This window comes from Nicotiana tomentosiformis, chromosome 12, assembly GCF_000390325.3.
Source record: "Nicotiana tomentosiformis chromosome 12, ASM39032v3, whole genome shotgun sequence".
Lineage (NCBI taxonomy): Eukaryota > Viridiplantae > Streptophyta > Magnoliopsida > Solanales > Solanaceae > Nicotiana > Nicotiana tomentosiformis.
The window spans coordinates 70,842,394-70,914,482 of NC_090823.1; the positions used below are offsets into that span (position 1 = coordinate 70,842,394).

General features: G+C 40.3%; 1 protein-coding gene across 1 annotated transcript; it reads left to right on the forward strand.

Annotated features, from left to right (window-relative positions):
- The first annotated feature begins 13,223 nt into the window (after nt 1-13,223).
- Nucleotides 13,224-44,917, forward strand: LOC138902840 (uncharacterized). Its single transcript, XM_070190741.1, has 7 exons — nt 13,224-14,113; nt 14,162-14,396; nt 41,912-42,289; nt 42,422-42,495; nt 42,811-43,227; nt 44,231-44,393; nt 44,843-44,917. The coding sequence occupies exons 1-7, from the start codon at nt 13,224-13,226 to the stop codon at nt 44,915-44,917; spliced, it is 2,232 nt and encodes a 743-aa protein (XP_070046842.1).
- Nucleotides 44,918-72,089: the final 27,172 nt, after the last annotated feature.

Sequence of the window (72,089 nt, forward strand, 5' to 3'; positions counted from 1 at the left end):
TGCTGAAGAATCACCTGCATCCATTAAAGATGCAGCGCACCCGGCAAAAGGGACGTTAGTACTATCGAATAGCACTAGTATGTATAGCTAAAAATCCTCTTTCAAAATAGAATGCCCATATATGAAAAGGCAAAACATAATAATTTTCAAAATACGAACTTCATATATAATTCTTGTTGGGAGATCATTAGCACCGATATACCAACTTCTTTGTTAGCATGGAGTCCGATCACGCCCGATTGGCTAGGCCATCTCCCCACGAACAATGTGGTTTGACATGTGATGCGAAAGAAAGTTGTTACCAAGAGTAGTACTACCATATGCACAATATGGCATCTGATCTCCACCCGATCAGCTAGGCCGCCTTACCACATATGCTGTGCAGGTTAACTTTTCCAATCCATAAAGGTTTTAGTTTAATCCCAATTAAGGGAAATAATATCACAATCCACCCCTACACCAGCACGTGTAGTTTCAGGTGTGGGCCTTATGAGCCACCCTTCCTCGGTATTGCTAATGATGCTCCCAAAAATAGTTTTGATTTGATTTGCAAACAGAAATATCATAAATACAATTGTACTCACCTCAACATCTTTCACATTGTATGAATTCTCATTAGTATTTCCAGTCATTCACAACGAAAATATTTCCTTGGCTCATTAGGCCATTCATAAAATTCTTTATTCCTGGCACGATGGCAGTATTTCATATTCCACACATTCAACTCTTTCAATTTCAAAGATCACCATCAAGTACCAACATATAGGATATTCTAGAAATCATATACTTCAAATCCATTTGAAATGGAAACTTCAAACACAAATGGTTTCTTCCCAAAGAATGAAGCATACCAACCAACAATAGAAACACACATGAAAAATCATAAACAGTCAATACACCATTTACTCTTGCAATACTCTCCCCCAGAAATGACAATGTACAATTTCAACACATGAGTATATAGAACTCGAATCACACTGGATATATTTATAAATCAAAGCATTAGTTAAAGCAGCCACTAATGGGCATGAATTTAGTACACGACTCAAAGCCATAACCTTTTAATACGTAACCCACACTTTAAAACTTACCGAAACATTATGGAATTCAATTCGAAGAGAGAAAGTTTAGCCAACATACCTCAATCACGCTTCTTTAGACTCTACAATTATCCAGAACCCTTAGCAACCTCAATCTATTTTAGCAATATACAAATTGAACCCATAATTAGGAAAATGTTCATGGTTCTAGTTCACTTTTTATTTTTCCCACACTCTTTATCACATGCATGCAAGATGAACCACCCTCATACCCATGAAGTATCACACTAATACCCCATTATAGCTATGTGTTAAATTAGAGCTGGGGTGATGAAGCCTTACCTTTTAGGGTGAAGAATTTTGGTGCTCTAATTGAATATTTCCAAGGCTTTGAGTGATGGTTGAATATCAGTTAATCAAAATTAGGCCCTCCCTCTATAACCCTCTTTCTCTCACACTAGAAATATCATAAATGAGCTTTAAAATAGACTAAAGGGGTGTTTTCACGGAATGGGGGTTGGGTTTTAAATTAAGAAAATGGGTGCCCCGACAAAGGTCTGAGGTCGCATATGTGACCGGATAATGGTTATGCGGTCCGCAAAGTGACCGCAGAAATGGCCCTCAGGGGCCTGAACTTTTGGCCCAGGTATGCGACCAGTATGCGGTCCACATACTCGTTCTGCGGTCGCATAATGAACCGCAGAACTCCCTCCGCAAAAACCCAAGAGGGATTATGCGACCGATATGCGGTCTGCATATCGATTATGCAGTCGCATAATCGACTGCAAAACAGATCTCAAGTTGGCCAAACATACTGCTTCACTCTGCGGCCATTATGCGGTCCGTAGAGTTATTATGCGGCCACATAAATGCGCTTTTCTGCAAAAAAAATTTCTTATACCATCCTCAAACACGTAAGCCTACTCCAGCACCACGAAACCTTGAATTCACTTGCGAAAATTATGGGGCTTTACACTGAAATACTTCAAAAATGTTCAGGGTGTTATAGAGGTAAGTTTCATACCGTAGTTTTTCATTTCGTATTTGAGGTGGAAGATGGTTAATGGGAAGTATGAATCTTGGGTGTGGGAGTATTATTTATGTATGCATGTACTATCAAGGATTGTGGAAAGATTATTGAACTAGTATGGGTGAACTCTTAGTGTTGAGTTGGTTGTGGGGTGAAGGAAATCTTGTAGAAGGACCTTGTAACTAATTTGCACACATAGTGTTTGATAAAATGCTCAAATGAGCTGGACCATGAACTTCTTCCTAATTATGGTTCAATTTTGTTATGTTTCTAAATAGATTGAAGTTGCTGAGATTTCTGGAATATTATAGCAATTTAATAAAGCACAAAGCGATGTATATTGGCTAAACTTCTCTAGTAGTATTGGATTCCCACGATGTTCTTGTAAGTCGCGTGATAATTATTATAAGTTAAATTATTACGAATAAGCCTTGTGTCCAAAAGATATATACTCAATATGTATTCCAAATATTCCTATTATTTTATGTGCTATTTGAAAATGTGCTCGAAGCATGGGTTGCATATCTAATTGTTATAACTTCAAGTCGTGGCCCAAATGAAAGCTATTATGCCAAATTGTTTAAGAAATCTCAATATGCTTAACATTCGTATTTGCTCACATGTGGACTTACAATCTTGAATAGAAATGCTTTGTTGTTGTTGATCCATGATGATGTTTGAAAGTGAAAGAAGCGAGTTGTGAGATGTAGAAATGTGGCCATTGTGCCAATAATGAGAATTACATTTGTGGCCAATAGTGCCAATGAAATAAAAGAATGTGTGAACATTATGAGATGAGTTTCGACTCATTTATATAATAATGTCATTAGTGTCCTATTATCACCCGTGGCTAGTACAAGTAAGTGATGTATGAACATGAACTATGGTCGTTTGCCAAAATGAAAATCATGAGGCATTGTATGTTCCAACAGTTTCAACTATAGTTGTACGATTCAGAAATAATGAATGTAAATGACTTCGATGTTATGTCACCGAGAATCATGAACTTAGCTAGTGACCTTAATATGAAAAGAGGTATATAATGAGGTGGAAAAGAGTAGTTCTATGCTAAATGATGATGAACCTTAAGAAAAGAAATTAGGTCTATGTACCATTGAAACCTACTTAGTGATTTGCCATGCATGTGTTAATGTAATGAGATGTGTTTCTCCATGATGAGCATGAACATGAAGTTTTCTAATGATCTGGGAACTTATGACCTTAAAATTAGCGTTAGTCATGTCGCTTGAGATTATGTATGGTTATGTGCATAAAGATGCGTTATGAACCCTATGGACGGTCTATGAAACACATTGGTATATTGTATAAGGAATCCTATGGACGGTTTATGAAACGCATAGGTGTATTGTGTAAGGAATCTTATGGACGGTCTATGAAATGCATAGGTATCTTGTGTATGGAATCCTATGGACGATCTATGAAACGCATAGGTATATTGTCTATTGAAATCTTATGGACGGTGTATGAAACACATAGGTATATTGTGTATGAAATCCTATGGACAGTCTATGAAATGCATAGGTGAACGGTCTGTGAAACACATAGGTATATTGTGTATGAAATCCTATGGACAGTCTATGAAATGCATAGGTGTAATTCACGTAGCAAATAGATCAACAAGTCCTAATTCCCTTAAGTCAAAGTGAAATACAATACTTACCTCACTCCGAAACCAATTCAACAATCAATCATGGTCTTGTCTTTCGAACATGCCTCCATACCAACCGAATCTAGTCAGTTATTTTTCAAATAATTCAAAATAAGCTTTAATAACTACCCACGAATGAAAAAGGTTCAATTTTTATCATTATTGAAAAAGTCAACAAAAGTCAACCCCGAGTCCACTTGGTCGAAATCCGAGATCCAAACCAAAATACAATTATCCATTAATTCTCGAGCCAGGATATGTGATTTGTTTCAAAATTCGACCTCAATTTGAGGTCTAAATCTCAATTTTACAAAATCCCTATATTCTGCCCAAAACCCCTAATTTCTACCATGGAATTGAAATATTTGATGTTAAAAACTCATGAAAAATAATCGAAATTGATTGACAAGTAATTAGAGATGCTTACCGATGAATTTGGGAAGAAAATCTTTTTACAAAATCGCCTCTAGGGAGCTTAGGGTTGAAAAATGGTGTAAAATGAGCTAAGTCCCAATTTTCTCCTCTTTTACCATGTTGCAGGTGTTGAATTTGCGAACACTTGTTTGTTAATGCGATGACCACAAATGCAACACACTGATCGCAAATGTGATCAGTGCATCAGGCCCAGTAAAGTCTCAAGTGTGACATTTGGTTCGCAAATGTGCTCCAATGCTTTGCAAATGTGAAGCATACAAATGTTAGCAGTGTTCGCAGAAGCAGAGGATTGATAGCAAATGTGGACCACACCCAGTCTGCAAATTTGATGTTTCCTTCGCAGATGCGATACCCAGTCCCCAGTTGCCATTTCGCAAATGCGATCATTTGAACGCAAAAGCGAGGCTCGCAAATGCGAGCCAGACCTCGCAAATGCGGGATCTGCAGGCTTGCACCAGCAATCCTAAAATCATCCAAACTCATCTGGTACTCACTCGAAACTCGCCCGAGCACCTCGGGCTACAAACCAAACATGCACAGAAGTGTAATAACATCCTACAAACTTGCTCGCTACCTCAAATCATCAAAAACAACATCAACTAACAAGAATCGATCATCAAAACTCAAGAATATCAACTTAAACTCAATTTTTCACATAATGCGTTGAAACGCATTCGGTTCACCCCGGACCCCAACCAAATGTGCGTACGAGTCTAAAAACATCATACAAATCTACCAAAATCGTCAAAGCACCAATCCGAGGTCGTTTACCCAAAATGTTAACCGTAGTCAACTCTAGCCTCATTTCGTAAAATCTTTTTGAAAAATGACACAGACCATGCACAAAAATAAATAAACATAAAATAATGCTATGTTAGGTCTCGGAACACTAAAATTAAGGATAATACTCAAAACGACCTATCGGGTTTTCACACTCTCCACCTCTAAAAGAAACGTTCGTCCTCGAACGGACATCGAAAAGTACATGGACTGGTAAAAAGGTTGGGGTATCTACTCTGAATATCGGACTCGGACTCCCATGTAGCATCCTCAATCGGCTGACCTCTCCATTGCACTTTCATAGAAGAAAAACTCTAGGATCTCAACTTACGAACCTTCAGGTCTAGAGTAGCCACCGACTCTTCCTCATGGTACTTCCTAAACATGTAAATATGAAATACCGGATGTACCCCTGCTAGTATAGGAGGCAATACAAGTGTATAAGCAACCTCCCATACTCTCTCTAAGATATCAAATGGCCCAATAAACCTCAAGCTTAACTTTCCCTTCTTGCCAAACTGCATCAGGCCCTTCATGGGTGACACTCGGAGAAGAACCTTCTCATCTGCCATAAAATCCACATCTCAAACCTTCTGATCCGCATAAATTTTCTGCCTGGACTAAGCTGTACGAAGTCGCTCCTGGATCACCTTAACCTTCACCATGGAATCACGGACCAAATCAGTGCCCATTAAACTAGCCTCTCCTGGATCAAACCAACCAATCAGAGAACAACATAGCCTCCCATATAAGGCCTCGTACGACACTATCTGGATGCTCGACTAACAGCTGTTATTGTAAGAGAACTCTGCGAGCGGTAGAACTGATCCCATGAACCTTCAAAATCAATAAAACAGGCACGTAACATGTCCTCCAAGATCTGAATAGTGCGCTTGGGCTGTCCATCTATCTGAGGAAGAAACGCGGTACTCATCTTGACCCGCCTGCTCAATTCACGTTGTACGGCTCTCCAAAAATACGATGTGACCTGTGTGCCTCCGTCAAATAGAATTGGGCATGACGTGCAGGTGGATAATCTCCCGAATTTATATATGAGCCAATCGCTCTGAAGAATAGGAAGCCATCACCAGAATGAAGTGTGCGGACTTAGTCAACCGGCCCACAATAACCTAGACTGCATCATATTTCCTCAAGGTGTGTGGTAAGCCTACCACAAAATCCATAGTGATGCGCTCCTACTAACACTCTGGTATCTCCAACATTTGAGTCAACCCACCGGTTTTTGATGCACGTACTTGACCTGTTGACAATTCAAACACTAAGAGACATAAGTAATAACCACGGGTACTCTTAGCATTCCTATTCAATGCATCAGCCACTACATTTGCCTTTCTCGGATGATCTAATATGGTGTTATCATAGTATTTCAACAACTCTAGCCATCTCTGCTGCCGCAAATTAATGTCCTTCTGCTTGAACAGGTGCGAGAGACTCTGATGGTCGGTATAGACCTCACATGGAACATCGTATAGATAGTGCCTCCAAATCTTCAGCGCGTGAACAATGGCTGTTAACTCTAAATCATGCACAGGGTAATTCTTCCCGTGAACCTTCAACTTTCGAGATGCATAGGCAATCGCCCTACCATCCTACATCAACACTACGCTAAGTCCAATATGCAATGCATCACAATACACGATGTAAGATCCTGAACCTGTAGGTAACACCAACACTAGGGATGTAGCCAATCCAATCTTGAGCTTTTGAAATCTCACCTCGCACTCGTCGGACCATCTGAAAATAGAACCCTTCTGGGTCAACTTGGCCAATGGGGCTGAGATAGATGAAAAACCCTCCATAAATCAGAGATATTAACCCGCCAAACCCTAGAAGCTCTGAATCTCTATAGATGAAGTAGCTCTAGGCCAGTTCTTAACTGCCTGAATTGTCTTCGAATCCACCTTAATTCCCTCGGAAGATACAACATAGCCCAAAAAGGCAACCGAGTCCAACCAAAACTGACACTTTGAAAACTAGGCACATAGCTGATGTGTTACACCCTATATTTTCGTACGTAAAAATGCGTCGTAAGCAAACTAATATAGGACCAAAAATGAGATAATATTTAAAAGTATATAAAGTAAGTTAATCATGTTACCTCTGAGGTTACAAATATTGAAGATCATGAACAACAAGTACAAAGAGGGTTGGACAGTTCAGAAGCTAAAGCAATTAAATAAAATAATGTTTCGTCGAAAGTCGACAAGTTGGGAATGTTATAACATGTACCTTTGGGGTGAGACTAGGGTGATTAACATGATAAGGAGATTATGTTATGATTTATATTAGTCGTATGACATCCGTGTGTTATGTTTTAATGTCAAGCGAGTTGTGGAACAAAAGTCGATGAAAGTCATCACAAGTTACACTCATAAGTTTTACTGAAATTTTGGGTCAAATGTAACTGCGATTTTCTCCCAATATACTTAGAGTTATGGGGTGTTCCACCCATCAAATTAAAGATCTATGAGTCTATTTTCCAATGCATTAAACCGTTTGTCAATACGACATTGGAGTAGAAAGATATGGGCATTTGTGCGATACTGCGCAAGCTGCTAGGTGACAAGTAGGTGTGTCACCTACTTGCTTAAATGAAAGCCCAAAAATGGGCCTTTTCGGGTCATCCAAAGAGGCCTTTTAAGGGCCTATTTTTTTCATATATTAGACTTAAAATAGAGCATAATAACCAGACATAAGCTCTGCAAAGAATCCTCCCAAAAATTTCCCACAAACCCTAATTGATTTTCTCTCCCTTTCAAGTTCCAATTGGAGGTAAAACCTAGAGTTTGAAGAACCAAGATAAGAGCTGAGTTATCCAACAAATAAGGTGAGTTTACTTCTCTCTTTCATCCAATTTTTCTTCTGTAAATTCATGGTAAGTCGTTCTATACTTGTAAGAACTCACGGGACGGTGATCGGAAGCCGTGAGTTCGAGTTATTCACTTGTAGCGGACTGTTTTGTGGACTGTTTTGTGTTGCTGTTGGGCTGCGTGTTTTACTACTATTTTGTGGAGTTTTGGAGGAGGAAGGGGGTTTATAAACACCATATAAATGTAGGGTGGTTGGCTGGTCGTTCGTCATAACATTTTCGGGTCGTTTGACACTACTACGGTGGTCGTTTTGTGTACGAAGAGATTGGGGTGTGTTGGGCTGTTTTGTAGTATTTGATGGTGTATATAGGGCTGGAAAATGATGTATATATGTTGTTATTGTTCTGTTCTTGTATTGTTGGTGTTATCTTGAATTTGGAGGAAGTAAGGATTATAGGGGAGATGCTGCCCGTTTTAATACAAAATAAGTTTGTCGTTCGTTGTGCGATAGTTGTACCTTTCGTAACTTAACGATAGTATTATTATCGTTCTTGTAGATTAAGGTGCAAAGAGGTGAGTTCAACTTGGTGATTGGAAAGATTGTGATAAGGTATGTTAAGGCTAAGCCTTCCTTCATTTTGGCATGATCTCGTAGCTACATGTGTTAGTAATGAGACAAAAAGAGAAGTTCATATTCATGAATTTATTCACACTATTCTAGTCTCATAAGTTACAATATTATTCCTTATCGAGATTCTATATTCAATTTAGTATTGTCTTCTTCCAGTCAAGAGAGCAACAAGCCTATATATACAGTATTACAGTATTTTCATTACCATCGAGCTATAATCGATGGGCAGGCCCCTATTGGGCAACCTCTGATCAGATGGAAAGTTATATACCGAGCCTACTGTGGTCGAGCGCCTATGAGCAAGCCCAGCATGGTCGAGATACATAGCCTAGTATGGCCGAGCGCCTATGAGCGAGCCTACTATGGCACAACAGTTATATATACCGAGCCTTATAAGGCCGTACAATTATTTTACTTACTACATTGAAGGAGTTGAGTCAGTATCAGCAGGTAAGTATATCTCCAGATCATCTTTGACTCCCAGTTACTTCCAGTTATTATATTATCAGTTCAGTTTCGATTTTTAGTTATGTTATTGCCTTACATACTCGGTACATTATTTCGTACTGACGTCCCTTTTCCGGGGACGCTGCATTTCATGCATGCAGGTTCAGATAGACAGACAAGTAGATCTCCTCAGTAGGTGTTTCCTGAGTTCAGCCTGATCGGTAAGCTCCACGCCTTTCGGAGTTGCCAGGTCTAGAGTGTTGTGCACATCTTATGTATATCTGTATATATGTTATGGGTAGGTCGGGGCCCTGTTCCGATCATAGTACATCTATCAGTAGAGGCTTGTAGACATATCCTATTGGTTAGTGCAGTATGTTGGGTTTGTAGGCCTGGTATGTATAATTTGGTGGTTTGTCAGCTGTAGTAGCTATGACGGCCTTTTCAGCCTAGCTTTATATTGATGTTTAGTTAGCGCTAGTTTCCATTCAGTTTATATTTTGCTTCGCAAATTGTCTTGCAAGGTGGCCCCATGGCCAAAGTATGACATTATGTGTTCAGAGTCCCTTAGTTGCAATTTGGTACGCCAGGTTAGGTGAGGCACAGGGTGCTTGTCTCGCTCAAGGTTCGGGGCATGACAAACTTGGTATCAGAGCAGTTCTATCCTAGGTAGTCTACAAGCCGTGTCTTGTAGAGTCTTGTTTATAGATGTGTTGTGCACCACATTATATAAGCAGGGCACTACAGGGCATTTAGGAGTTGGTTACCCTTCTTTGAAATCTAAATCGTGCTATAGAACTGAGTTATAGGAAATTTGAATTAAACTTATGTGTTGGTGTTTGCATGCACAGATGACGGTGACTAGGAAGACTACGGCTAGCCAGAGGAGAGATACAGCAGTAGGTGAGGGGACCAGCAGGGTACCCCCAGTAGATGGGGCCCAGTCTGAGGCTCAAGGTGAGACCCCTACTCAGCCATTACCGGCTCCTCCACCAACTACGGAGATTCCTAGGGAAACCGCACATCCAGTTCCCCCTCCACTTCCATCAGATCGGGACTTAAGGAGTGCGGTGCATTTGTTGACACAGTTGGTAGCTACCCAGCAACAGGCTAGGGCATCAGCTAGTGCAGGAACTTCTGAGGGGTCTGGGAGTTCAAGGGTCCGAGAGTTTATTGCTTTGAGTCCCCCAGAGTTCACGGGGACAGATCAGAGGGAGGACCCACAGGATTTCATAGATCAGCTTCACAGGATCTTTCGTGTTATGCATGCCACGGAGAAAGAGGCAGTTGAGCTAGCAGCTTTTCGACTCCGAGATATAGCCATCCTTTGGTATGAGGGATGGGAGAGGTCCAGGGGACGTGATGCACCTCCAGCTATTTGGGAGAATTTTTCAGATGCCTTCCTTGACCAGTACTTACCACGGGAGATCCGACAGGCTCGAGTCGATCAGTTTCTAGCCCTCAAGCAGGGTAATATGAGTGTTCGAGAGTATAGTCTCCGTTTTGACTCATTGGCCAGATATGCACCATCCATAGTTGCTACTATGCGGGACAGGATTCACAGGTTTATAGCAGGGTTAGCCCCAGAGTTAACCGAGGCATGTGCCACCGCTGCATTGCAGGATAGTATGGATATCTCCCGGATTCAGGCATTCGCCCAGAATATAGAAAGGGGTAGGCGTCGGCAGCAGGGTACAGAGAGGGCTGAGCAAGGGCAACGTAAGAGGATGAGATTTCCCAGGTCTCAGGAGCAATCTCAGGGTAGTTATAGGACCCAGTACTTCGGACGGCCACCTAGGCCTCCGCCACCTCAGTTACAGGGTTACGGGTATGACCGCTATACTCAGTCAGGACCAGGTGAGAGCTCACGGGCGTCGGGTTTGCAGCGACAGCGAGGATCTGCGCAGACATGGTCATTTCCTCCACGGTGTGACATCTGTGGTAGAGGACACTTGGGCTAATACCGAGCAAGTTTTGATGCTTGTTATACATGTGGGCGTCCAGGGCATATGATGCGAGATTGCCCAAATAGATATTCGGGGGAATGGCACAACCAGCGAGTTCAGCAACAGGATCATCTATGTCAGTGCATCCTTCAGGGCGTGAGTCTCAGTCTTCGGCTGGTAGTGGTCGGGGCAGAGGTAGAGGTTCCAGTTCAAGTGGTAATCAGAACCGTATCTATGCTTTAGCGGGTCGACAGGACCAGGAGTCTTCACCAGATATTGTGACAGGTATATTAACCATTTGCTCTCACGATGCTTATGCTTTGATAGACCCAGGATCTACTTTATCGTATATTACCCCATTTGTCGCGAGGAATTTTGGTATAGTGCCTGAAATACTAAGTGATCCTTTTGCGGTATCTACACCGGTCGGAGAATCGATTATTGCTAGACGGGTTTACCGAGGTTGTACGGTGACAATTTGTAGTCGTCAGACCTCAGCTGACCTAGTTGAGCTAGAGATGATGGATTTTGATGCTATCATGGGCATGGACTGGTTGGCAGCTTGCTATGCCACAGTTGATTGCCGAGCAAAGGCAGCCAGATTTCATTTTCCGGGTGAGCCAGTCCTTGAATGGGTAGGTAATACACCAACACCCAGAGGTAGGTTTATTTCCTATCTGAAGGCGAGGAAAATGATCGCAAAAGGGTGCATTTATCATATTGTGCGAGTTAGAGATGCAGATGCTGAGATACCTACACTTCAGTCTATTCCCGTAGTCAAAGAGTATGCAGATGTGTTTCCAGATGAGCTTCCAGGTATTCCTCCAGAGCGAGAGATTGATTTTAGCATCGATTTGCTTCCAGGAACTCAACCAATATCCGTCCCTCCGTATAGAATGGCACCTGGCGAATTGAAGGAGTTGAAGGAGCAGTTAAAAAATTTGCTGGAGAAAGGTTACATCAGGCCCAGTACCTCACCTTGGGGTGCACCAGTACTATTTGTGCGGAAGAAAGACGGCTCGCTGAGGATGTGTATCGATTATAGGCAGCTAAACAAGGTAACTATTAAGAATAAGTATCCACTTCCAAGGATCGATGACTTGTTTGATCAGTTGCAGGGGGCTAGATGCTTTTCAAAGATAGATTTGAGGTCGGGGTACCACCAGGTCAGAGTTCGGGAAAAAGATATTCCGAAGACAGCCTTCAGGACCCGATATGGCCACTTCGAGTTCCTTGTCATGTCCTTCGGGTTGACTAATGCACCCGCTGTATTTATGGACTTGATGAATAGCCTATTCCGGCCATTTTTAGATCTGTTCGTGATAGTATTTATTGATGATATTCTGGTTTATTCCTGTTCAGAGGATGAGCATGCGGACCACCTGCGAGCGGTACTCCAAACCCTCCGTGATCGTAAGTTGTATGCTAAGTTTTCTAAATGTGAGTTCTGGTTGAAGTCTGTAGCATTCTTGGGGCATATTGTATCAGATGAAGGGATAAAGGTGGACACTCAGAAGATTGAGGCCGTGAAATATTGGCCTAGACCTACCACTCCGACAGAGGTTCGTAGCTTTCTAGGCTTAGCAGGATACTATCGGAGGTTCGTAGAGGGTTTTTCTTCCCTTTCGGCACCATTGACGAAGTTGACACAGAAAGAAACAAAGTTTCAATGGACAGAGGCTTGTGAGCGGAGTTTCCAAGAGCTTAAGAACAGGTTGACCTCAGCTCCAGTTCTAACACTTCCAGAGGGTCTAGAGGGTTATGTCGTGTATTGTGATGCATCAGGTGTCGGGTTAGGATGTGTCCTGATGCAACATGGGAAGGTAATTGCGTATGCTTCAAGGCAGTTGAGGAAGCACGAGAGGAATTATCCGACCCACGACCTCGAGTTAGCTGCGGTTGTCCATGCACTTAAGATATGGCGGCATTATTTATATGGTGTTCATGTTGATGTATTTACTGATCATAAAAGCCTACAATATATCTTCAAGCAGAAAGAGTTGAATTTGCGACAGAGGCGATGGCTTGAGTTATTGAAAGATTACGATGTTAACATTCTCTACCATCCAGGGAAAGCTAATGTTGTAGCAGATGCATTAAGTCGTCGATCTATGGGTAGCTTAGCACATGTAGATCCCGAGAAAAGACAATTAGCTAGAGAGATTCATCAATTGTCTTCGTTGGGGGTTCGGTTAGTAGATTCTGAGGATGGTGGAGTTGTACTCCAAAACACTACAAAATCATCCCTCATAGCGGAAGTCAAGGAAAAGCAGTACGAGGACCCAGAGTTGATCGAGCTGAGAGAGCGAGTTCCGCAGTAGAAGAAACCACTGTTAGAGCTAAAGGGAGATGGGGTTCTCAGATATAGGGGTCGTTTGTGTGTTCTAGATGTAGCAGGGCTACGAGACAGGATTATGTCAGAGGCACATTATTCATGGTATTCCATCCATCCTGGGTCGACGAAGATGTATCATGACATTAAGGATGTGTACTGGTGGAATGATATGAAGAAGAACATTGCTGAGTTTGTCGCCCAATGTACTAGTTGCCAGCAAGTGAAGATAGAGCACCAGAAGCCTGGAGGGCTAATGCAGACTATAGAGATCCCGACATGGAAATGGGAGGCGATAAACATGGACTTTATCACGGGTTTACCTCGTTCTAATCGTAAGTTCGATTCCATATGGGTGATAGTCGATAGGCTCACGAAATCAGCTCACTTCCTACTTGTCAGATCTACATATACAGCAGAAGATTATGCCAAGTTATATATTAAGGAGATAGTGCGGCTACACGGAGTACCAGTTTCTATTATATCTGACCGTGGGGCTCAGTTTACAGCACATTTTTGGAGGTCATTTCAGAGAGGTCTAGGGACTCAGGTGAATCTCAGCACAGCTTTTCATCCACAGACTGATGGACAAGCCGAGCGCACAATTCAGACGCTCGAGGATATGTTACGAGTATGTGTGTTGGATTTTAAAAGAAGTTGGGATGAACATCTACCTCTTGTCGAGTTTGCATATAATAACAGTTACCACTCCAGTATTCAGATGGCTCCGTACGAGGCTTTGTATGGGCGTAAGTGCAGATCTCCTATAGGGTGGTTTGATGTTGGGGAATCTGGGTTATATGGGCCAGACCTGGTTCAACAGGCCATAGAGAAAGTAAAGCTTATCCGGGAGCGACTGTTGACAGCTCAGAGTCGTCAGAAGTCATATTCTGACGTGCGGCGACGAGACTTAGAGTTCAGGATTAATGACTGGGTATTCTTAAAGGTATCACCTATGAAGGGCGTGATGAGGTTTGGCAAGAAAGGCAAGCTTAGCCCACGGTATATTGGGCCTTATAGGATCATTCGGAGAGTGGGCCAAGTAGCTTATGAGTTAGAGTTGCCCTCAGAATTGGAGTCTGTCCATCCGGTTTTTCACGTATCTATGCTACGGAAGTGCATTGGCGATCATACCCGAGTGGTGCCCACGGATGATGTACAGATTACAGAGGACTTGTCATACGAGGAAATTCCAGTTGCCATCCTAGACCGACAAATCCGCAATCTACGAAATAAGGAGGTAGCTTCCGTAAAGGTTTTATGGAGGAGCAAGAATGTAGAAGAGATGACGTGGGAATCGGAGGAAGAAATGAAGTCTAAATACCCCCACCTATTTCAAACTGAAGATATGGTTCGAGATGGGACGCTACAACATAGCTCTATGTAGGCTAGCAGGTCATCAGGTAAGCTTTTATTTTTCACTTTCAATATTTATGATTTACGGTCGGTGAGGCAAATTGCTGCTATTTATAAAGATTGGCCATATGTGGCATGCATAGTATGTTTCTGGCTACGTGCAGGTTGGTTTTAACCTAGTGTACGAAGGATACTTTGGCAAAATTTTCCAAAGTCTCTAAGAGTAAACATTCGAGGACGAATGTTCCCAAGGGGGAGTGATGTTACACCCTATATTTTCGTACGTAAAAATGCGTCGTAAGCAAACTAATGTAGGACCAAAAATGAGATAATATTTAAAAGTATATAAAGTAAGTTAATCATGTTACCTCTGAGGTTACAAATATTGAAGATCATGAACAACAAGTACAAAGAGGGTTGGACAGTTCAGAAGCTAAAGCAATTAAATAAAACAATGTTTCGTCGAAAGTCGACAAGTTGGGAATGTTATAACATGTACCTTTGGGGTGAGACTAGGGTGATTAACATGATAAGGAGATTATGTTATGATTTATATTAGTCGTATGACATCCGTGTGTTATGTTTTAATGTCAAGCGAGTTGTGGAACAAAAGTCGATGAAAGTCATCACAAGTTACACTCATAAGTTTTACTGAAATTTTGGGTCAAATGTAACTGCGATTTTCTCCCAATATACTTAGAGTTATGGGGTGTTCTACCCATAAAATTAACGATCTATGAGTCTATTTTCCAACGCATTAAACCGTTTGTCAATACGACATTGGAGTAGAATGATATGGGCATTTGTACGATACTGCGCAAGCTGCTAGGTGACAAGTAGGTGTGTCACCTACTTGCTTAAATGAAAGCCCAAAAATGGGCCATTTCGGGTCGTCCAAAGAGGCCTTTTAAGGGCCTATTTTCTTCATATATTAGACTTAAAATAGAGCATAATAACCAGACATAAGCTCTGCAAAGAATCCTCCCAAAAATTTCCCACAAACCCTAATTGATTTTCTCTCCCTTTCAAGTTCCAATTGGAGGTAAAACCTAGAGTTTGAAGAACCAAGATAAGAGCTGAGTTATCCAACAAATAAGGTGAGTTTACTTCTCTATTTCATCCAATTTTTCTTCTGTAAATTCATGGTAAGTCGTTCTATACTTGTAAGAACTCATGGGACGGTGATCGGAAGCCGTGAGTTCGAGTTATTCACTTGTAGCGGACTGTTTTGTGGACTGTTTTGTGTTGCTGTTAGGCTGCGTGTTTTACTACTATTTTGTGGAGTTTTGGAGGAGGAAGGGGGTTTATAAACACCATATAAATGTAGGGTGGTTGGCTGGTCGTTCGTCATAACATTTTCGGGTCGTTTGACACTACTACGGTGGTCGTTTTGTGTACGAAGAGATTGGGGTGTGTTGGGCTATTTTGTAGTATTTGATGGTGTATATAGGGCTGGAAAATGATGTATATATGTTGTTATTGTTCTGTTCTTGTATTGTTGGTGTTATCTTGAATTTGGAGGAAGTAAGGATTATAGGGGAGATGCTGCCCGTTTTAATACAAAATAAGTTTGTCGTTCGTTGTGCGATAGTTGTACCTTTCGTAACTTAACGATAGTATTATTATCGTTCTTGTAGATTAAGGTGCAAAGAGGTGAGTTCAACTTGGTGATTGGAAAGATTGTGATAAGGTATGTTAAGGCTAAGCCTTCCTTCATTTTGGCATGATCTCGTAGCTACATGTGTTAGTAATGAGACAAAAAGAGAAGTTCATATTCATGAATTTATTCACACTATTCTAGTCTCATAAGTTACAATATTATTCCTTATCGAGATTCTATATTCAATTTAGTATTGTCTTCTTCCAGTCAAGAGAGCAACAAGCCTATATATACAGTATTACAGTATTTTCATTACCATCGAGCTATAATCGATGGGCAGGCCCCTATTGGGCAACCTCTGATCAGATGGAAAGTTATATACCGAGCCTACTGTGGCCGAGCGCCTATGAGCGAGCCCAGCATGGTCGAGATACATAGCCTAGTATGGTCGAGCGCCTATGAGCGAGCCTACTATGGCACAGCAGTTATATATACCGAGCCTTATAAGGTCGTACAATTATTTTACTTACTACATTGAAGGAGTTAAGTCAGTATCAGCAGGTAAGTATATCTCCAGATCATCTTTGACTCCCAGTTACTTCCAGTTATTATATTATCAGTTCAGTTTTGATTTTCAGTTATGTTATTGCCTTACATACTCGGTACATTATTTCGTACTGACGTCCCTTTTCCGGGGACGCTGCATTTCATGCATGCAGGTTCAGATAGACAGACGAGTAGATCTCCTCAGTAGGTGTTTCCCGAGTTCAGCCTGATCGGTAAGCTCCACGCCTTTCGGAGTTGCCAGGTCTAGAGTGTTGTGTACATCTTATGTATATCTGTATATATGTTATGGGTAGGTCGGGGCCCTGTTCCGATCATAGTACATCTATCAGTAGAGGCTTGTAGACATATCCTGTTGGTTAGTGCAGTATGTTGGGTTTGTAGGCCTGGTATGTATAATTTGGTGGTTTGTCAGCTGTAGTAGCTATGACGGCCTTTTCAGCCTAGCTTTATATTGATGTTTAGTTAGCGCTAGTTTCCATTCAGTTTTATATTTTGCTTCGCAAATTGTCTTGCAAGGTGGCCCCATGGCCAAAGTATGACATTATGTGTTCAGAGTCCCTTAGTCGCAATTTGGTACGCCAGGTTAGGTGAGGCACCAGGTGCTTGTATCGCTCCTAGGTTCGGGGCGTGACAAACTTGGTATCAGAGCAGTTCTGTCCTAGGGAGTCTACAAGCCGTGTCTAGTAGGGTCTTGTTTATAGATGTGTTGTGCACCACATTATATAAGCAGGGCACTACAGGGCATTTAGGAGTTGGTTACCCTTCTTTGAAATCTAAATCGTGCTACAGAACTGAGTTATAGGAAATTTGAATTAAACTTATGTGTTGGTGTTTGCATGCACAGATGACGGTGACTAGGAAGACTACGGCTAGCCAGAGGAGAGATACAGCAGTAGGTGAGGGGACCAGCAGGGTACCCCCAGTAGATGGGGCCCAGTCTGAGGCTCAAGGTGAGACCCCTACTCAGCCATTACCGGCTCCTCCACCAACTACGGAGATTCCTAGGGAAACCGCACATCCAGTTCCCCCTCCACTTCCATCAGATCAGGACTTGAGGAGTGCGGTGCATTTGTTGACACAGTTGGTAGCTACCCAGCAACAGGCTAGGGCATCAGCTAGTGCAGGAACTTCTGAGGGGTCTGGGAGTTCAAGGGTCCGAGAGTTTATTGCTTTGAGTCCCCCAGAGTTCACGGGGACAGATCAGAGGGAGGACCCGCAGGATTTCATAGATCAGCTTCACAGGATCTTTCGTGTTATGCATGCCACGGAGAAAGAGGCAGTTGAGATCAGGAGTCCTTCTCCACTTTAATCGAGGAAACCCCAGCATGGCTAACGTCACAGTCTTGACATGTCAATATAAGATAGCATGATAAGGTGGCAACCAGTCCATGCCCAAAATCACATCAAAATTCATCATATAAAGTAATAGAAGGCCAACCCTAGTCTCATAGCTCCCAAAAGTGACTAAACAAGCACGATAGACCCGGTCGACCACGATAGAATCCCCAACAGGCGTAGACATATAAATATGAGCACTCAAAGAATCACGAGATATATCCAAATATGAAGAAAAATAGGACGACACATATGAATAAGTGAAATTCGGATCAAATAAAACGGATGCATCTTAATGGCAAATAGGAACAATATCTGTGATGACCGCATCATATGACTTTGCCTTGAGTTTAGTTGGGAATGCATAACAATGGGGCTGAGCCCCACCAATCTGACTTTCGCCTCTCTGACAGCCTTTCCCTAGCTGGCCTCCACCTCAAATGGCCTGACTACCACCTCTGACTTCTTGACCCCCGCCCCTAGCTAGTTGGGTGAGTGGTGGAGCAACCGATGCCGAAACCATGGCACGAGTAAGCCGATGTGGCATGCTACTTTGTGACCTAGGGCAAAACCTCGTGACGTGCCTAAGATCTCCACAGCTATAACAAGTCCTCGGTTTCTGTGACTGCTGACCCTGGAACTGACTTAGTCGACCTGAATAACTACCCTGATAGCTCTAAATGGGAGATGCACTGACCGGAGCTAACAGTGCATTGTATGCTAGCCACTCAAGATGAGACTCATAAGAACCACAACTACCCAAAGCACTGTGAGATACCTGAAGCGCTAAATGAATTTGCCTGGGAGGATGGCCTCTACCAAATGCACCCCTACCTCCAGATGAGGCACCACTAAAACCACCAAAATGACGAGGCCTCTTCTTAGATGTTGAGTCTCTACCCTGACCACGAATCCTCTCAATACATCTAGCAATCTTTATAACCCGGATAAAAGAAATATCATCCTCATTCTCTCTAGACATCTGTATCTTGGTGTCACGACCCAAACCGATGGGCCGCGACGGGCACCCGGTACCTTACTCAACCGAGTACCATTATAACGCATCTTTCATATCATGTGGGTCTATAAGACCAAAATGACCACTCGTACACTGAACATAGGCCGACAAGGCCATACAATCTTTTACGTACATGACATCTGTCTACAAGCCTCTAAGGATACATAAATATCATAAAGGTCGGGATAGAGCCCCACCATACCAATCAACACATGTCCTTATCACACTGACCAGTAGCAACTCCGGAGCAAATAGAGTGCACCAACATCTTCTGCTAAGATGATAGCCTACTTGGAGGACTCTCAACCTGTCTATCGGGAAATGCGGGCATGAAACGCAGCGTCCCCAGGGAAAAAGGACGTCAGTACTAATAATGTACCGAGTATGTAAGGAATAAAAATCTGTAAACAATAGTCATAAGAGAAACATGGAGTAAAAGACTCAACATGCATATCTGAATAACTCTATGACTCATTTAATATTATAATGTCATGCATATGCGTATAAATGTCATTCCATGCATGAGTATATGTGTTCATAACATAATCAAGCCTCTGAGGGCATCCCATCTTATGTGTTCATAACATAGGCACCTCTAATACTTCTATGAATAGAGTATGAAAGTTGTGCATTTGCTCATTTCATTCGTGTCGTATAGATCGTGCCAAAAGTAAATAAGGAATAGCCTTAACATACTTGGACTGATTCTCTTGACAATTCCTCTAACACACATCTTTTGCGACGAAACACGTAACGGTGAATCAAAGTAAGGGAAAACCCGTGTGATATCTTTGAGAAGGATTGCACCGTATTCCCTTAAAATTGCAAAATCTCACGTTGCTAAAATACTAAGAATTCTCGTTTGAATTCTTGAAAAGACTTATGAGATCTTGTTGAATTATGAAGATGCTATGAAAAATCTTTACATAACTCATGAATATGCATCTTGTTTTTTAAGTTAGAGAGGTCTTATACATTAGTGGGTGTGGGCCCCACTAAGGTGATGACTAATCTATTAAAATGACACCTTACTGAGTGACTTGAAGAGTCATCACATTGGCAATGTTTGCTGCCACGTTTGGGGAGGGGGGGAATTAGGCTAATCAAAATGTCCTAATTATTTAGCTAATCTTCCCCCAAATATTATTAATTATCCAATCAATTCCTTAATTAACTAGGTAATCTCCCAATACTTAATAATCCACATAATTAGGAATTATCTCAAATTACTTAAAGTACTACTCACTTTTAACACACTTTGTACACATTACTATCATGGTCATGTGGTACCTTGTATGGTACTAGTCCATAAATACCGGGTATTTTAGCTCCGGCCATATTTTATCCCAAAATGACAAACTTCGACAAAATTCATTTTCTTTGATTTGATTATCCTCTCACCTTCACAAATTTACTCATCAATTGTTTGAAATAACATACTGCTTATGATGTTGGGCATATTTCGATATGTGTTGATGTTTCTTTACCCATGTTTTAACCACTTTTTGATGCTATTTGATCTTTAAAATGACCAACATGGTTTAATTATTGGTTTTATGACTAATTGGGTTTTGTGTGATGATTTAAGGTGTTTGGAGTGAAACAATATGAAGAAAAGGTGCTCTAGCTAGAGGAAGAGGGGTTGGATTCGTCGCATCCAATCTAGGAAAAAAATCAGATTTCATCCACCCTTAGCAGTGAAGTCGCCCATAGCATCCGCACCTGGGCAAAGCTGAGATGGAGGAACAAAGGGTGGATGCAAAGCATCCACCCTAGCATGCGAAGCTGGGAAGTGGAGGACGAGGTGGATGACGACTTTTGTACGCAATATATAAGCCAAAAACGCCTCTTTTAGGTCATCTAACATATTGGGAAGGGGGAAGAAGCCACGACAAAGCTTGGGAACCACAGAATTCATCTTGAGTTCTTATATTTCCTTCTCTTATTGATTTTTATGCACTCTTGTGAATTCTTTGATGATTGCATGAACATGAGTGGCTAAGAACCCTATTATTCTAGGGTCATGGGTATACAAGAATGTTGACGTTTGAAGTTTAATTTGACAAAGTTGATTTTATCATATTGGGTTGTTTATTTAATTCTTTTTTAATTAATTTGCTGAGTAGCTAACAGTGAATTACTATCTATGAATCTAGAGTTGAACTCGAAAGTGGAAATTCTAGATTGCATATAGAATTAAATAGAGCAAGTTCTTGAACCCGGACATCGGGGAACGGATTCGCAATTAGGATAGAAATATACCTAATTGTCTTGCTCGGTTTAAATACAGGAAGTGTAAATGCATTCTTGTTAATCTTAATTCCATAGACATAAAGGCATTAAGTTAGCTTGAATAGGCGAGTAAGAACTCGACAGATTCTTATGAGTAATATCAACCCTGTCAATCAACAATCCAGACAAATCAATTAGTTATTTTAAGCTAAGAATGCAACATGATTGTTAGATAACCCGTGACCCTAGAGTATTATCTCCTATTGATTGTTATTCGAAATCATTTAAGTGTTGTGGTTGATCTCTAGTATTTCATTACTTGATAGTTTTTAGGTAGTAAATTAGAAAGTTATCTATTTTGTGAGAAATCGCTTGAATCGATAAGTTATTTGAGTTTGAATTAGTCAAAAGTTAATCATAAGTCTTCGTGGTAACGATACTCTACTCACTACTATATTACTTGACAGCCACGTATACTTGCGTGAGTGTGTTTGGTCGCAACAGCTTATAATCTCCAAAATAATCTCATTCCCAAACTTACGTCGATTAACTTACGACGAAAATTTAACATACAAAGATGTAGGATGTAACATCTCATTTTCCAAGCTTCCATCAATTTACTTATGTTGTACCTTCACGTACGAATATATGGGGTGTAACATCATTCCCCTCTTTGGAACATTCGTCCTCGAATGTTGACTGATGCACTTATCATTTTCATAACTTATGTCTTCTGAATAATTTAGCACTCTCCTTGCCATCTAGGTAACTGTTCTGTGAATAATTCCAAAGGCCAGGGCATCCCCCCCCCCGGGCCTCTTTCTCACACCATGACTTGTGATTGGAATCCTTCCAATCTTGTAACTATTGATACATTTTATCATGCAACCGTACGACTCTGACTTTGTAAGTGCGCCTATGCGACTCTTCTCTCCTTTCTCCTCCAGCCTTTAGCCAATCTCTAGGCCTCACTTTGTAAACATATACATAGCTTGATAAGATGTCCCTCGGGCATCTATGGGTATTCCGAAGTTCTTCGCTTGATACTTTGTTGAACTCACGAATATTGCTATACCTTATTTTGTAGATCCGTTTATCCATTCGTATGACTTTACTGCACTTATGTAGGTCATACTATATCATAACTCTTACTTCGATTTATCATTACTAAGGTATGCTAACAAACTCCAGGTTACTCTCATTGCTTATCTTATAGGTATAAATCTGAGTCCTTTAACGCTTCTTCACTACTATTCATCTTAAGACTGATGGCCTAATCTCATCTCATACTTTTTGAATTTTTTCCATCCATTATTGATTCACCTCAATATTGATCTACAGTTTACCACTGGTAACTTGAAACTTCATACGTAATCACTAGGGCTCACGTTGCATCGGGGAACATCTGAAATGATTAGACTGTTCCACCTGGACTTTCATAACCATATCTCCTAGCATCCCAATATTATTCACCGTACGTGGGTATTTTAATCCTGTACAATTCATGAAATCCCTTTATTTTCTTCTTCAAATCATTACTCAATCGAAGGCCCAAACGTCATCCTTTATAGACCCTCATTCTATTACCAGGGCAGCATTCCATCTCTTCTAAATGCTACTAGTCTTAGACTCCTTTGAGTTCATTCAGGCTATACTGAGCTTTCTAAAATTTAGAGAAACCATCAACTCTCTTGTTTTCATGGGCTTAATCTCGAGGGCTTATCCACATTTGTCACCTTCTCACTTGTCTTTTCTTATCCTTACTCCTATCTTCTAAAAACCTTGTCGCTCTACCATACTTTAGCTTGCGACCTACACATATATTTTTATACTACTTGCAACCTTCTTTCAACTTGCTTGCACCATAGATTTCCTTGTGTTATTCTAGAACATCAAGCGAGACATCACATCGTCTCTAATTCTTCTTTACTCTCTTAACTAGACCTCTCAGTACCTAGCAACCATGGGCTGGAAGGTATGCCACTGACGATGCCGCTATCATTCTTGGATACTGAATCCCCGTGCTTCTAGCCTTTTATCCGATGTATGGACTATTCACAACCTACTACATTTGAGTATCTCGTACGTTGTTCACCTTTACCTTACTTATCTTTAAGTCTCGCATCATATCTTTTATCTCTTTCGTGACCTCCCTTCCATATAGGTACAATTCACATCCACAACTTGAACTTTTATTATAATACTTGCACCTCTTTACATGATTCGGTGAGAGCTTCACACTGACTTCTTATGAGGCTGGTACTCTTCTAACTGGCTTTATCGTAGAGCCATTACAAAATATGGCTACTGTACTATCTCTCTTGCACCTCTGATATTAAGAGTGATTCTACAATGTTTTCAATCATGATGTCCATAATTTCCTGGGTCCAATAATCAAACTCCTGATTTACTTAGTTGATGTAACTCTTTAGTTTCCTCTTTCCTCTGATCAAACTTTATGTAGGCTTAAGCTATCTTCCGATCTGCGGCTCATGGTATTAGTTATTACTTTAGCCCTTCATGCACGCTATGGAATATGTATGATTCAATCTTCTAACAATTCAAGACTTTATCTATGCCCTGGGCTCAATTCTTTCTTTTAACTTATACCGGAGTCTTCTACGACTGTATGAATGTCAACATATATGGTGCATGGATATCACTCTGAAGTCTTAAGTGCATAATCCCTTATGTTCCCTCTGAGCTTCCTTTAAACATAAACTATTACTTTTCCTGGTCTTTCTGCCCCTCTATTGCGTGTATACTTAGCTTATCTTAGTTCACATGCATGCCGGAATTTTTGTGTAACTCACATAGTCTCGAATATTACTTTTGATTTTTCTTCCCGTTTCTTAGTCATGGTGGGTGCCACTTTCTCATGGAGTGCATACAATGTTGTAGTGAGACTGGTTTTACATGACCATTTCCTCTTTAGGTCATTGTGCTTAGGTTGAAGCCTTCTTCCTTATTTCCTCAGCTAGTCTTTTGTTGTAGCACTTAGGGAAGACCTTCTGACTCTTGTGAAGCTGTGAGCTTATTACATCGTATACTTGACAGAATTTTTGATGTTCTTCCTTGCCTATAATTATCCGTAGTTACTTATTTCCACGCCCTTGTGCTTGTGGATTGCTCCTGAACTGAAGTTTTGACTGTCTTCCTATGAGACTATCTTTTATTTCCATAACATTCATACGGTACCTTTAACTACCCCGACTCCTATCTGAATATTTCTCAAGTATTACAATGTCATATCTGCGAGACTGAATTCCCCATATTGGGGTTCACTATGTTTATCTTGCACGATCTGTTGATTTGTCGGTATCCTCTTGTCTAGCCATAACTAGGCTCTTCCTGAATCAACTACTCATTGGCTCATTATCATATCAATATTCTGCGTAATCTTTCATGGGTCATTTCTTTTATCTTAACTTACGTCCCGCACTGGCTCCTTATCTATCAATAACATCTCAGGCAGGAACCCTTACCTCCTCTCCTTGACGTCGTGTTTTCATAATGTTCTGAAATCGTAGCATATCCTTAGGATTTGAATAAGTGCAATATCATTTATTTCTCTTTTTATTGCATTCTTCTTTTACTATTCTGTATTTAATAGAACCACTTAATTCTGACTTATTACCACATCACTCCATATTCCCCACTTTAGGGGAGTACCAACATTTAGTGCTATGATGATCTACGTATAGATGTTTTACCTCTTCATCTTTGGTGTCTTTTCACATCATCGATGACCCTTACTTGCCTCGCGGTAATCCTTCTATACCAAGGATACAAAATTCCTTACTCACGAGGGCGACACCTTGTGTAACTGGCACATACAGTTCCTTAAAGGTTATTTTTCTATCGTCCATTCTATTATTGCCGGGACGTAATCTCTGAATCTCCCATGATGCCGGCTGTTATCAAATCACTCAGTCCTTAATTCATGTTTAGTTTATCTTGTTCACCAGCCCATACTGATTTCTATTGTTCTGGGGTCTAACTTTTCCTTTCGGTATTCGCGTTGGAGTCACGAACTTATTTCTTAAAATGAGGATATGACTTTATGGCCTATACTCTTTTGTTGTCTCAAGGCCTGTCACCTCTCCTCTTTTCTTTCAATTGACTATAGACTCTGTAATACTGTCATCTTTTTGATCTACCGTTGGCATCCATGTATCATATATTACTCATAATGCTTCATTAACTCTTTTCTTATTTTCCGCTAACATTTATGTCTATCACTTTATTCTGAAAACTCAAACAAGATATTCTTTTGCTTTTAGCTCCCCTTTGCTCCATCCAGTGGCTCTTCGGGTTGCTTAACGTTCTCGCTCTACTAGGGACGCGAGCCACACTAAGGTAATATTTATCCCTTCGAGGCTTTCCATGCCTATCTTCTGATTGTTTTTTTTCATGCTAATATTCACATCTAATTGTAATATTCTAGAGTGCACCATCTGGGTGCCTCACAAGGAGATTTATTAGCACCTTTGTAATATCGTTCGAAAATGTCAACTAACACAAACAATCCATTTACTATTTTGGGTTACTCTAACCACAGCTGGGTCCTAATATCTTGTTCTTTTCTTAAACTACACATGTCAGCCCCCAATAGGGTATAACTGAGATAGGTGTGGCCAATTCTACATATATCTATTACTATTGAAGGTAAGTCACAATGCTTATATTTTTCTGTCGGAGTTCAAAATACCGATAATCTTCATTAACTGGGTACCTCGTACCCTTCTCATCTTGCTCCTTTTACTTGTTGAAGCTTGTATCTATCTTCTGAATCTCTCATTGCCTTTCACCATAGAGGTGGATAGATATTCTTGCCTTAAGGTTCCTTATCAAGAAGTTTACACGTAAGGTACACACATGTTCTGCTGAAGAGCTCACATTTATCCATCATAGGAATGATGCAAACTCGAGTTCCTCTAACTCAACTCTTCCACAGCTATATCTCTTACCAACCATCTTTCTGGATGTAGGTATCATCGTATTATTAATGAGATAGAGTTTAGGAAATTGAGTTCTTACAACTGAGCTCTACCACACGATCTAGAGTAAAAAGAAAGAGTAACAATCCTAAATGCCATGTAGCCTCCTGCTTATAAGTGTGGCGCACAACACACCCATAAACAAGACTCTACTAGACACGACTTGTGGACTCCCTAGGACAGAACTGCTCTGATACCACTTTTGTCACGACCCAAACCGATGGGCCGCGACGGGCACCCGGTACCTTACTCAACCGAGTACCATCATAACGTATCTTTCGTATCATTTTATCATAGGTAAATGAACCAAAGTAAAGCATGAGAGAATAAACTTATACATAATACATATGGGTCTATAAGACCAAAATGACCACTCGTACACTGAACATAGGCCGACAAGGCCATACAATCTTTTACGTACATGACATCTGTCTATAAGCCTCTAAGGATACAAAAATGTCATAAAGGCCGGGACAGAGCCCCGCCATACCAATCAACACATGTCCTAATCATACTGACCAATAGCAACTCCGAAGCAAAATGGAGCGCACCAACATCTTCCGCTGAGCTGATACCTTACTTGGAGGACTCTCGACCTGTCTATCGGGACCTGCGTGCATGAAATGCAGCATCCCCAGGAAAAAGGGACGTCAATACAAATAATATACCGAGTATATATACGCATATATAACGCCATCTGGCCATGTGTCAATGTACATGTATAAATGAATGCAATGCATGAGAAGTACGTCAATAAAATCTTTCGGAATGTCATAAGACCATTATGTCTTTGTGTAAACTTTCTCAATTTGCGTATTTTCTAAAACCCATGAACAGATAATAGAATACTAAGACACATGGGAATTCAAGAACATAGACACCTTTAATACTTCTATAAATAGAGTATGGAAGTTGTGCATTTGCTCATTTCGTTCGTGTCGTATAGATCATGCCAAAAGTAAATAAGGAATAGCCTTAACATACATGGACTGATTCTCTTGACAATTCCTCTAACACACATCTTTTGCGATGAAGCACGTAATGGTGAATCGAAGTAAGGGAAAATCCGCGTGATATCTTTGAGAAGTATTGCACCGTATTCCCTTAAAATTACAAAATCTCACGTTGCTAAAATACTAAGAATTCTAATTTGAATTCTTGAAGACACTTATGAGATCTCGTTGAATTATGAAGATGCTATGAAACATCTTTACATAACTCATGAATATGCATCTTGTTTTTTTAAGTTAGAGAGGTCTTATACCTTAGTGGGTGTAGGCCCCGCTAAGGTGATGACTAATCCATTAAAATGACACCTTACCGAGTGACTTGAAGAGTCATCACATTGGCAAAGTTTGCTGCCAAGTTTTGGGGGGGGGGGGGTAGGCTAATCAAAATGTCCTAATTATTTAGCTAATCTTCCCCCATATATTATTAATTATCCAATCAATTCCTTAATTAACTAGGTAATCTTCCATTACCCAATAATCCACATAATTAGGAATTATCTCAAATTACTTAAAGTACTACTCACTTTTAACACACTTTGTACACCTTACTATCATGGTCATGCGGTACCTTGTATGGTACTAGTCCATAAATATCAGGTATTTTAGCTCGGGCCATATTTTATCCCAAAATGACAAACTTCGACAAAATTAATTTTCTTCGATTTGCTTATCCTCTAACCTTCACGAATTTACTCATCACTTGTTTGAAATAACATATTGCTTATAATCTCCAAAATAATCTCATTCCCGAACTTACGTCGATTAACTTACAAAGAAAATTTAACATACGAAGATGCAGGATGTAACATCTCATTTTCCGAGCTTCCATCAATTTACTTATGGCATACCTTCACGTACAAAAATATTGGGTGTAACACCTGGTACCATAAGTAAGGCCATTAATGAATCTCCTCACCCTCTCCCTCTCAGTAAGGATCAAAATAATTGCATGGCATGATAGATCTACAAATCTGGTCTCGTAGTGGGTAACAGTCATGCTACCATGTTGGAGGCACTTAAACTGGTTGCAGTAGTCCTCTCTCATAGTCCAAGAATAGTTGTGAGAACTGATCCCAAGTGAGTGGGGGTGAACCTGCTGGTCTGCCTCGAACATACTCCTACCACCACCTCTTAGTAGAGTCATGCATCTGAAATACTACAAAATTGACTCCATTGGACTCCACTATGCCCATGTTGTGCAATACCTCATGGCAACGGTCCAAGAAATCATGTGGTTCCTCTGAAGCTCTACCAAATCAAATAGGAAATAGCTTGGTGAACTTATCCAACCTTTTCTGCCCCTCTGATGACATAGCGAGTCCCTCCATAGGCTGTGTAACAATGACAGGCTGAACTGTTGGAACTACCGGAGTCTAATATTCGTGAGCCATCTACTCTGGTGTGTGAGTAGAGGGAGTTTGGGCTCCTCCCCCGGCCTGGGACACGACTGGTGCCATAGGAATCACTTCGGATGGGCCACTGTCCATAAGGCCCATCAGATGGACTAAAGCGTCTTGAAGTAATAGGGTGGCAATGAACACATATGGGACCTGAGCTGGTCAAACTGGCATGGCCGGAATAGGCATCTCCTCCTCCTGATCGATTTGAGGCTTTGAAATAGGTTCTGCTGGTCGTTGAGCTCTTCCTTTGCCTCTGGCTCTACCTCGGTCCCAACCTCTACCCCTGTTAGTGGAAGCAACATGGGGCTCCAGCTCCTGATCAGTGGTGGATACTGTGCATGTCCTCACCATCTGTGAGAGAACAAGAATAGAATGATTCAAACTTCGGCAATAGAATACAATCGCACGACAGAGTAAGAAAGAATTAAAATTTCCTAAAGCCTTATAGCCTTTAGAAGATAATGTACAAATGTCTCAGTACCGATCCCCTGAACTCTAGTAAGCTTTCTCATGACTCGTGAGACCAAGGCAACCCAGTGCTATTATACCAACTTGTCACCACCCAGAATCCCAACCTTGGCATCGTGATGGCACCTAATACCGCTTGCTAGGCAAGCTAACACAACAAAAATAATATGAAAGGAAAAGCAGTAAATTTCAAATATCTAAACAATAACATCACATAAAATACCTCGGGGTCTGGTGTCACAAGTACATGAGCATCTAGATTTAGCTAAATACAAGGATTTCAGAAGAAATAAAACATTGTTCGAAATAAAATGGAAACAATATAATAAAATAGGAAAGTAACTTCTAAGGCCTGCAAACAGGATGCAACTTTACCTGGAGTCACTGACCAGTATCCGCTAAGTGCCTCTCGGGAGTACCAATATTAAAATCTACACAAGAAGTGCAGAAGTACAGCATGAGTACAATCGACCCAATGTACTCAGAAAGTGTCGAGCCTAACCCTGACGAGGTAGTAACGAGGCTAAGCCGAGAGGCCTATATATATATATATATATATATATAGGGGTGTGTGTGTGTGTATGTGTGTGTGTGTAAAGCAACAGAAATAATAAGTAAGGCATTTAAAAGTAATAACGGGATGGGAGAATAATAAAGGGAACAACAATCGAAACAATAAGTGCATAATCACGAAATAAGTCTTTTTCCAAAATAAGTATTGAAACAGCTAAGCTAAATTCACAACCCAAAAATTAAGTAAAACAATGAAATCCTTAAATTGCACGGCATCACCATTTGCGCTTTTACGATCATTCTCACCATATAATATAAATGCAATAGCACGACATCACTCTTCATGCTTTTACTCTCTTCCTCACATGATATGATAAATTCAATGGCACGACATCACCCTTCGTGCTTTTACTCTGATCCTCACATGACATGATAAATGATAATAAAGCAATCAAGTGCACGACATCACCCTTCATGATTTAATCCTCACATTCTCTCAATCAATGATAACAATATGCAAATAAGGCACAACTACACCGTTCGTGCTTTTCACTCTTCCTCAACAAGCAACAATAACAACCCAAATTATCAAGCAAGGTGGGAAGCCAATTTCAAATTCAACCATGGTGCTATTATAAGAAATTTCAACTTTCAATATCCCAACAACTTCAACATAAGCAATAAACACGAAATCGAACAATTAAAGGAATCACAATCTTATTAAGGCATGGAAAGCATAGTAAATGAAACAATATGGTACAATAAGACAACTTCCACCCGCATGCTTTAATCGAATAACAATGCATATATACACGTCACCTTGCATATACGCCATCCCTAAACGAAATTCACGTAGCAAATAGACCAAAAAGTTCTAATTCCCTCAAGTCAAAGTTAAACACGACACATACCTCACTCCGCAACCAATTCAACAATAAATCACGGCCTTGCCTTTCGAACAAGCCTTCAAACCAACCGAATCTAGCCAATTATTATTTAAACAATTCAAAATTATATATACAAACTACCCACGAATGAAAATGATCAATTTTGATCATTTTGAAATTCCCTAAAGCCTTATAGCCTTTAGAAGATAATGTACAAATTTCTCAGTACCGATCCCCCATACTCTACTAAACTTGTTCATGACTCGTGAGACCAAGGCAACCTAGTGCTATTATACCAACTTGTCATGACCCAGAATCCCAACCTCGGCACCGTGATGGCACCCAATACCGCTTGCTAGGCAAGATAACACAACAAAAATAATATGAAAGGAAAAACAGTAAATTTCAAATATCTAAACAATAACATCACATAAAATACACCGGGATCTGGTGTCACAAGTACATGAGCATCTAGATTTAGCTAAATACAAGGATTTTAGAAGCAATAAAACATTGTCCTAAATAAAATGGAAAAAATATAATAAAATAGGAAAGTGACTTCTAAGGCCTGCGTACAGGATTCAACTTTACCAGGAGTCACTGACTAGTATCCTCTAAGTGCTTCTCGAAAGTACCAATGTTAAAATCTGCACAAGAAGTGCAGAAGTGCAGCATGAGTACAATCGACCCAATGTACTCAGTAAGTTTCGAACCTAACCCTGACGAGGCAGTAACGAGACTAAGCCGAGAGGCCTATATATATATATATATATATATATATATATATATATATATATATATGCAAAGCAATAGAAATAACAAGTAAGGCATTTAAAAGTAATAACAGGATGACAGAATAATAAAGGGAGCAACAATCGAAACAATAAGTGCATAATCACGAAATAAGTCTTTTTTCCAAAATAAGCATTGAAACAGCTAAGCTAAATTCACAACCCGTAAATCAAGTAAAACGATGAAATCCTCAAATTACACGGCATCACCATTCGCGCTTTTATGTTCATTCTCACCATATAATATAAATGCAATGGTACAACATCACTCTTCGTGCTTTTACTCTCTTCCTCACATGATATGATAAATTCAATGGCGCTGCATCACCCTTTGTGCTTTTACTCTCATCCTCACATGTCATGATAAATGATAATAAAGAAATCAAGTGCATGACACCACCTTTCATGATTTAATCCTCACATTCTCTCAATCAATGATAACAATATGCAAATAAGGCACGACAACACCCTTCGTGCTTTTCACTCTTCCTCACCAAGCAACAATAACAACCCAAATTATCAAGCAAGGTGGGAAGCCAATTTCAAATTTAACCATGGTGCTATTATAAGAAATTTCAACTTTCAATATCCCAACAACTTCAACATAAGCAATAAACACGAAATTGAACAATTAAAGGAATCACAATCTCACTAAGGCATGGAAAGCATAGTAAATGAAACAACATGGTACAATAAGACAATTTCCACCCGCATGCTTTAATCCAATATAAATGCATATATACTCGTCACCTTGCATATACTCCATCCCTACACCACATTCACATAGCATATAGACCAAAAAGTCCTAATTCCCTCTAGTCAAAGTTTAAAACAACACATACCTCACTCCGCAACCAATTCAACAACCAATCACTGCCTTTCCATTCGAAAAAGCCTCCAAACCAACCGAATATAGCCAATTATTGTTTAAACAATTCAAAATAAGCTATACAAACTACCCACAAATGAAAAGCTTCAATTTTGATCATTTTTTAAAAGGTCAACAAAAGTCAACCTTGGACCAGCTTGATCAAAATCCGAGATTTGGAATAAAACCCGATTACCCATTCACCCTCGAGCTCGGATATGTGATTTGTTTCGAAATCTGACTTCAATTTAAGCTCTAGATCTCAATTTTTCGAAATCCCTAAATTCTACCCAATACTTCTAATTTCTACCATGGAATTCAAAGATTTGATGTTAGAAACTCACGAAAAGTAATTGGAATTGATTAAAAAGTAATAATAAATGCTTACCAATGAATTTGGGAAGAAAATGTTCTTCAGAAATCGCCACTAGAGAATTTAGGGCTGAAGAAATGGTGTAAAATTAGTTAAGTCCAATTTTCCCCTCTTTTACCCAGCTGCACGTGTCGCATTTGTGAATACTTGTTAAAAAATGCGATGTCTACAAATGCGATACAATGATCGTAATTGCGATCAGTGCATCAGGCCCAGTGAATTCGCAAATGCGACATTTGGTTCGGAATGCCCTCCATCGCAAATGCACTTTAATTCTTCGCAAATACGAAGTTGACAAATGTAACTAGTGTTCGCAAAAGCGAAGGATTATTCGCAAATGCGGACCACACCTAGTCCGCAAATGCAATGTTTCCTTCGCAACTGCGATGCCAGCCCCTAATTCCCATTTTGCAGATGCAATCATTTGACCGCAAAAGCGAGGCTCGCAAATATGAGCCATACCTCGCAAATGCGAGGTCCGCAGGCTTGCACCAACAATCCTTCAATCATCCATCTAGCATCAATCCATCTAGCAATCTTTACAACTCGGGTAAAATTAATATCATCCTCATTCTCTCTGGACATTTGTATCCTGATACCATAAGTAAGGCCATTAATGAATCTTCTCACCCTCTCCCTCTCAGTAGGGATCGAAATAATTGCATGACGTGATAGATCTCCAAATCTGGTCTCGTACTGGGTTACAGTCATACAACCCTATTGGAGGTGCTTAAATTGGTTGCAGTAGTCCTCTCTCAGAGTAAAAAGGATGAACTTCTCCAAGAATAGTTATGAAAACCGATCCCAAGTGAGTGGGGGTGAACATGTTGATCTACTTCGAACATACACCTACCACCACCTCTTAGCAATGCCATGCATCTAAACTACTACAAAATTGGCTCCACTGCACTCCACTATGCCCATGTTATGCAATACCTCATGGCAACAGTCCAAGAAATCATGTGGTTTCTCCAAAGGTGTACCACCAAATTGAATAGGAAACATATTGATGAGCTTATCCAACCCCTTCAGCCTATCTGATGACATAGCGGGTCCCTCCCTAGGTTGTGTAGCAATGATAGGTTGAATTCCTAGAACTGTCGGAGTCTAATATTCGTGAGCCATCTGCTCTGGTGTGTGAGTAGTGGGAGTTTGGGCTCCTCTCCCAGCCTGGGAGATGGCTGGTGCCATAGGAATCACATCAGCTGGGCCACACTCTTCATAAGGCCCATCAGATGGATTAGAGTGTCCTGAAGTACTGGGGTGGCAATGAACCCCTATGGGACCTGAGCAGGTCCAACTGGTATGGCTGGAAAAGGAATCGCCTCCTCTTGATCGATCTGAGGCTTTGCAATAGGTTCTGCTGGTCGAGCTCTAGGCTGAGCTCTGCCTTTGCCTTTGGCTCTACCTCGGCCCCAGCCTCTACCCTTGGTAGTGGCAGCAACCTGGGGCTCCGACTCCTGATCAGCGGTGGATGTTGTGTGTGTCTTCACTATCTGTGAGAGAAGAATAGAATGATTCAAACTTTGGCAATAGAATAAAATCGCGCGACAGAGTAAGAAAGAATTGAAAATTCCTAAAGCCTTATAGCCTTTAGAAGATAATGTACAAATGTATCAGTATCGATCCCCCAAACTCTACTAAGCTTTCTCATGACTCATGAGACCAAGGCAACCTAGTGCTATTATACCAACATGTCATGACCCATAATCCCAACCTCGACACCGTGATGGCACGTAATACCGCTTGCTAGGCAAGCTAACACAACAAAAATAATATGAAAGGAAAAGTAGTAAATTTCAAATATCTAAACAATATCATCACATAAAATACCACAAGATCTGGTGTCACAAGTACATGAGCATCTAGATTTAGCTAAATACAAGGATTTTAGAAGAAATAAAACATTGTTCGAAATAAAATGGAAACAATATAATAAAATCGGAAAGTGAATTATAAGGCCCGCGAATAGGATGCAACTTTACCTGGAGTCACTGACTAGTATCTGCTAAGTGCCTCTCGGGAGTACCAATGTGAAAATCTGCACAAGAAGTGCAGAAGTGTAGCATGAGTACAATCGACCCAATGTACTCAGTAAGTATCGAGCCTAACCATGACGAGGTAGTAACGAGGCTAAGCCAAGAGGCCTATATATATATATATATATATGCAAAGCAACAGAAATAACAAGTAAGCCATTTAAGAGTAATAATGGGATGGGAGAATAATAAAGGGAACAACAATCGAAACAATAAGTGCATAACCACGAAATAAGTCTTTTTCCAAAATAAGCATTGAAACAGCTAAGCTAAATTCACAACCCGAAAATCAAGTAAAACAATAAAATCCTCAATTTGCATGGCATCACCATTCGCACTTTTATGTTCGTTCTCAGCATATAATATAAATGCAATGGCACAACATCACTCTTCGTGCTTTTACTCTCTTCCTCACATGATATGATAAATTCAATAGCACGTCATCACCATTCGTGGTTTTACTCTCATCCTCACATGATATGATAAATGATAATAAAGCAATCAAGTGCATGACATCACCCTTCATGATTTAATCCTCACATTCTCTCAATCAATGATAACAATATGCAAATAAGGCACGACAACACTCTTCGTGCTTTTCACTCTTCCTCACCAAGCAACAATAACAACCCAAATTATCAAGCAAGGCGGGAAGCCAATTTCAAATTTAACCATGGTGCTGTTATATGAAATTTCAACTTTCAATATCCCAACAACTTCAACATAAGCAATAAATACAAAATCGAACAATTAAAGGAATCACAATCTTACTAAGGCATGAAAATCATAGTAAATGAAACAACATGGTACAATAAGACAATTTCCACCCGCATGCTTTAATCTAATAACAATGCATATATACTCGTCACCTTGCATATATGCCATCCCTACACCAAATGCACGTAGCAAATAGACCAAAAAGTCCTAGTTCCCTCAAGTCAAAGTTAAACACAACACATACCTCACTCCGCAACCAATTCAATAATCAATCACGGCCTTGCCTTTCGAACAAGCCTCCAAACCAACCGAATCTAGCCAATTACTGTTTAATCAATTCAAAATAATCTATACAAAGTACCCCACGAATGAAAATGTTCAATTTTGATCATTTTGAAAAGGTCAACAAAAGGCCTCATCAGTTCGCTAGTTTCAGTGGTGCCTCGTCTGGAGGCAAGGGTAATTTTGGTAGGGGTCATCTTCCCAGACCGTTTCATTCAGCACTTCATGCATCTCCCGGTGCTTCAGGGAGTCACGGTCCTATTCTGCATTACTTTGGGTAGCCAGCATTTAGTGCACATTCAGCTCCAATCAGTGCACCACCACTCCAGAGTTATTATAGTGGTTATCCGGCCCATCTGGGTCAGCTTCAACTTCAGCAGCCACGACATCCGGATGGGTGTTATGAGTGTGGTAACATTGGTCACATTAGGAGGTATTGTCCTAGATTGGCGAGTAACAGATCTCAGCAGGATTCGCGTGCCATCATACCGGCACTGGTTGCTTCATTGCCTGCTTAGCCAGCGAGAGGTAGGGGTCAGGCAGCTAGAGGTGGAGGTCAGGCCATTAGAGGTGGAGGTCAGACCGTTAGAGGTAGAGGCTAGTCAGTTAGAGGCCGTCCCAGGGACGCAGTTCTGAGTGGTGGGGCCCAGCCCCGATTTTATGCTTTCCCAGCTAGGCCTGAGGCCGATTCATCTGATGCTGTGATCATAGGTATTATTCCAGTTTTCCATAGAGATGCTTCAGTTCTATTTGATCCAGGATCTACTTATTCTTATGTGTCCTCATATTTGGTTGTGCCTTGTGATTCTATGAGTGCTTATGTGTGTATCTACACCGATGGGAGACTCTATTATAGTAGATCATGTCTATCGTTTGTGTGTGGTTACTATTGGTAATCTTGAAACTAGTGTGGATCTTCTACTTCTTGATATGGTAGATTTTTATGTCATCTTGGGTATGGATTGGCTATCCCTTTATCATGCTATATTGGATTGTCATGCCAAGACAGTGACCCTAGCTATGCTGGGGTTACCTCGGTTAGAGTGAAAAGGAACTCCTGGTCGTTCTGCCAATAGGGTTATTTCTTATATGAAAGCTCGATGTATGGTAGAGAAAGGGTGTCTAGCCTATTTGGCTTATATTCGTGATCCGAGTGCGGATGTTCCTTCTATGGACTCAGTACCAGTTGTTCGTGAATTTCCATAAGTATTTCCTACAGATTTGTCGGGGATGTCACCCGACAGAGATATTGACTTCTGTATAGATTTGGCTCCGGGCACTTAGCCCATTTATATTCCACCATACCGTATGGCCCCGCCGGAGTTGAAAAAATTGAAAGAGCAGTTACAAGACTTGATTGATTAGGGATTCATTAGACCCAATGTCTCGCCCTGGGGTGTACCAGTATTATTTGTAAAAATGAAAGATGGCTCTATGCGGATGTGTATAGATTATCGGCAGTTGAACAAGGCCACTATCAAAAACAAATATTCGCTGCCAAGAATTGATGACTTATTTGATCAGCTTCAGGGTGCCAAGGTATTTTTGAAGATAGATTTGAGGTTTGGTTAACATCAGTTGAAGATTAGGGCATCTGATGTCCCTAAAATAGCTTTTCGAACTCGGTATGGGCATTACGAATTCCTAGTGATGTCATTTGGGTTGACAAATGCCCCAGCAGCATTTATGGATTTGATGAATCGGGTGTTCAAGCCTTATTTAGATTCTTTTGTGGTTGTATACATTGATGATATCTTGATTTACTCCAGCAGTCAAGAGGAACATGAGCAGCATCTTCAAAGTGTGCTTCACACCTTGAAGAATAATCAGTTATATGCCAAGTTTTCAAAATGTGAGTTTTGGTTAGACTCAGTTGCCTTTTTGGGGCATGTTGTATCGGCAGAAGGCATAAAGGTGGATCCTAAGAAGATTGAGACTGTTCAGAATTAGCCTAGACCTACTTCAGTTATAGAGATCCGGAGTTTCCTTGGTTTAGCATGTTATTATCGTCGATTCGTGGAAGGGTTTTCATCTATAGCAAGCCCATTGACCAGATTGACCCAGAAAGGTGTCCCATTCAGATGGTTAGATGAGTGTGAGTTGAGCTTTCAGAAGCTCAAGACCGCTTTGACTACGGCGCCAGTGTTGGTATTACCCACAGGTTCAGGATCTGGTATTACCCACAGGTTCAGGATCGTATACGGTATATTGTGACGCATCTCACATTGGGCTTGTAGTATTAACGCAAGATGGCAAGGTAATTGCATATGCGTCGCGACAATTGAAAGTTCACGAGAAGAATTATCCTGTTCATGACTTAGAATTGGCAGCCATTGTTCATGCGCTAAAGATTTGGAGGCATTACCTCTATGGTGTCTCGTGTGAGGTATTTACTGATCATCGTAGCCTTCAGTTTCTGTTCAAACAAAAGGATCTTAATTTGAGGCAAAGAAGATGGTTGGAGTTGTTGAAAGACTATGATATCACCATTTTATATTACCCCGGAAAGGCCAATGTGGTGGATGATGCTTTGAGTAGAAAGGCTGTGAGTATGGGCAGTCTTGCGTATATTCCAGTTGGTGAGAGGCCATTAGCTGCAGATGTTCAGACTTTGGCTAATCAGTTCGTGAGGTTAGATGTTTAAGAACCCAGTCGGGTTCTAGCTTGCATAGTCGTTCGGTCTTCTTTATATGAGTGCATCGGAGAGAGGTAGTATGATGATCGTCATTTACTTTTCCTTAAGGACACGGTGATGCCAAACAAGATGCTGTGGGGGAAGATGGGGTTCTGCAAATGCAGGGTCGTATTTGTGTGCCTAATATGGATGGGCTTCATGAATTAATTCTTGGACCCTCAGACCCCCAGCCTAGGCCCGAGTACTTTACCAGTGTAACAACCCGGCCGGTCGTTTCCAGAGTTGTAGCCCCCATTCCCCAATTTACTGCTCCATTTATGCCTTATAGATGTTATAAGACTTATCGGGTTATTTGGTTCGGGTCCGAAGTGAATTCAGTGTGAAATGAGACACTTAGTCTCTTAAATGGAAAGCTTAAGTTGGAAAAGTCAGCCGGATGTTAATCTATGTGTAAACGACACCGGATTTGAATTTTGATGATTCCAGTAGCTCTGTATGGTGACTTTGGACTTAGGAGCGTATCCGGAAAAATTATTTGGAGGTCCGTAGTGGGATTAGGCTTGAAATGGCGAAAGTCGATTTTTTGGGAAGTTTGATCGGGGGGTTGACTTTTTGATATCGGGGTTGGACTCCGATTCCGAAAGTTGCACTAGGTTTGTGGGGCCATTCATGACTTGTGTGCAAATTTTAAGGTCAATCGGACGTGATTTGATAGGTTTCAGCGTTGTTTGGAGAATTTGGAAATTTCAAAGTTTCTTATGCTTGAATCCATGTGTAATTCGTGTTTTTGATGTTATTAGAGGTGATTTGAAGATTCGACTAAGTTTGTATGATGTTATAAGACTTGTTGGTATGTTTGGTTGGGGACCCGGGAGCCTTGGGTTGATTTCGGGTGGTTAACGGACTTGAATTTTTGAGTTGATGAAGCAGCTGAAGTGTTGCTGCTACTGGTATGACCGCACCTGCGGAGTGGGCACCGCAGGTGTATGCACGTGGAAGCATGGAATTAGTCGCAGAAGCGACAATTCGCACACGTAGAAGGGAGGCCATGGGCAGAAGCCGCAGATGCGGCCATTCGCGCGCGGAAGCAACCTGCGCAGAAGCGCACAAAGGCGCGTAGATGCGGGGGTCAATTCCACACATGTGGTTGGCACAGAAGAGGGCAAGGGCCGCACCTGCGAGACCGCAGAAACGGCCAAGTCGCTACAGGTGTGGAAGGCCTGGGCAGATTCTTTAAATGTGAGACTTCACGATTTTGACTTCATTTCAACATTTTGGACTCGGGCTTAGGCGATTGTGGAGAGGCTTTTTGAGGGGATTATTGAGGTAAGCTTCTTGTACTCATTTTTTATCATAAATCTTGTTTCCCAATTGTTTTCCCACCTAGATTGTGTGGTGTTGAGGTGAAATTTAGGGGTTTGAGGCTAAGGATTTGGAGAGTTGGTTTTGATGATTTGAATGACCAATTGGTGTCAGATTTTGATGAATTAGGTATGGCTAGACTCATGAGTGACTGAGCTTTCGGATTTTGTGACTTTTATTGAATTTCGAGACGCGGGCCCGGGGGTCAGGTTTGGGCCAATTTCGGGTTTTGGCTATAATATCGTATTTTCTTGTGGAATTAATTCCTTTAGCCTATATTGATTGTATTGTACTGCTTGTGGCTAGATTCGGGACATTTGGAGATGGATTTGAGAGGCAAGCGCATTTTAGAGTAGAATTTAGCTCGAATTGAGGTAAGTAACACTTTCAAACTTGGTTCTGAGGGTTCGAAACCCCAAATTATATGTTATGTGATTGGTATTGAGGTGACGCACATGCCAAGTGACGGGCGTGCGGGCGTACACCGTGAGAATTGTGACCTGGTTGACTCCATTGCACCGTACAGTGGTTCCATCTTGTTGATATCCGTGTTTTCATCATATGATAAAGTAATTGAGCTCTCAATGAGGCTTCATATCATGTTTAGGCTTTATGCCGGTACTGTTGGACCCATAGTGGTTGTTTCTTGTTGTTTTACTGATTTCATTGATATTTCATACTCAGTCATATTCATTCATTTCATATCTCATCGCAGACTCTATAGTTAATTATTGATGCATCATATCATTGTTTTCGGGCTAGTATCACGACATTGTGAGCTCGTGAGTGAGAGACTGGAGATATTGATGACTGAGTGAGGTCGAGTGCTGGATTATGAGTGACATTTATAGGATCGGACTGCATGCGGTAGTGGTTATACTGATTTATGATAGCGCTTGGGCTGAATTAGCCCCTATGGAGTCTTCACACACCCACAATAAGCGCGGTTGATATTATATGGAGATGGATCTTCTCCACAAAGCTGGATTGGCCTACATCGGTATTGGGTGACTTATAGTTAGAGATGTATATGTTCCGGGATGGATCTTCCCTGGGCCGTATGGGCCATATACAGTGCCGAGTGGTTGATTATTTGAGAGTGTGAACCTGGAGATGGATCTTCTCTGCAGGGCTGGATTGGCCTTCCTCGGTACTAGGTGACTAATAGTTAGTGATGTATATGTTTCGGGATGGATCTTCCCTGGGCCATATACAGTACCGAGTGGTTAAGCATTTGAGAGTGTGAGCACATGAGACTTACAGCATAGTGCATCACGTACAGCATGTGCATTGGCATGTAGAGATAGTAGAGTCATATTCTTTACACTATTCGGATCTGATGTACTTTACTGTTTTGAGTTGCCCATTTAATTTGAAAGCATGCCTACATTTCTACACTATTATTTTCTGTATTGAACTGTGCCAGTTGAGTTCATCACTACTTTCAGCCTACAATTTGGGTTTGTTACTTATTGAGTTAGTTGTACTAACGCTACACCATGCACCTCGTGTGCAGATCCAGGTGCTTCTGGTTACCATGGCTGCTGATTGAGGAGATAGGATCTCAAAGACTATCGAGGTAGCTGCATGGCGTTCGCAGGCCTTGACTCTCCTTCATTATATTTATTTGTACTTCCGTTTTTACTCTTTAGACATTGTAGTAGACTATATTCTGGCATAGATGCTCATGTACTCGGTGACACCCCTGTTTTGGGATTGATTGTATTGTTTTGCGGGTTTATTTCGGTTCTAAAAAGGGGTTTTCTTAAATATTAAATTGTTTTTGCCTATATTTTAAAGCTTTTACTGTGTTGAGATAGTTGAGTAGCGGCTTGCCTAGTACCACGATAGGCGGCATCACGACGGTTGATTTTTGGGTCGTGACAAGTTGGTATCAGAGACTAGGTTACATAGGTCTCATGAGTCATGAGCAGGTTTAGTAGAGTCTTGCGGATAGGTACAGAAACGTCTGTACTTATCTTCGAGAGGCTACCGAACACTTAGGAAAAATTTCAATTTCTTGTACTCTGTCGTGCGAATTTGTTGATCCCGAAAACTGAATTCTTGTTGTTCTATTCTCTCACAGACGGTGAGGACACGTACTACTGGGCAAAATGGACAGCCACCAGTACCACCAGCTAGGGCCGTGAGAAGCTGAGGTCGCGGTATAGGCCGCGGTAGGGGCAGAGTTACAGCTAGGGCAGCACCTGCAGACCCACCAGTTTCTCCAGCTCAGGCACCAGTTGTGCCCATTGTGATTTAAGGCCTTCAGGAAACTTTGGCCCAGATATTGACAGTTTGCACTGGCCTTGCCCAGGTGGTTTCGGCTCAGGCCGCACCTGCCACCTCTCAGGCCGGGGGAGGTACTCATACCCCTATTGCTCGTACTCCGTATCAGGAAGTGCAGGGACTTCAGATACCGGGGGCATTACCAGCCCAGCCGGCTGTAGCTGCTCATGCCCCGACAATCCCCGTTATGGCAGACGATGAGCAGAGGAGGCTTGAGAGATTTGGGAGGCTTCGACCGCCATCATTTAGTGGTGCTGAGTCAGAAAATACTCAGGGTTTTCTGGATAAGTGTGAGCGAATGCTACGGACAGCGGGTATTCTGGAAACCAGTGGGGTCTCAATCACTACTTTTCAATTTTTTGGGGCTGCCTTCATATGGTGGGAGGCTTATGAGAGGCACAGGCCGGTCGGTGTAGCACCACTTATATGGCCGGAGTTCTCCGTTCTCTTCTTGGAGAAGTTCGTGCCGTAGTCTCGCAGAGAGGAGCTGCGTAAACAGTTTTAGCAACTATGTCAGAATGGCATGTCTATGATGCAGTACGAGATGAGGTTTTCTGAGTTGGCTCGTCACACAGTTTGTCTAGTTCCCACTGATAGGGAGAGGATTCGGAGGTTCGTTGATGGCCTCACATATTAGTTGTGGTTGCTTAGGACTAGGGAGAGGGTATCTGGTGCTACTTTTGATGAGGTAGTCGACATTGCTTAGTAGATAGAGATGGTCTGCAGTCAGGAGCGGGGTGAGAGTAGGCCAAAAGTCCTCATGGATCAGGTGATTTCAGCGGTGTTCCTTTAGGGGGTCAGTTTTACCGCGGCAGAGGTCGTCCTTACGGCACGCTTAGACGGGTCGTCCAGTTCACCATGGTGCATCATCCATCCATGGTTCATATAGTTATTATCAAGGCCATTCATCTCTCAATGCCCTACCAGCTCAGAGTTTATCCCATCGGCACCGGGTTCTTCTAGCGGGTATTCTGCTGCTCGGGGCTCTCTCCAGTCCCCACCGCCATTCGCAGGGAGGGATTGTTTCGAGTGTGGAGATATGGTTCACATCAAGAGGTATTGTCCTAGCCTTACGGTATGTCCAGCTCAGCAGAGGAGTCAGCCTACGACCTCAGCACCAGCACTTTCACCACCTACCCAGCCAGCTAGGGGTGGAGCTCAGTCAGTTAGGGGTCGCCCTAGAGGGGGAGGACGATCAGGCGGCGGTCAGACTCAATTCTATGCTATTCCTGCCACACCAGATGTTGTTGCTTCAGATACAGTGATCACAGGTATTGTCTCAGTTTTTCACAGAGAGGCCTCTGTACTGTTTGACCCTGGTTCCACTTATTCATATGTATCATTGTACTTCGCTCATCATTTGGATATGCCACGTGAGTCCTTAGTTCCATATGTTCATGTCTCTACGTCGGTGGGCGATACTATTATTTTTGGACCATGTATATCGGTCGTGTATGGTGACCATTGGGAGTCTGAATACTAGATTTGATCTCTTGTTGCTTAGCATGGTTGATTTTGATGTGATCTTGGGTATGGATTGGTTGTCTCCATGTCATGCTGTTCTAGATTGTCATGCTAAGACTGTGACATTGGTGATGTCGGGATTGCCGAGAGTTGAGTGGAGCGGTTCTATAAACTATGTTCCTAGTAGAGTAATTTCATACTTGAAGGCTCAGCTGATGGTTGAGAAGGGTTATCTATCCAATTTGGCTTTTGTGAGGGATGTTAGTGCAGAGGTCCCTACTATTGATTCTGTTCCTATGGTTTGAGATTTCCTAGATGTATTTCCTGTAGACCTGTCGGGCGGCATGCCCGATAGGGATATTGGTTTTGGTATTGATTTGGTGTCGGGCAATCAGCCCATTTCTATTCCATCATATCGTATGGCACCAGCGGAGTTGAAGGAGTTGAAGGAACAGCTTCAGGAACTCCTTGATAAGGGGCTTATTCGGCCTAGCATGTCACCTTGGGGTGCACTGGTTCTATTTGTGAAGAAGAAGGATGGTACTATGAGGATGTGCATTGATTACACGCAGTTGAACAAGGTCACAGTCAAGAACTAGTATCCTTTGCCACGTATTGATGATCTATTTGACCAGCTTCAGGGAAAGAGGGTGTTCTCCGAGATTGATTTGAGGTCAGGGTATCACTAGCTGAAGATTCGGAATTCGGATATTCTTAAGACAGCTTTTAGGACCCGATATGGCCATTATGAGTTCCTTGTGATGTCTTTTGTGCTGATCAACGCCCCAGCAGCATTCATACATTTGATGAATAGTGTGTTTCAGCCTTATCTTGACTCGTTCGTTATTGTATTCATTGATGACATCCTGGTGTACTCTCATAGCCAAGAGGAGCATGCTCAACATCTGAGGAATGTGTTACAACGATTGAGGGAGGAGAAGCTTTATGCAAAGTTCTCCAAGTGTGAGTTTTGGCTCAATTCAGTTGCGTTCTTGGGGCACGTGGTGTCCAGGGAGAGTATTCAGGTGGATCCGAAGAAGATAGAGGTAATGCAGAGTTGGCCCAGACAGTCCTCAGTCATGAAGATTCGGAACTTTCTTGGGCTGGCGGGCTATAACCATCATTTTGTGGAGGGTTTCTTATCTAATGCATCGCCCTTGACCAAATTGACCCAAAAGTGTGCTCCATTCAGGTGGTCGGATAAGTGCGAGGAGAACTTTCAAAAGCTCAAGACTGCTTTAACCACGGCTCCATTTCTAGTTTTTTCGTCAGCTTCAGGCTCTTATACATTGTATTGTGATGCTTCTCGGATCAACATTGGGTGTGTGTTGATGCAGGAGGGTAGAGTAATTTCCTATGCTTCGTGCCAGTTGAAGCCTCATGAGAAGAACTACCATGTTCATGATTTGGAGTTGGTTGCCATTGTTCATGCGTTAAAGATTTGGAGGCACTATCTCTATTATGTGTCTTGTGAGGTATTTACTGATCATCGTAGCCTCCAGCACTTGTTCAAACAAAAGGATCTAAATTTGAGATAGCGGAGATTGTTGGAGCTGCTAAAAGACTATGATTTCACCATTTTGTATCATCCGAGGAAGGCTAATGTGGTGGTTGAAGCCTTGAGTAAAAAAGCAGTAAGTATGGGTAGTCTTGCATTCATTCTCATTAGGGAGAGACCTCTTGCAGTTGATTTTTAGGCTTTGGCCAACTAGTTCGTAAGATTGGATATTTCGGAGCCCAGCCGGGTTCTAGCTTGTGTGGTTTCTCGGTCTTCCGTATATGATCGCATCAGAGAGCGCTAGTATGATGATCCCCATTTGCTTGTCCTTAAGGACACGGTTCAGCATGGTGATGCCAGAGATGTGACTATTGGAGATGATAGTGTATCGAGGATGCATGGTCGGATTTGTGTGCCCAATGTGGATGGGCTACGTGAGTTGATTCTTGAAGAGACCCACAGTTTGCTGTATTCCATTCATCCGGGTGCCGCGAAGATGTATCAGGACTTGAGGCAGCACTATTAGTGGAGGAGAATGAAGAAGGATGTAGTAGGGTTTGTAGCTCGGTGCCTTAACTGTCAGCAGGTGAAGTATGAGCATCAGAGACCTAGTGGATTGCTTCAGAGGTTAGAGATTCCAGAGTGGCAATAGGAGCGGATCACCATAGATTTTGTAGTTGGACTCCCACGGACTTCGAGGAAGTTCGATGCTATTTGGGTGATTGTGGATCGGCTGACTAAGTCCGCGCACTTCATTCCAGTTGGTACTACCTAGTCTTCGGAGCGGTTGGCTAAGATTTACATCCAAGAGATTTTTCACCTTAATGGTGTACCAGTTTCCATCATTTCAGATAGAGGCACGCAATTTACAAGTTTTGGAAAGCCGTACAGTGAGAGTTAGGCACCCAGGTTGAGTTGAGCACAGCATTTCACCTTCAGACGAATGGACAGTCCGAGCGCACTATTCAGATATTGGAGGACATGCTATGCGCTTGTGTCATTGCTTTTGGGGGTTCTTGGGATCAGTTTCTGCCACTCGCGGAGTTTGCTTACAATAATAGTTATCAGTCGAGCATCCAGATGGCCCCGTATGAGGCTTTGTATGGGAGGCAGTGTAGATCTCCGGTGGGTTCATTTGAGCCCGTTGAGGCTAAACCTTTAGGTACAGACTTGGTTCAGGATGCATTGAACAAGGTTAAACTGATTCAAAAGCGGCTTCGCACGGCGCAGTCAAAACAGAAGAGTTATGCCAACAGGAAAGTCCGTGATGTGTCTTACATGGTTGGGGAGAAGGTTATGCTAAAGGTTTCACCCATGAAGGGTGTTATGAGGTTCGGGAAGAAGGGAAAGTTGAGCCCTCGGTTCATTGGGCCTTTTGAGGTACTTTAGAGGATTGGTAAGGTGGCTTACAAGCTTGCCTTGCCACCTAACTTGTCGAGTGTGCATCCAGTATTTCATGTTTCTATGCTCCGGAAGTATATCGGTGATCCGTCTTATGTTTTGGATTTTAGTACGGTTCAGCTGCATGGTGATTTGACTTATGATGTGGAGTTGGTGGCCATTTTGGATCGGCAAGTTTGGAAGTTGATGTCAAAGGATATAACTTGAGTGAAGGTGCAGTGGAGAGGTCACCCCATGGAGGAGGCTACTTGGGAGACCGAGCGGGAGATGCGGAGTAGTTATCCACGCCTATCTGAGACTGCAGGTATGTTTCTAGACCCGTTCGAGGATGAATATTTGTTTAAGAGGGGGAGGATGTAACGGCCCGGCCGGTCGTTTCGAGAGTTCTAGCCCTCATTCCCCCATTTACTGCTCTATTTATGCTTTAAAGCTGTTATATGACTTATCGGGTTAGTTGGTTCGGGTCCGGAGTAAATTCAGTGTGAAATGAGACACTTAGTCTCTTAAATGGAAAACTTAAGTTGGAAAAGTTGACTTGATGTTGATCTATGTCTAAACAACCGTGGATTCTAATTTCGATGATTCCAGAAGGCGAAGTGGGATGAGGCTTGAAATGGCGAAAGTTGAATTTTTGAAAAGTTTGACCGGGGGGTTGACCTTTTGATATCAGGGTCGGATTCCAATTCCTGAAGTTGCAGTAGGTTCGTGGGGTCATTTATGACATGTGTGCACAATTTGAGGTCAATCGGACGTGTTTTGATAGGTTTTGGCCTCGTTTGGAGAATTTGGAAATTTTGAAGTTTCTTAGGCTATAATCCGTGTGTAATTCGTGTTTTTGATGTTGTTGGATGTGATTTGAAGATTCGACTAAGTTTATATGATGTTATAAGACTTGTTGGTATGTTTGGTTGAGGTCCCGGAGGCCTCGGGTTGATTTCGGGTGGTTAACGGACTTGAATTTTTGAGTTGATGAAGCAGCTGAAGTGTTGCTGCTACAGGTATGACTGCACCTACAGAGTGAGCACCGCAGGTGAACGCACACAGAAGCATGGAATTAGTCGCAGCAGCGACCATTCACGCACGTAAAAGGGAGGCCTTTGGGCAGAAGCCGCAGATCCGGCCATTCGCGCGCAGAAGCGACCCGCGCAGAAGCGCACAAAGGCACACAGATACGGGCAAAGGCACAGATGTGGGGGTCAGTTCCGCACATGTGGTTGGCGCAGAAGCAGGCAAGGGCCGCACCTGCGAGACCGCAGAATCGGCCAAGTCGCCGCAGGTGCAGAAGGCCAAGGCAGATTCTTTAAATGTGAGACTTCATGATTTTGACTTCATTTCAACATTTTGGACTCGGACTTAGGCAATTGTAGAGAGGATTTTCGAGGGGATTATTGAGGTAATCTTCTTATACTCATTTTTTATCATAAATCTTGTTTCCCCATTGGTTTCCCACCTAGATTGTGTGGTGTTGAGGTGAAATTTGGGGGTTTGAGGCTAGGGATTTAGAGAGTTGGTTTTGATGATTTGAATGACCAATTGGTGTCGGATTTTGATGAATTTGGTATGGTGAGACTCGTGGGTGAATGAGCTTTCGGGTTTAGTGACTTTTGTCGAATACCGAGATGCGGGCCCGGGGGTCGTGTTTGGGCCGATTTTGGGTTTTGGCTATAATATCGTATTTTCTTGTGGAATTAATTCCTTTAGCCTATATTGATTGTATTGTACTGCTTGTGGCTAGATTCGGGATGTTTGGAGACGGATTTCAGAGGCAAGGGCATTTTGGAGTAGAATTTAGCCCGAATTGAGGTAAGTAACACTTTCAAACTTGGTTCTGAGGGTTCGAAACCGTGAATTATGTGTTATGTGATTGCTATTGAGGTGACGCACATGCCAAGTGATGGACGTGCAGGCGTACACCGTGAGAATTGTGACCTGGTTGACTCCATGGCACCGTACAGTGATTCTATCTTGTTGATATCCGTGTTTTCATCATGTGATAAAGTATTTGAGTTGTCACTCATGCTAGATATCATGTTTAGGCTTTATGCCGGTACTGTTGGACCCATAGTGGTCGTTTCTTGTTGTTTTACTGATTTTATTGATATTTCATACTCAGTCATATTCATTCATTTCATATCTCATCATTGTCTTTATTGTTAATTATTGATGTATCATATCATTGTTTTCGGGCTAGTATCACGACATTATGAGCCCGTGATTGAGAGACTAGAGAGATTGATGACTGAGTGAGGCCGAGTGCCTTATTATGAGTAACATTTATGGGATCGGGCTTCACGTCGCAGTTGTTATACTAATTTTGGATAGCGCTTGGGCTGAAGGAGCCCCTCCGGAGTCTGCACATACCCCCAGTGAGCGCGGTTGATATTATATGGAGATGGATCTTCTCCACAGGGCTGGATTGGCCTTCCTCAGTACTGTGTTCCTTATAGTCAGTGATGTATATATTCCGGGATGGATCTTCCCTGGGCCATATGGTCCATATACAGTAACGAGTGGTTGATTATTTGAGAGTGTGAACCTGGAGATGGATCTTCTCCACAGGGCTGGATTGGCCTTCCTCGGTACTGGCTGACTTATAGTCAGTGATGTATATGTTCCGGAATGGATCTTCCCTGTGCCGTATGGGCCATATACAGTACCGAGTGATTGAGAATTTTAGAGTGTGAGCACATGAGACTGACAGCATAGTGCATCACATACAGCATGTGCATTGGCGTGTAGAGATAATAGAGTCATATTCTTTACACTGTTCGGATCTGCTGTACTTTACTATTTTGAGTTTCCCATTTAATTTGAAAGCATGCCTACATTTCTGCACTGTTATTTTCTGTATTGAACTGTGTCGGTTGAGTTCATCACTACTTTCAGCCCACAGTTTGGATTTGTTACTTACTGAGTTGGTTGTACTAATGCTACACCCTGTACCCCATCTACAAATCTAGGTGTTTCTGGTTACGGCGGCTGCTGATTGAGGAGATAGGATCGCGGAGACTATTGAGGTAGTTGCATGGCGTTCGCAGGCCTTGACACTCCTTCATTATCGTTATTTGTACTTTTATTTTTACTCTTTAGACATTGTAGTAGACTGTATTCTGACATAGATGCTCATGTACTCGGTGACACCCCAATTTTGGGATAGACTATATTGTGTTGTGGGTTTATTTCGGTTCTAAAAAGGATTTTTCTTAAACATTAAACTATTTTCGCCTATATTTTAAACCTTTTACTGTGTTGAGATAGTTGAGTAGAGGATTGCCTAGTACCACGATAGGCGCTATCATGACGGTTGGTTTTTGGGTCGTGACAACCAGGGAAGACATGAAGACCTACCTAGATTCACAGAAAAAGCAGGCAGAGTCTCATGAGAAGATGGCAGCTACTGTTGACAGACTCGAGAAAGCCTATGGAAACTTGGCCAAGGCACATGTAGATCTTCAGTCAGACTTCCAAAAGGAGAAAGCGAGAAACAAGAAGAAGGGCAAGTTTATGATCAAGATGTGGAGAGGCATCAAGGTCATCTTCAAATGGGGGCAGCCGAACATGAAGATACTAGTTGAGGATGACGATAATAGCGAAGAGTATTCCTTCATGTCAAATGTTGCTAGTGATGATGTTGATGATACCGGTGATGATGATGCCAAGAGTTCTTCATGGCAGTAATTAGCCTTTCTCCGGCAGTCTACTAGTCTGATGCAGACCTCAGGGAGACCCTCAAACTACTTTTATTTTATCTTGATATTGTGCAGTGAGGACACTGCAGTGTTTTTAGTTGGGGGTGGCTTTAGGGAGTACACTTTATTTGTACATTGATGCTTAATTTGTGCCATTGTCGGGCTTATGGTTTTGTATGGATATTATGTGCCCTTGCTGGGCTTGTTTTACTATTGCTTATCATGTGCTCTTGCCGAGCGTAGTTTGTGATTGGTGATATATTTGCGGATTAGTCGCTTTTGTTATTCTATTTTATTTTTTTTTCTTTATTTATTTTCTTTAGTAGTTTTATTTGATGTTATTTTTCTTCCTTTAGTATAAGTTTCTTTTGTTATTTTATTTTCTTTAGTAGTTTTTAGTTATTTTATTTTTATTCCGTTAGTGTTAATTTTATTTTCTTTAGTAGTTTTTAGTTTATATTATTTTTATCTATTTAGTAGTATTTCCTTGGGTTGTCTTTATGCTACGGTTCTTTCCCGAGGAATATTTTTGTGTTGAACCGGATGACTTTTCCCTATGATGGATGGCGTGACGACTTTCTGAAGGGAATTAGTCTTCTTTTGTTATGTGGAGACTTTTGGATTGTTTGATACTAATAAAATTAGTCTCTTGTAAATAAAGTGTGAATTAAGAATACCCCTCCAAATTTGATTTTAAATTGAAAAAGTAAGTTGCATGGCGAAGAATAATTTTTGTGATAACTTTTTGGCTCATTTGGTGACTCTTTGCTCACTAGTTGACATGATATTACTTTAAATGCTCTTATTAAGAAGTGAAATTGATCCGTCTTTATTGGTTCATGTGCCATATGTGTTAGTTTATGTTAAAAATAATTCTTGTGTTTACTTCTATCATCTAGAACTTGCCCAGTTGGTCTTTCAATAATAATGTTAATTATGTTTAGTTTGAGAGATGACCTTAGGCATTCTTTGTGATCCTTGAAAAAGCATCTTTAGCCTTTCGAGCCTCCATTGTATAAATATTATCACTAGTTTACCCCATTTGAGTCTTTAACCTTTTTTTTGGCTACCTCATTACAAACCTTTACCCTTTTTGTGAAATAATCTCCTCTTTTGAACCCGTCCCTCCTTGAATGTTAAGAATGAGGCTAAAAGCCTAAGTTGGGGGTGTTGGTGTTAATTTAGAAATTGGTAAGGTTGTATATTGTATGTAGAAATATATACCTCAAAGTTGCTTATATGAAAATACTCAAGCTCCAAAAGAAAATAAGTGTATAAAAAAAATTATATATATATATATATATATATATATATATATATATATGGAGTTTTGAGAAAATTAGAGAGGTGCTTTAAGGTGGTTCTATGTTGATAGCTAGATGTCAATAAGAGCTATGTGGTTTAAAAACAAGCAAAGTGCAAAAAGAAAGATAAATGTGAGTAGTGTTCAAGGAGGGTGTAGTCACTTGTATCCCAAATACTTATCTGATCCTTACCTAAACCTACATTACAAGCTTAAAAAGTCCTTATAGGATCTCCAACAAAATGTTCTTGAATAGGCGGCGAATTAAAATAAGGGCAAGCTTATGGCATGATACTTTGTAACACTTGAAATTCTTTGTTGAGAGTGAGTGTCTTTGTGCATTTGTCCCTTGTGTTGTTATTGTAAATATGGTGATTTTGGGACTTTCTTCCTTGTGAGGGCACATGAATTAGGATGGACTGGTGACAGTGATGTATCCCGAAATGAGTAAATTGAGCATATGTAGTAGACTAGTGCTTTTGAGTCATTTCTTGAGGCTTTTTATTATCACTTGATCATTTTGAAATTCCTTTGCATTTCTTAAAGTTGTTTCTAAATAATGGAGTTATTTGGTTAAGATTCACATGCTTGAGCCTAATTATTAGTACCAACCAAATCCATAAGTATGGTGCTTAATTGGAAAAAGTGATTTGCAAATGATAGCATTACTACTTGTGCTTTAAATGGTAGAACCTCACTGAATTGTTGGTTTTGATTTGCTTGAGGACAAGCAAAATCTTTAAGTTGGGGGTGTTGATGAGTGGTGATTTTACCATTTATTTTAGTCTATTTTCTTTAGATTTTTCATCTTTTAATTATAATATGAGGTTGTTTATGGTGTGTATTGCTATATTTTCAGGTAAATGATACCATGAAGAGAGTTGAATTCAATTGAAGTGGAATTGAGCAAAAAAAGAGTTGAAACAATGCAAAATCCTTAAGATATCTCGCATCTGCGGAAGGCAGATCGCTTATGCGATCTCGCATCTGTGAGAAAGGACCAGCATCTGCGGAAGAAGACCTGGCTGGCAGAAATCGCTTCTGCGATTGACTCACAACATCTGATAGCCTACTTGGAGGACTCTCGACCTGTCTATCAGGACCTGCGGGCATGAAACGCAGCTTCCCCAGGCAAAAGGGACCTCAGTACGAATAATGTACCGAGTATGTAAGGCACATAAATAAGTGCATAATAGACATGGAAGAAATATAGAGTAAATGACTTAACCTATAAGTTTGGATAACTCTATAAATCATGAAGTAATTATAGTGTCATGCATATGCATATGAATGTCATGTCGTGCATAGGTACATGTTTCATAACATCATCAGGCCTCTGAGGACATCCCATCATATCATTTTGGCCACTGTGGGCAAAATCATCAACGCATACCAGCTGATCAGGTGGTGGTGTGTATATAATGCCGTAATATATATATATATATATATATATATATATATATATATATATATATATATATATACACATATACATACATATAAACGTGTATATAACGTCATCTGGTCATGGGTCAATGTAATTGAATGCAATGCATGAGAAGTACGTCAATAAAATCTTCCGGAGTGTCATAAGACCATTATGCCTTTGATTAATATCATGAAATGAACTTTATCAACTTACATATTTTCTGAGACACATGAATAGATGATAAAATAATAGGACATATGGAAAATCAAGAACATAGGCATCTCTAGCATTTTTACGAATAGAGTCATTTGTGGAAATTGTACATTTTCTCGTTTCCTTTTAATCGTATAGATCATACCAAAAGAAATAAGGGATAGCCTTAACATACCTGGAGTAGGAAAAAATACGTATGATATTCTTGAAAAAGGTTGCACCGTACTCCTTTAGAATCACAAAATATCACTTGCTAAAGTGCTAAGAAATCTCGTTGGAATTCTTCTGTTTCAAGAAATCTTGTTGAGAACTTATTCGATTGGGGTCACGTCTGTTTTTGAATATTTCTAGTATGGAGAAGATTATAAGATTATTGATTATGTTAAGGCCAAGTTAAGACCACAATGCCAAACTTTAGTTGTCTTAGTAGTCTTTATGTAAGTGTCATTTGTATGACACCTTGGATGGCCACCTTTCATTGTATATCATGATTCATTTAATTTGAATGGGGGGCTGCCACCTCATGCCCTTTAATCCTTATCCAACATAATTCCTTAATTAATTGGGTAATATTTCATTATCCAATAATTAACCAATCACTCACATAATTAAGAATTATCTCAAATTACTTAAAATACTACTCACTTTTAACATACCGTGTACATCTTACTATCATGGTCATGTAGTACCTTGTATGGCACTAGTCCATAAATACTGGGTATTATAGCTCGATCCGTATTTTATCCCAAATTGCCAACCTATGACGAAACTCATTTTCTTTGATTTGCTTACCCTCTCACCTTCACGAATTTACTTATCCCTTCTTTGAAATAGCATAATGCTTATAACCTCAAAATAATCTCATTACCGAGCTTACGTTGATTAACTTATGACAAAACTTCAACGTATGAAAATGTGGGACGTAACATCTCATTTCCGATCTTATATCAATTTACTTATGGCGTACTTCCACATATAAAAATATGGGGTGTAACATCATTTCCCCCTTTGGAACATTCCTCCTCGAATGTTGATAGATGCACTTATCATTATCATAACCCATAGCTCTTGCGAATAGTTTAGTACTCCTCTTGCCATCTAGGCGACTGTTCTGTGAATGAATCCCAAAGGTCAGGGCATTCCCCCTCTTTAAGCCTTTTTCTCACACTACGACTTGTAGTCGGAATCCTTCTAATCTTGTAACTATTGCTACCTTCTATCATGCAGCCTTTACGACTCTAACTTTGTATGTGCGCCTATGCGACTCTTCTCTTCTCTTTCCTCTAGCTTTTAGCCAATCCATAGGCTTCACTTTGTGAACATATACAAAATTATGCCAAGCTGTCCCTCTAGGCGTCATTAGCTTCAAGCCATACTATACCATAATTCTTACTAGGATTTATCGTTGCGGAGGTCTGTTACCAAATTCCAGCTTACTCCTGTTGCTTATCCATATGTATAAATCTAATTCCTTTAATGCTTCCTCATTACTGTTCATCTTAAGAATGATGACCTAATCTAGGGGTGGGCATTCGGTACTTCGGTTTAGTATTTAAGAATTTCGGTTCGGTATTTCGATATTCGTTTATCAATTGTGTATACCAAATACCGTATCAAAGTATTACAGTACTGTTCGGTATTAGTTATTTTGGTTCGGTACGGTTTCGGTTTAAACCGGTTTCTGCTTCATGGACCACAACAAATGTTTGCTTAGTTGCAGAAGAGTAGTCAACTTTTAATTAGATTTTCATGGGAAAAAGAAGGAACTAATCTTTTGATTTAGTAAAACATAAAACATATTGATAACAGGGGAAAGAAAAACATATTGGTCGGTATGAGCAATTGAAACCTTTAAGGTTATGAAAATGAACACAGAACAAGCATAAAAGAAGTTAAACTTAAGGACACCATTTTGACTCTTTCTTTTGGTTAAGGGTATATCTGTTACTCTACAATAAAGGAGAGGATGCACATAAAAGGAAAGTGGGAGATTTATAGAAAGCCCAAATTCCAAACCCAAGTCAAATCTAGGGTTAGAACAACTAACTTTTCGTCATTGCTTAAAAAATGGTATACTGGGAAGAAAAAGTACCTGGGAAAACTCAAAAGACTTACTAATAGAAAAGGAGCAGTGAACAAAATAAAACAATTAAGAAGTGGAAGATGGTCTTTTCTTGGAAGATGGACTTTTCTTCGTAAACTATTTTGGTATTTCGGTTATACCGAAATACCTAATATCAAAAATTATATACCGTATACCGTACCGAATTACCGAAATAAACCGAAATACCAAAAAACCCGAAACCGAAATACCAAATTAATTCGGTTCGGTTCAGTTCGGAATTCGGTTTTTTGGATTTTATGCCCACCCCTAACCTAATCTCAACTTATACATTGTGACTTTTGTCCATCCATTATGATTTTCCTCAACATTGATCTACAATATACCATTGATAATTTCAAACTTCTTACATAAAACCTTGCCACTAGGGCTTACGTTGCATCGAGGAATATTTGAAGTGATTTTCGTAATCGTATTTCATAGTATCTCAATGTGATTCGCCTTATGGGGGTATTCTGATCTTGTGTTGTTCGCGAAATCATTTCTCCTTCTCCCTTTTTATCTTTCTTCAAATCATTATTCAGTCGAAGGCCCAACCGTTATCTTTTATCTATCATAATTATACCTTCATTTCACTACCAGGGCAACATTCCATCTCTTCTAAATGCTACTAGTCTTAGACTCCTTTGAGTTCATTCAGGCTATACTGAGCCTTCTATAACTTAGAGAACCCATCGGCTCTCATGTTTTCATGGGCTTAATCCCGAGAACTGACCCATTCTCGTCACCTTATTACTCGCCCTTTCTCATCCTTACTCCTGTCATAAAACCTTGTCGCTTTACTATACTTTAGCTTGCGACCTCTACGTATCTATTTATGCTATTCACAACCTTCCTTCAACTTGCTTGCACCATTGATTCCCTTATGTTATTCTGGAACAATAAGCGAGTCATCACATCGTCTCTAACTCTACTTTACTCTCTTAATTAGATCTCTCGGTACTTAGAAACCATATGCTAGAAGGTACGCCACTGACGATGTTGTTATCGTTCTTGGATATTGAATCCCAGTGCTTCTAGCCTTTTATCCGAAGTATGGACTATTCACGATCTTTTGCCTTTGAGTATCTTGTACGTTATTCACCTTTACCTTACTTACCTTAAAATCTCGCATCGTATCTTCTATCTATTTCATGACCTCCCTTCCATATAGGTATAATTCACGTCCATAACTTGAAGCTCTATTATAATACTTGCACCTCTGGTACATACACAATCCGGTGGGAGTTTCGTACTGACTTCTTATGAGGCTGGTACTTTTCTAACCAACTTTATCATAGGGCCATTATAGAATATGGTTGTTGTACTATCCCTCTGGTACCTTTGATATTAAGAGTGATCCTGTAATGTTCTCAATCACGATTTCGATAATTTTCTGGGTCCTATAATCAGATTCATGATTTACTTCGTTGATATAACTCTTTAGTTTCCTCCTTCTTCTGATCAGCCTTTATGTAGGCTTAAGCTACCTCCCTATCTGTGGTTCATGGTATTAGTTATTACGTTTAGCCTTTCATGGGCGCTGAGGAATATCCATGATACAATCCTTTAATAATTCAATCCTTCGTCTATGACCTGGGCTCAATTCTTTCTTTTAACTTATACCGGAATCTTCTACGGTTGTATATGTTGCATGTATAAAACTGCAAACTCTCAAGTGCATTCATAATTTAACTAACTCTGGATCATGAATCGAATAATTCTTTTTGTTCCATCTCAGCTTTCTTCAAACGTGAGCAATTACTTTTTCTGGTCTTTCTGCCTCCTTTTTTTGCGTGCATACTTAGCTTATCTCGGTGCCCATGCATATTGGAATTCCATACAACTCATATGATCTTGAATATCACTTCTGATTTTACTTGCCATTCATTAGCCACAGTAGGTGCCATTTTCTTATGGAGTGCATACAATGTTGTTGTGAGACTATTGTTATAAGACCATTTCCTCCTTAGGTCACCCAGCTTAGGTTAAAGCTTCCTTCCTTACTTTCTCAGCTAGTCTTTCATTGTAGTATTTAGGGAGGATTCACTGACTCTTGTAAAGTTGTGAGCTTATTACATTGTATACTTGACGGACCTTTTGATGTCCTTCCTTGCCTATAATTATCCGTAGTTACTTACTTCCACCCCCTTGTGCTTGTAGGGTTGCTTCTGAACTTGATATTTTGACTGACTTCCCAGTGGCACTCTCTTTTATCTCCGTAACACTCATATGGTACCTTTAACTATCCCAACTCCTATCTGAATATTTCTCATGGATCACGATATCATATCTGCGAGACTGGATTCACCATATTGGGCTTTACTATGTTTATCTTGCACGATCTACTACCTCATCTATAACCCCCTGTTTAGCCATAACTAGGCTCTTCCTGAATCAATTACTGACTACTCGTTGGCCTATTCTCATATCAATATTCTGCATAATCTTTCTTGGGTTATTTCCTTTGTCTTAACTTACGTCTCGCACTAACTCCTCGTCTATCAATAACATCTTGGGCAGTGACCCTTATTTCATTTCCTTGATGTCGTGTTTGCATAATGTTCTGGAATCGTAGCATATTTGTAGGCTTTGAATAAGTGCAATCTCGTCCCTTTTTCATTTTATCGCATTCTTCCTCTACCATTCCATAATTACTAGAACCACTTAATTCTGACTTAATGCCATCTCACTCTACATTCCCCTCTTTGGGGAAGTACTAATATTTAGCGCTATGACGATCTACCTATAGATGTTTTACCTCTTCATCTTTGGCATCGTTTCACAACATCAATGACCCTTACTCGCCTTGCGGTAATCCTTCTGTACCAAGGATAACAAATTCCCTTACTCGCAATGGTGACACTTAGTACAACTGGCACATACAATCCCTTAAGCTTAACTTTGCTCATATTGCTTGCTTTAGGGAAGCGTCTTCCTGAATGACCATTTTCTGAATTTCTCATGAATCGTCTTCTGTTTTCCATTCTATTATCGCCGGAACGCAAATCTAAAATTCTCATGATGCTCACTATTATCAAGTCACTCATTCCCTAATTCATGTTTAGTTTATCTTGTTCACCAGCCCATACTGATTTCTATTATTCTGGGGTCTAACTTTTCCTTCTGGTAGTTACGTTGGAGACACAAACTTATTTTTCGAAGTGAGGATATGACTTTATGGCCTATACGCTTTTGTTGTCTCAAGGCCTGTCACCTCTCGTTTTTCCCTTCACTTGACTATAGACTCTGTAATACTATCATTTTTTTATCTACCGTTGTCATCCATGTACCACATTTTACTCATACTGCTCCATTAACTCTTTTCTTATTTTCCTGCTAATATTTCTGTCTATCACTTTATTCTAAAACTCGAACAAAACATTCTTTTGATTTTTGCCCCTCTTGCTCCATCCATTGGCTCCTTGAATTGCCTAACATTCTCTTTCTACTAGGGATGGGAGCCACACTAAGATAATATTTATCTATTCTAGGCTTCCAGTGCTTATCTTTGTAGTACTCATATCTAGTTGTACTATTTTAGGGTGCACCATCGAGGTGTCTCACAAGGAGATCCATTACCACGTTTGCACTATTCTTCGAAAATGTCAAATAACTCTACCAATCCATCCACTGTTTTGGGTTAGTCTATCCCCAGCCAGATCCTGATAACTATTCCTTCTCTTAAACTATGTATGTTAGCTCCCACAGGGCATAACTGTGATCGGTGTGGCCGATTGTACATACATCTGTCACTGTTGAAGGTAACTCAAAATGCTTATATCTCCCTTCCTAAATAATGATAATCTTTATTAACTGGGTACCCCGTACCCTTCTTCATGTTGCTTCTTTTACTCCTTGAAACTTGTATTTATCTTCTTAATCTATCATTGTCTTTCACCTTAAGGTGGATAAATATTCTTTCCTTAAGGCTCCTTATCAAGAGGCTTACACGTCTTAGTGCAGACATGATTTGCTGAATACCTCATGTTTATCCATCATAAGTATGATGCAAAAATCGAGTCCCTCTGACTCAACTCTTCCAGTGCTATATCTCTTACCAACCGTCTTTCTGAATATAGGCATCATTGTATTACGAATAGGATAGAGTTTAGGAAATTGAGTTCTTACAACTGAGCTCTACCACACAATCTAGAGTAAGAAGAAAGAGTGACAGTCCTAAATGCCCTGTAGCCTCCTGCTTATAAGTGTGGTGCATGACACACCCATAAACAAGACTCTACTAGACACGGCTTATAGACTCCCTAGGACAGAACTGCTCTGATACCACTTTTGTCACGACCCAAACCGATGGGCCAGACGGGCACCCGGTACCTTACTCAACCGAGTACCAACGTAACGTATCTTTCTTATTACATCATCATATACATGTGACCTACAGGCCTAATAGGCCAACATGATCATTTATAAACTCAAAACAAAGGCCGATAAGGCCGTACAATCTTTCACGTACACGATATATGTCTACAAGCCTCTAAGAGTACATAAATGTCATAAAGGTCGGGACAGGGCCCCGCCATACTAATCAGTACATGTCCTAATCATCCTGACCACATAAGCAACTCCGGAGCAAATGGAGCGCACCAACACCTTCCGCTGAGCTGATAGCCTACTTGGAGGACTCTCGACCTGTCTATCAGGGCCTGCGGGCATGAAACGCAGCGTCCCCAGGCAAAAGGGACGTCAGTATGAATAATGTACCGAGTATGTAAGGCACATAAATAAGTGCATAATAGACATGGAAGAAATATAGAGTAAATGACTCAACCTGTAAGTTTGGATAACTCTGTAAATCATGAAATAATTATAGTGCCATGCATATGTGTATGAATGTTATGCCGTGCATAGGTACATGTTTCATAACATCATCAGGCCTCTGAGGGCATCCCATCATATCATCTCGGCCACTGTGGGCAAAATCATCAACGTATACTAGCTGATCAGGTGGTGGTGCATATATAACACTGTAACCTTTTTCTCATATCATATATATATATATATATATATATATATATATATATATATATATATATATATATATATATATACACGCGTATATAACTTCATCTGGTCATGGGTTAATGTAAAAGAATGCAATGCATGAGAAGTACGTCAATAAAATCTTTCGGAGTATCATAAGACCATTATGCCTTTGATTAATATCATGAAATAAACTTTATCAACTTACATATTTTCTGAGACCAATGAACAGATGATAAAATAATAGGATACATGGAGAATCATGAACATAGGCATCTCTAGCATTTTTACGAATAGAGTCATTTATGGAAGTTGTACATTTTCTCGTTTCGTTTGTATCATATAGATCATGCCAAAAGAAATAAGGGATAGCCTTAACATACCTGGAGTAGGAAAAAATATGTATGATATTCTTGAAAAAGGTTGTACCGTACTCCTTTAAAATTGTAAAATCTCACATTGCTAAAGTGCTAATAAATCACGTTGGAATTCTTTTGTTTCAAGAAATCTTGTTGAGATCTTGTTGGATTGTGGTCACGTCTGTTTTTTGAATATTTGTAGTATGGAGAATATTATAAGATTGTTGATTATGTTAAGGCCAAGTGAAGACCACAATGCTAAACTTTTAATGTGTTAGTAGTCTTTACGTAAGTGTCATTTGTATGACACCTTGGATGGCCACCTTTCATTTTATATCATGAGTCATTTAATTTGAATGGGGGGCTACCACCCCATGCCCTTTAATCCTTATCTAACATAATTCCCTAATTAATTGGGTAATATCCCATTATCCAATAATTAACCAATCACCCACATAATTAAGAATTATCTCAAATTACTTAAAATACTACTCACTTTTAATATACCTTGTACATCTTACTACCATAGTCATGTAGTACCTTGTATGGCACTAGTCCATAAATATCGGGTATTATATCTCGGTCCGTATTTTATCCCAAATTGCCAAGCTTTGACGAAACTCATTTCTTTGATTTGCTTACCCTCTCACCTTCACGAATTTACTTATCCCTTGTTTGAAATAGCATAATGCTTATAACCTCAAAATAATCTCATTCCCGAGCTTACGTTGATTAACTTACGATACAACTTCAACGTACGAAAATGCGGGACGTAACATCTCATTTCTGATCTTATATCAATTTACTTATGGTGTACTTCTACGTACGAAAACATGGGGTGTAACAGAGGATCCTTCCGCAGGTGCGTTCAACGGGCTTTTGCTATGGACAGTCTTGGCATTTAATATTTTCTCAACTCCAAACCCACAAATACACGACCTAGCTTATTAAAAACAGATCTTTGGCTTATTTTTCAGTCTCTTGACTAGAAAGGACAAGTTTTGGAGCTAGGATTCTTGCACACACACTTGGGTCTTGAAGATTTGAAACTTTTGATTGAGAATTTCTTACTCATTTTATGCTCATTTCTTCATTTCCTTGCTTTGTATTGAATATCTAAGTGTGTAGTATTTTTTTGAACACTTGAATCTTGTTTATGGAAATATTCATATTTAAAGTGTGGATTAAATATCTTGTTGTGCTTATGTATTGAACGATTTTTATTTATTATGAAGTGAGTTATTGTTTCTTTAATTTTTCTTGTTCTTTAATGTTTCCAAAGGGATTAGCTAACCCTAGGACTCGCCCATTTACTCCGAATTAATTTTGGGAAAGATAATTTGGGGTTGGGAAAGATTAATTAACAAGATGAGGCTTTAACCCTCACTTTATAGATTCTACCTAGGGATAAGATTGAACTACTTATAGCCATAATCGGGTGTGCTTAATCTCTTAATTGTTTTAGGGATAAATCAATTAGGAAGTCTTGTTAGTCTTTAGAAGAAGCTAATATAGAATTATTACCCTAGGCTAATTAACATAAACTTGCTCATATTTGTAAAATCATGAAATACATTGGATCGTTACTTGAGTGTAATTCCCCTAGCATCCATGCTTGTAGCCATTGATCATTTTACTTGCTTTCTTGGTTAGTTTACATTTTTGCATTTAGACATAAATATTTTCTCACAACATTTCTAAGTGTTTGGCTTAGCATAATAAGTGATAATTCTCTTACACACAAAATCGCCTACATATTGTTCTCTATGGGATTCGATCCCGACTCATAGTTGGATAAATTATATTGCATGTGACCGTGTCCATTTACTTTTTAGTAGTGGATTTGGACGTCATCGCTATGCACTTAGGATATAGCAGCATTATTTATATGGTGTTCATGTGGATGTATTTACATATCATAAAAGCCTGTAATATATCTTCAGGGAATGGCTAGAGTTATTGAAAGATTACGACGTTAACATTCTCTACCATCCAAGGAAAGCTAATGTTGTAGCTGATTCCTTAAGTCGCCGATCTATGGGTAGCTTAGCACATGTAGAGGCTGAGAAAAGAGAATTAGCTAGAGAGATTCATCAATTGGCTTGTTTGGAGGTTCGGTTAGTAGATTCTGATGATGGTGGGTTGTGCTCCAAAACACTGCAAAATCATCTCTCATAACTGAAGTAAAGGAAAGGCAGTAGGAGGACCCAGAGTTGGTCGAGTTGAGAGAGCGAGTTCCGCAGTAGAAGAAGCCGTTGTTAGAGCTCAAGGAAGATGGGGTTCTCACATACAGTTGTCGTCTGTGTGTCCCAGCTATAGCAGAGCTACGAGACAGGATTATGTTTGAGGCACATTATTTGTGGTACTCCATTCATCCTGGGTCGATAAAGATGTATCATGACATTAAGGATGTGTACTGGTGGAACGATAAGAAGAAGAATATTGCTGAGTTTGTCGCCCAGTGTCCTAGTTGCCAGCAGGTGAAGGTAGAGCACCAGAAGCCCGGAGGACTAATGCAGACTATACATATCCCGACGTAGAAATGGGAGGCGATAAACATGGACTTTGTCACGGGTTTGCCTTGTTCTCATCGTAAGTTTGATTCTATATGGGTGATAGTCGATAAGCTGATGAAATCATCCCATTTCCTACCGGTCAGATCTACAAATACAACCAAATATTATGTGAAGTTATATATTAAGGAGATAGTGCGGTTACACGGAGTACCAGTATATATTTACCTGAAGTTTACAGCACATTTTTGGAGGTCATTTTAGAGAGGTCTAGGGACTCAGGTGAATCTCAGCATAGCTTTTCATCCACACACTGATGGACAAGCCGAGCGCACAATTCAGACGCTCGAGGATATGTTACGAGCATGTGTGTTGGATTTTAAAAGAAGTTGGGATAAGCATCTACCTCTTATCGAGTTTTCATATAATAACAATTACCACTCCAGTATCCAGATAGCTCTGTACGAGGCTTTGTATGGGCGTAAGTTCAGATCTCCTATAGGGTGGTTGATATTAGAGAATCTGGGTTACATGGGCCAGACTTGGTTCAGCAGGCAGTAGAGAAAGTAAAGCTTATCCAGGAGCGACTATTGACAACTCAAAGTCATCAGAAGTCGTGCGGCGACGAGACATAGAGTTCGGGGTTGATGACTAGGTATTCTTAAAGGTGTTGCCTATAAAGAGCGTGATGAGGTTTGGCAAGAAAGGCAAGCTTAGCCCACGGTATATTGGGCCTTATAGGATTATTGGAAGAGTGGGCCGAGTAGTTTATGAGTTAGATTTGACCTCGGAATTGGAGTCTGTCCATCTAATTTTTCATGTATCTATGCTACGGAAGTGCATTGGCAATACAACCCGAGTGGTGCCTAGTGATGATGTACAGATCACGGATGACTTATCATACGAGGAAGTTCCAGTTGCCATCCTAGACCGACAAATCCGCAAGCTATGAAATAAGGAGGTAGCCTCCGTGAATGTTTTATGGAGAAGCAAGAACGTGGAAGAGATTACGTGGGAAGCGGAGGAAGAAATGAAGTCTAAATACCCCCACCTATTTCAAACTGAATATATGGCTAGAGATGGGATACTTCAGCAGAGCTCTATTCAGGCCATTAGGTCATCAAGTAAGCTCTTATTTTTTACTTTCAGTATTTATGATTGACGGCCGTTGTCACGCCCCGACCTCGGGGAGCGCGACCGGCTCTCAACCGAGATAACCCGGCTGAGTAAGCCTGTTAGATTTCCTTCTACCAAAACTGATCCATGAATAAAGAGGAGATGTACTCCATTAATCAAACACTGGAAAGATTTCATTAACTCTCATTTCATTTCCACTAGCAGCTTCATTTATAATTTTCAAATTATTACAAGTTTATAGATGTAATGAAAAACATGTTTGACAATATCAACATTTCTAGTTCAGTTCCCAACATCGAATACCACCCACAACCTGTCTACGGAGCCTCTAAGTACAACCGAAGAGTAGTATGGAAGTGCCGGCAACAAGGCCCCGGTTATACCTCAAAACACAATGTACAACTCAAATGACATCAGGCCTGAAATAGAGTAGGGCTCACCAAAACCTGTTGAATAGAGAGTGACTGCTAACGAGGACCAAAGTTACCTGCTGATGAACCACTTGCGTCCATTGAAGATGTAGCGCCCTTGGTAAAAGGGACGTTAGTACATATGGAATAGTACTAGTATGTAAAGCTAACTGTCTTCTTTCAAAATAGAATGCCAATGTAAGAAAGGGAAAACCATGGAAACAACAATAACAATCAAGCATATCCAAATTCCAAGTTAAAACATAGTAATTTTCAAGATACGAAGATAATATTATTTTTGGTTGGGAGATCTTTAGCACCGATATACCACTGTTCACAATACCACCGTTCACAATACCAATACTACCATACTTTTAGCACGGAGTCCGATCACAAGCCGATCGGCTAGGCCATCTCATCTGAGACATCAACCACAATCACAATTTCAATTACAATTTCCAGCATAATCACCACCATGTGTGCGGCATGGTGTCCGATCACGACCTGGTCGGCTAGGCCATCTCACCACAATGTCGTGTGGATCGACATCATCCTTTTCTATCAATCATTTCATCCCAAGTAAGTGGAATAATTTTATCATAACAATATCATCCCAAATAAGGGGAATGATCACAATCTACTCCTATATCGGCACGTGTAGCTTCGGGGTTAGGTTATTTCAACCTACCCTTCCTCGGTGATTTTCGATACTCCCAAAAATATTTTTGATTTGCATTTAAAGGAAACAGAAGTACAAATTGCAATTTACCACATAACCTTTCATACCGTATATAGCTTCATTGGTACTTTCAGTTACTTACAACATTATTATTTCATTGAATCTCTTGGCCATACATATGATTCTTCATTCATGGAACAATGGCCGTATTTCATATTCCACATTTTCATTTCATTCTTTTCATGGATCATCATCATAAATATCAACAAATAGAATATTCCGAAAATCACAGCTTTAGGTTCATTACTAATGAAGACTTTAAACACAATGGATTTCTTTCCAAGAAGTAGAGTAAAATGAATGGCAATCGAAGCACAAGTGTTAAAATCATAAACTATTAACACATAATTTATTCTTGAAACACTCTTCCCCAAAAAAAGAAAAATACACAATTTCAACTCATGAATATATAAGAGCTCAAAACATGCTGGAAATACTTACAAAGCATAGCATTTGTTGAAACAACCACATTTGCGCATGACTTGAGTACATAGGCTTTTAGACAAATCTATTTTCGAAGGAAATTTGGAATAATTGAAACAAGGCTCATTTCTTAACCTTTCTAACATCATTTCATTTCATTGGCATGACTAGCCACAAGTATAACTTTCATTCTTGGCACGTTGGCCACACTCAATATCCTCAATTCACTTATTTAACTTCCAAATATTTTTATAGATTATCAACAGTGAGAGCATTCGAAATCAAGGCTTTAAGTACACATATGAGCAATAGGATTTTTAGACGCATGGAGTATTCTTTCCAAGTTAAGCATAATGGACTCTCATTTGAAACACGACTCAAATCCATAACATTTTAATACACATATCATTCTTGAACACATTCCCGAAGGATAACATAATGTGATAGGAACATTCGGAACATATTTTGAATACATAATTCTCGACACTTTGCTTACTCGTGACAATCGAATTTATTGGGAACAACTCGGAACATGGGAATAAGGAACTTGAGCCAACAATACTTGAAACATGCGGGAACATCATGGAATTCAATTCTAAGAGAGTAGTTTAGCCAACATACCTCAAACTCGTCCCTTAATTATACTACAACAATCCACTATAGTAAGAAACTTCAATCTACAATAACAACATCCAATGGGACCAATATTAGTAACAAATTCCATAATTTAGGCCATTTAGGCATTTTATCAAACACCTAGTAGGGATGAATCTCTACACCTCTTAACCATAGAATTAGTTCATCTAACTACTACCATTTACCAACAATTTATCCCACCATCATTCTTAAACAATTCATACTTCCAGCATTACATACATGACCATCCATCCACACCCAACCAACAAAATTCCATCAAATAATCATCTTTCAATCTCTGCAATGGTTATGTATTTAAATTGGGAAATTATGGCTTCCAATCACCATAACATAAGTTTCAATATTTAATTTATACTCATATTCCCATAATATATCCATACATGTAAGACTAAGGGTGTAGGATTACCTTTTTGGAAGAAATCTTGCAAAACCCTCCTTTGAGTTCTTGAAGATCTAAGGATTTTATGTGTAGATTTCATCAATACTAGTGTCAAAATGATGGAATTTCACACTAAGATAATGGGGATTGCTTACCTTGAAGAAGAGGGGAGTTGGTGGTCTTGAAAGAGTGGAGAAGAGCTCAAAAATTCGTCCAAGTGAAATGGGAAAAATGAGCCTCGAATTGGCTTAAAAAGAGCTGGAGCTAGGGCGCGCCCGGTCTGGCGAAGTGACCCTCACTTAGCTGTCCACTGCATGCAAGGGAATACATGATCCGCATCCGGTCTGGCGAAGCGAGCCTCGCTTCGCTGTCTGCCAAAATAACTGGTGGTCTGACTTTAGTAATTTGATCATAACATTTAGTAGGAAAGTCAAAATGACAAACGGCTTGATGCGTTAGAAACTAGACTCAAAGGGCTACACTCCATGGGCAGAATTCATTGGAAATATATTTATATTATGAGAGTATACCCATTCAAAGTCAAGTGTTGTGCAAATTTGGACATCTATTCCACTTAACATTTCCAACTCGTTCCAAACAACTTCTTCCCACTTACAAACCTTCTTAATATGTTCCAAAACACTCTCCATATGTATTTTCAAGTCAAAATAATATGATTCTATCCCATAGGTATCCTTTAATACTCGAATACGTTATTCCAAAATACCGTTGGCGCACTTTAAAAATCTTAAATCATTAGGAAATTTTAACAGGGCCTTACATTTTTCCCCGCTTAGGATCATTTGTCCTTGAGTGAAGGTTAGAGTCCTCTATAGACACATAATGTGACTTAAATATTTATCCACACACAAAAAGCTCGAATGTTTGGCTAACTCCCCAAATTTCCAGAATTTGTGATAGAGTTTCCCCTGTATTTTGGCCTATCCACCTATCAGAGAGCCCCAAAAACCACTCTTATCAACATATACATAATTCATAGAAGGTAAGCTCTTAACATTTTCATAGAACACAACTACCTAAATACGTAATTATTCAAACAAGTGAGGGTACTTCTTCTTCATCTCTTCCTCAGCCTCCCAAGTAGCCTCTTCAACCTGTTGGTTTCGCCATAACACTTTCACGGAGGCAATTTCTTTATTTCTTATTTCGGACTTGCCTATCAAGAATGGCAACTGGAATTTCTTCATAAGTCGGTTCTTCATTAACCTCAATAGTATCAACCAAAACAATGAGTGTCGGGTCTCCAACTACTTTCGTCAACATAGACACATGAAATACCGGATACATGGAGGACAGCGATGGGGAAACATAATACTCATAGTTTGGCCTATTTCCTTCAATATTTCATAAGGTCTAATGTGACTACACATACTTTACCTTTATTAGCAATTCACATAACATCCTCATGGAGAAAATATTGAGAATAACCCGTTCACTTTCTTCAACTCTAAATCACTACGCCGAACACTCAAACTAAACCTTTGATGACCTCCAACAATTAATCTAAGATGTTCTAGCTTGAATATTACCGTAAAACTTCCTATCCAATATATTTGATCACGGGATGATGCTTCTTCTTTGACATGTTTGAAACTTCAACCCCCATAGTTTACTATAAATAAGAACAACGAGGTCCGAGATTGGGCTAGAATTTTTCAAGATTCCATAAATGTACTGAGCAGGGCATTTCAGGATGTTATATCCTAAGAGACATGAAGGTTAGTACAAATAGTGCCGACATGGTTAATCATTGTGATGACATCATTAATTCGACAAATGAGGCATAGAGTTGCCTAGTAGGCATTGATAATGTAGGGACCATGTTCACGATTCTGAGATTTAAAAGAAATGAGTCATTTAGACATGTGACATATGGGAGGCATGGTCGGGAGGATAAAGACATTAGCGTCAGTTATTATTGGAAAATTATGAGTCATGAAAAGGATAGCAATAATTGTTTCATTCCATATGTGCCTTGTTCGGCAAAAGTAGGCCTCAAAGAGAAATAGCCAAGTATGTAACACCAGTCGCCTCTTGGAATGTAGGAAAAATCAGTTTAACTCGAAATGAGAATATTCTAGCACCCTGAATGTGATATGGGTTTCAAAATACATGAAGTTGCATTATGCTCTTAACAGTGACTAGCATAAGGAATCTATGCCACAAGCCTATGAGGATGAAAAATGAAGTTGAACACTTGTGAGATTATTATCATTTTGACAACTTAACCCTTCACAATAGTTGATCCTATATGAGTGGACTAGAGATACAACAAACTTGTCTTTCAAATCAATATGCTCATTATATGTGCCAGAATCAAAAACATCCACCTGAAGTGGGGAGGAAGTGTCGTTGTAAGGCTGCTTAACTTTCAACCACACACAAGTGAAACCATGTAGCTAGGACATCTTAATGTTGGGATAAAATAATATATTGGTTAGAGATAATGAACACTTTGCTATAAGCTAAACATGTTTTTGCCATAATAACTCTCAAGCTGCAATACCAGGCCACTACATGGATAACTACAATACTAGGAACAAAGTGAGATACTTACTGCGGAATGATCTAAGTGGACATGAAAGTCATACTGAGATGGGCAAACAAAAAGATCTACATGTGACGAATTTGTGAAAATCTCAAATTTCCCAGAAATGTTTATGCGAACAAGTGACCCCTTTCAATTGACAGGTACACATATGATAGGTGCTGAGATATGCTCTCATGTTACTAGGCAGTGAAAAGGATTCATAATAATATTCATAAAGAAGTGAAGTGATTGTTCAAACCATAGGAGCCACATATACCAGAGAGAAAAAGAGTGACTCAAGATGGATCTCAACACTAGGCCACTATACATTGGATTTGATACCACATAGGTAAACTTTATGAAGGTGCATGCATAAGCATAAGTGAGCAGATGTTATCCATTTGAATCAAAAGGTTCTGTGAGAAGTTCTTCAGGTATAGTCCCTTGTTGAGAATTTAGGGAAGCAGTGGGAAGTATTAACCTAGGGTTATAACTCAATTCAAGAAAATCATTACAGAACTCAATTCCTCAAGAGGTTGTAAATAAGAGAATTTGTGATAAAGTGGATTCATGAATTAGGCGTCTCGTTCAAAGAGTAAGTACATGCAATGTTTTGTGATTCAGAGTCTTGTTAAGACCGAGTTTATGAAGCCTCTTGAATATGGATGTACATATACAACAAGAAAATAGTATGCGTGTTCATAATGATGTACTAAGGAGTGACTTACTTGATGACTTTAGGTTGACAGGATAGTACCTTAACTGATGCCCCTGGAATCCACATCCATAACATGCATTGGTACCATAGGGACATACCCCTGAATGGCATCTCATACACTTCACACAATGAGGATGGGGTCCGCTAAACTGACTCGCCCCGCTAACCTGATATTTACCCTTTTGCATACATCATAAGCATCCCCCTTATCCTTCCTCCAGGCCTTCATGGCGGGAGTAACAATCTCTGTACCGGTTTGCTGTGTGGGCCTTTGAAATTGCCCAAGCCTGCCACCCCTAACACATTCCTGAGCATACTCACAACATGACGCCAAATGTTCCTTCCTGCATATCGGGCAAATCGGAATGGGTGTATCCAACCTAGGGCATCTGTTCTTCTTTTGCCCCCTCTTTCAAAAACCATAACACATTTCAAGAATCATCTAACATAAACCCGAGTGGCTCTTCTTTCATATCAAACATTCCGGCTTATTGGTACAAACAACACTCTTTTGTTTCTTAGGTGCTCTCACCACATGAGCTGTTGGCGTGGTGACATTAATAGGAACAAGAACACTTCCCCTAGCAACTGGTTATTTCATTCCCTCCTCGATGCCTCGAACCCGTGGGTTACACATATGGAAAATGAGATATGACAAGGAATTTAGCTTCCTATCTTGAGCTCTATCGCACGATCTGGAGTATCAAAGAAGTGTGAAATTCCTAAATGTCTAAGTAGCCTCCTCATTATAGATGTGGTCGACAACACACCGATAAGAAGGACTCTACTAGACACGGCTCCGAGACATCCTAGGAAACTTTAAAACCTTAGGCTCTGATACCAAATTTGTCATGCCCGAACCTCGGGGAGCACGACTGGCGCTCAACCGAGATAACCCGGCCGAGCAAGCCTGTTAGATTTCCTTCTACCCAAACTCATCCATTAATAAAGAGGAGATGTACTCCATTAATCAAAAACCGAAATGATTTCATTAACAACTCCCATTTCATTTCCATTAGCAGCTTCATTTATAATTTCCAAATTATTACAAGTTTATAGATGTAATGCAAAACATGTTTGCCAATAACAAAAATTCTAGTTCAGTTCCCAACATCGAATACCACCCACAACTTGTCTACGGAGCTTCTAAGTACAACCGAAGAGTAGTATCGAAGTGCCGGCAATAAGGCCACAGTTATACCTCAAAACACATTGTACAACTCAAATGACATCAGGCCCGAAATAGAGTAGGGCTCACCAAAACATGCTGAATATAGAGTGACTGCTAAGGAGGACCAAAGCTGCCTATTGATGAACCACCCGCATTCATTGAAGATGCAGCGCCCCCGGCAAAAGGGACGTTAGTACATATGGAATAGTAGTAGTATGTAAAGCTAACTGTCCTATTTTAAAATAGAATGCCAATGTAAGAAAGGGAAAACCATGGAAACAACAATCAACAATCAAGGATATCCAAATTCCAAGTTAAAACATAGTAATTTTCAAGATACGAAGATAATATTATTTTTGGTTGGGAGATCTTTAGCACTGATATACCACTATCCACAATACCACCATTCACAATACCAATACCACCATAGTTTTAGCACGGAGCCCGATCACGACCCAATCGGCTATGCCGTCTCATCCGAGACATCAACCGCAATCACAATTTCAATTACAATTTCCAGCATAATCACCACCATGTGTGCGGCATAGTATCCGATCATGACCCGACCATCTAGGCCATCTCACCACAATGTCGTGTGGATCGACATCATCCTTTTCTATCAATCATTTCATCCCAAATAAGGGGAATAATATTATCACATCAATCTCATCCCAAATAAGGGGAATGATCACAATCAACTCCTACACCGACACGTGTAGTTTTGGGGTTAGGTTATTTCAACCTACCCTTCCTCGGTGACTATCGATACTCCCAAAAGTATTTTTGATTTGCATACAAAGGAAACAGAAGTACAAATTGCAATTTACTTCATAACGTTTCATACTGTATATAGCTTCATTTGGTAGTTTCAGCTACTTACAACATCGTTATTTCATTGGCTCTCTTGGCCATACATATGATTCTTCATTCATGGCACAATGGCCGTATTTCATATTCCACATTTTAATTTCTTTCCTTTCATGGATCATCATCATATATATCAACAAATAGAATATTTCGGAAATCACAACTTTAGGTTCATTAGTAATG

Bases quoted from the DNA above. Each gene is read 5' to 3' on its own strand.
- LOC138902840 (XM_070190741.1), top strand. From the start codon at position 13,224: ATGTCAGAGGCACATTATTCATGGTATTCCATCCATCCTGGGTCGACG. The intron at 14,397-41,911 runs GTTTTATGGAGG...GGCCTTGCCCAG, and splicing joins AGGAGGTAGCTTCCGTAAAG to GTGGTTTCGGCTCAGGCCGC. The intron at 44,394-44,842 runs GTAATGCAGAGT...TGATCATCGTAG, and splicing joins TGGATCCGAAGAAGATAGAG to CCTCCAGCACTTGTTCAAAC.